This window comes from Dryas octopetala, chromosome 4 (genome assembly GCF_963921425.1).
Source record: "Dryas octopetala chromosome 4, drDryOcto1.1, whole genome shotgun sequence".
Lineage (NCBI taxonomy): Eukaryota > Viridiplantae > Streptophyta > Magnoliopsida > Rosales > Rosaceae > Dryas > Dryas octopetala.
Window position 1 is genome coordinate 7,138,976 of NC_141369.1, and position 56,244 is coordinate 7,195,219.

The window sequence follows — 56,244 nt, forward strand, 5'->3', positions numbered from 1 at the left end:
GGTAAGAGGTGCCTCTTTCTCTTGCATGAGAGGGGTTCGAATCCCTTCTATGCCAAGTTGTTTTTGTGTTGTTGAACGGCGTTGGCCGGACGGCGGTGGCTGGTGGTCGGCCGGACGGAGGTGGCCGGTGGTTGGCCGGACGGACGGCGGTGGCCGGTGGTCGGTCGGATGGTGGTGGGCCGAACAGCGGTGGCAGGTCGGAGGTGGGCGGTGGTTGGCCGGACGGACGGCGGTGGTCGGCCGAACGGAGGTGGGCGGTGGTTGGCCGGACGGACGGCGGTGGTCGGCCGGACGGACGGCGGTGGTCGGTGGTCGGCCGGACGGAGGTGGCCGGTGGTCGGCCTGACGGCGGTGGCCGGTGGTCGGCCGGACAGCGGTGGCAGGTGGTCGGCCGAACGGAGGTGGCCGGTGGTTAGTTGGGAATTTTTTAAATTTTTTTATTGTAGTGGCATATGATGTAATTTTTATGAATTCTAGTACTCTTCACTTTATTAGTTTGTTTGACTTTTCAACTAGTATCTAAAGTAAAATGCTATTAAATTTTAGTACGTAAACTAAAAAATTATTAAAGTTTGGTATTTAAAGTCAATGGACCTTAAATAAAATTAGTATAATGAATAAATGAAATTAGTATATTATCTATACTCTATAATATGTACACTAAACCTTATATATTTTATAATCTATATTTTACATTATTTAGGATATGGTATATGATATTAGGGTTTAGGCTCTTTAGGGTATTTTAAATTATTTTTTATATAGAAATATATTAGAGTTTACTAGTTTAGGGTTTAAAAACAACTGAACGAAACTCCAAAACGGCCAAACGAAACCCCAAACTATTTTTTTTCTTTACAATTACCCAAAGGCCCCAAACCCCAATCAACCCTAAACCTTTTAATTTTTTTTTCCTTCTTTTTTTTTTTTTCTTCTTTTTCTTTCCTTCCTTTTCTTTTTTTTTTTCTTTTTTTTTTTCTTCTTTTTCTTTCCTTCCTTTCCCTTTCCTTTCTTTTCCCCTGAGGCTCCAACAACTCCCCAGTTTTTTCTTCTTCATTTCTTCTTCATCCTCTCTCTCTCTCTCTCTCTCTCTCTCTCTCTGTGCATCTCCCCCCGCCGTCGCCCCCTGCCCTCGCCCCGTCGCCCCTTGCCGTCTCCTCTCTCTCCCTCGATCTCCCCATGTCGTCGCCTTTCTCTCCCTCGATCTCCCCCTGCCGCCACCCCCTCTTTATCCCTCGATCTCCCCCTACCACTGCTCCATTTTTCTCCAAAAACCCAGCCTTCCAAAACCCACCAGATCTTACGGCCGAAAATTTCGCCGAAATTTCGATAATTTTGACAATTTCAACGAAATTATCCTGAAAATTTAACAATATGGGTTTCGATTTCGATACCCCAAAAAATCGAAATTTAACACCTTGCATACGCACTATTCTTTCGGGCACTTGATCATCAAATTCTAATCTCCTATGCTTATATACTAGGAAAATTTTATTCATACGACCCTATTAAATATTCACTATATCCTAAATCTAATTTTTCTAGGACATCCATTTTTACCTGTAAATAAAGTTTTTTTTTTTTTTTTTTAAAACACACAACAGACAACCCAACCACCAAGCCTCACCCACCACTGCCAAGAGGCCCAAGACCATTCCTTTTTTTTTTTTTTTTTTTTTGTTGGTCACAGGGTAAAATTGGAATTTAGTGTTTACAAAAACATAGTACAGTACATATTATTGAGAGCATTTGGTAAAGTATGAATAGAATTCGAGCATCTACAATAGATTTTTTCAAACAAAATTAAGATTTCATTAAGATTTGAAGAGTCAAATTAATATTTTAAGATTTGAAGAGCTAAATTTATTTGTTAAAATTGACGAGTTAACTAATACTTATTTTGACGAGTCCATTTGTAGAGGTTATTGGAGAGGTTATTGGAGATGATTTATCTAACGTGGCACATTTAATTGAGCAACCAAAAACTTTTGTCGAGTTTGTTAGAGATACTCTTACTCTATACATCAACATTAAATTATTTTCTAAATCCTGATCAACATCAAGGAATAATTGACCCATTAATTAATTTGTATTCTCGCAGTTGGACAACTTGGACTAACAAGTAAGTTAAGTAACAACTATTGAATATTGTATTTTTCTCTGAAAAGAATGACGAGTCAACGATGGTATCATCAGTGACATCATCACCAAGGCAATAACAGAATAAGATCATTAGCTCATGTATAATGTGTTGCATTAATACATGAGCACTGCTTGGATACTCAATTTTGAATATCATTTTATATTTATTATCAATCACATGAATTCATCGTGAAATTCATTATGAGTATGAAAAAGAAGATAGTGGATTCTATTATGAGCTTATATAATTGATAATGAATACAATATTAGTACTCAAAGTTGAGTACCCAAATATTTTTTTTAATATATCTTTCAGCAGGAATACAATTTTTCAACATTATAATTAACATCAATTTACAGCATCGACAAATATGAAATATCTCTTTCTTGTTAATTAATTTATTTCAACATTATAATAGTAATTTATGGTCCAAGATAATTGTTACATTTGGGAATGGCCCATAAGAAGCTTAATTAATTAATTAAATCGGAGAGTTAATCAACAAACATTTCTTAATTCTATAGTAGTACTAATGCATATATGCAGGTCAAAATTAACTTATCAATATGGAACTTTGAATTCTTCATTCTTAATTTTAAAATAAGTTAACAATGTAAGTCATTGTCTCAACACCGGCTACAAGCCGTAGTTGAATTGGTTTTGCATTTTTCAAGCATATATTGTCGTATTCGGAATTTGTTAATCTATAAATCTATGCAGTAACGATTTGTCAAAGTGTTGGCATTAAATATTTGCTGACTTTGCAGCAAAGAAAGCCTCCATGTCACACAGAAACAAATGGACGGTTTTATTTAAAATATTTGGTTCGTTCATTAATTTGTTTGATCAAAGTTAAATGGGTAAATGATTTTCGATTTGGCTAATTTTTTGCAAGGATGATCTATCAATAGAGATCTAAAAAATGAACGATTTAGATTGATACAAAACGACTCGTGTGGGGTCCAACAAGATCATACCTTAACATAAATAAATTAAAATATACCTCAACATAAGCTACCTATATATATAAATTTATTTTGTATACATCCTAATATGATCTAACCAATTTATGCACATTAATATGGTGGACTGTTATACAACCCCGTATTATACAGGAAAGCTTGGCAGACCTTATAATCCACATATTCTCTTGCTAATTAATACGTACTTAAACACTTAGTTAATACGAATCAACCATGGAGGAGCAGAATATCATCTTCCTAGCTTCCAACTTTATCTATAATCCTTATTACCCTATTCACTACTCTTGCTCTGTTTGTCTTTTATGGTTTCAATCTGTACTTTAAATCCAATTCCAAAAACACTAATCTTCCTCCAGGAAGTTTTGGATGGCCAATCATCCAAATGGGAAGTAATAAACCCTAACGCCAAGATTGTAGGTGGTATGAATCCCGTACCGGAACAAGGCCTTCACATTTGCCTCCAGCCTTATTTGGAGGCGAATCTGAAGTAAGTCTTACGTGCACGCTACGAGGTGGCTGGCGTATGTTGATCACCAGCCATTTCGATCACTCCATGCAACGTTATAAGCTTGATATAAATAAATAAGCATTTGAAAGTGCCATGTCAACTGGATCGATCGACCTTTTCTTTGATCACTTCGCAATCACCTTCAAGCTTGCATGTATTACTAAATTTGTATACCAATAAAAAAAGAGATACCATAGTTAATGAAGCTTGCCAATTCTTTTACAAGGAAAAAAAGTGTTCTGTATGCTATAGACTAGCTAGCTAGGTGATTGTTCTTTTCTGTTCTGTTCTCTCAACGTTAGCAAATTTCACGCACCATAGATAACATTTTCAAAATAATTTTTAGCAGCGTTCCATTTCATATGTAATCTTTGTAGTTCATGTTCAAAGTTCAAACCAAATAACAAATTCTTACGTGAGATAAGACAAGCATGGCCGACCCTACAATTTAGAAGGCACGTACTGGACAAGATTAAAAGTTAACGTTGAGGTCGATCCACTTTTATTATGTAGAATTGATCGAGTTATACAATAATACAACTTAAATATAATTAAGAAGCATATTTTTATTTGGAAAAATTTTAGCACCAGGATATCAATTTATACGTCTGTTCCAAATGAGGATACTACCTTCAAAGTGATCCAAACAAGGACTTAAACTTGATATATTTTTTACGCAAATAAGGATAGACTGTTACTCGATCAAGATAATTAAATTGCCAGCATCCACGTACAACAACTAAAAATAAGAATTAATGTTATCGAAATATTGTTCCAACTAATTAATTAAACACTGTTTTAACTATGGAGGGATGGCAATGCTTTGATTATTTGATGCATGCACTGATATCACGCGCTGAGTTACGCCAAATTATAAGGGTTGGAGGCGAATGTGAAGGCCTTGTTCTGGTACGGGATTCATACCGCTTGCAATCTTGGCGTTTGGATTTACTACTTGCCATTTGTATCTTGTCACGATGTGATGGAGGGAGCACAGAAGTTGGAGTCGAGCATATTCTTTTCCAGGACAAATTCGAGGACCGCTCCCAAATGGGATGTTGGAGTAAGCTGGTGGAGCTTTTCCATTCTCAAACCTCTCAGGATCAAACTCTTCAGGTGCAGCAAAATTCTCGGGGTTTTTGTTTGTACTACTAGCCGACCAATATACCTACAAAAGTAGGCACAACAAAATAATTAAGACATGTATAGATAATATTGAATGAAAGTGTTTAATTTGGTACATAATATATACATATAATTAATTTACCTTCCAGCCTTTTGGAATTGTATAACCTTCATAGGTGAAGTCAGTGATAACCTCTCTGAATGTTCCTTGAAGAGGTGGTACCAATCTCATGACTTCAAGTGCCACCCCCCATGAATATTTCATCTTCTGTATATCATCCCAATTCAGTGCCTCCCCAGATTCTTTTGACCTTGCAATCTCTAATTGTTCTGCAAGATTCACATCAAACCAAAAACCGAAAGGACAATTAATCATTTGATTCCAAACACATGCATGATGATGAGTACAATTAGACATCAAGTTTAGTTACCTGTTCGGACTTTGTCACAGACTTGTGGTCTTTCTCCAAGATACTTGATAAGGAAAGTTGTAGCCATGGAAGGCGAGTGAAACCCACCAGCCATCAAACCCATAACTTTATCAGCAACTTCATTCTCCGGCAAGAACCGGCCATTGGGATCCGCGTTAAACAACATGAAGGACAAAATGTCGTGCATTTGTACTCCACTGCTGGCTGCTGCTTTCTTCTCCTTAATCAACAACAGAACCTCCTTCCTCATACCATCCGCGGCTTTCATGGCACGATTAAACGTGGTTCCGGGAACATTCACAGGAACCGTATGTAGCCCTGAGGTGATGATATTCATCAGTTGGGCAAACTTGGCAGTACGCTCTTGATTGCCTTGGAGTCCAGTGAAGAAGCGAGCAGAGAGAGTCATCACGAGTAGCTGAGCGAGGTGGTACACCTCAACTGTTGTTTTTCCATCCCAGTGAAGCTTCAAATGTTCCTGGACCAGAGAATCCATGGTCTCTATGTACCGAACCAGCGCTTCGGGTTTGAGAAAACCCGGAGCGCGGTAGATCTGGACTGCGTCTACTCGTGGTATGGTGGCGGCGGAAGCAGCTTTTTGGTAGGAAGAGCGGAAGAGCTTCTGCATGGAGTGTGGTCGCCATGCAAGGAACAACTTTTCCTCGTTGGTGGCGATGAATTTGTGGCCGGCAGTGCCACAAAACACGACAGTTGGCTCACCGAAGATGTTGGTTTTGAACAGTTTTGAGGAGTGCTTTTTCATTCTATCCCCTACGAATTTTTGCTGGGTCTCAATCATGAAGGCAAGAGTTTCACCGATGATTGGCCATCCAAAACTTCCTGGAGGAAGATTAGTGTTTTTGGAATTGGATTTAAAGTACAGATTGAAACCATAAAAGACAAACAGAGAAAGAGTAGTGAATAGGGTAATAAGGATTATAGATAAAGTTGGAAGGAAGATGATATTCTGCTCCTCCATGGTTGAGTCGTATTAACTAAGTGTCTAAGTACGTATTAATTAGCAAGAGAATATGTGGATTATAAGGTCTGCCAAGCTTTCCTTTATACAGGGGTTGTATAACAGTCCACCATATTAATGTGCGTTAATTGGTTAGATCATATTAGGATGTATACAAAATAAATTTATATATATAGGTAGCTTATTTTGAGGTATATTTTAACTTATTTATGTTAAGGTATGATCTTGTTGGGCCTCACACGAGTCGTTTTGTATCAATTTAAATCTTTCATTTCTTAGATCTCTATTGATAGATCATCCTTGCAAAAAATTAACTAAATCGAAAATCATTTATCTATTTAACTTTGATCAAAAAAATGGACGAACCAAATATTTTGAATAAAACCGTCCATTTGTTTCTGTGTGACATGGAGGCTTTCTTTGCTGCAAAGTCAGCAGATTTGGCAGAAAATGGGTTGTTGGCGATTCTCATGCCTTGCCGGCCGGATACAACCCTTGCTTCAGATTCAGTTCTCATGTTTGACTTTGAGCCTTTGAATGTTTGGGACATGCACTTGCAGATATGGCCAAAGAGGTAAATATAAAAAGAATTAATATTATTTGCTTTGTTTTTGTGTTTTACTATTGTGACAGATTCCCAAGATTTCACGTCAATTTTATTGTTCTTTTAATGTGGCGAAACACTATCAATTAAAATACACTCTTGCTAGTATACTATCTGTCTAATTGTCTCTGCTCATAATGACTAATCCTAGATTAGTAGGTTGTCTTTGATATATAGAGGTTGGTAAATTGCAGGGCTTGGTGAGTGAGGCTCTTTTGGACTTGTTCAATCTACCCATGTACATTCCAAGTGCCACTGAAGTTAAAGGAGTGATGTTGGGTATGAAAAACCTTTTTAGTATTGAGAGGTTAGAGGAAAAAATACTACCCAACCAAGCTTAATACTCCTGATGACATTCGAGTATCCAGCCTTCATGTAAGAGCTGTAATGGAAGGCATCCTCAGAAGTTAGAAGAATTCTCAAAGACACCTCAGTTTACTGGCATTTCGAAGATGGAAAATTTATTTATGCTTGTTAAGCGCAATGCGGTATGTCATATGTAGTCAAATGCTGCCAAAGGACTATACTATACTTGATTATGTCTTCAAAATTCTATACACTTCTGCCTTCTCAGAATGGCTTTATTATCTTCATGGATTTTCTTGTGAAAAAAAATTGTTAAAATTCTCACTTTTTTGTAGAGTCATTAAAGTAGCACATGGACCACATGGTCATGTTGCCCTGAACATGATTCGAGTGAAAAACTTATTATAAACAATCCTTATTGTTTTGATATCCGGTAAGAGTCATAAGAATTAAGGTCCAAGTTGGTTGTATTATATTGTTTACAATGCAGCCACAGGCGTGTTAGAGTTTTTTCAATATAAATATAAAGTTTTGGATGTTTTCAAAAGCATTCATTTGTGTGTTGTGCCCCAAAAGTACCAATTCCACTGTATCTGACCAACAATAAGTTTGTTAAGTTCATTTTATACTCTCTCTTGGATGTGACTTGTTTGTTATCTGACCAACGATAAGTTTAGTACTAAAAGTTTTACGGGCATGGGGGAGTCCTTTGTAATGAATGGTGGCCCGTCAAAACTGATCTTTTGTGATATATATATATATATATACATATATTTTTTTGGTTAACTATACCAGACCTACCAGTCCAAGCCATTGATTATATTTTGTTGGCTACCTGGTATGCTTCAATGCTGCACTCCTAGCAAGCTGATTATTCTGTTATGTTCTGTTCAGTGTTAGCAAATGAACCCAAATAGCAAAAATCACTTGTGAGACAAGACAAGGCGAACCCTTTTTATTGCTAATTAAAGAGGCCTAGCTCATAAGTTCATGACATTGATTCTTAGTCATTGGCATTAATTGCGCTTGAGAAGTACAGAAATTATAGGACATCTCTGGATATCTGGATTTTGAAGAAGTGACGACTCTGCAATTTTCATGGAGAAGTGCTCAAACATTTCATCTATGACATCGCTTCCAAAGTGTTTCCCCATGATTCCCTCAAACGCAGCCCTAATCACCCCAGAAATCTGCTTGGGGCCAGTCTCCTTGATGAGATGATGATCACTAGGGTTGCTTAGTGCCTCCATTTTCTCTATGCTAATTTGCTAAAAATCTCTGTTTCCCTCTATTATACCCCTCAACTCTTTTAATGATGGAAAATATAGCGGGAAGTTGAAAGACTCCACTTTCTCCTTGCTCACTAATCCCTGCAATATATGAGAATGACAATAGCTAGGATCATGATCAGGGTCGTCGGCTATGAGATTGTGGAGACTTGAGGTGAATCATAAAAATGGGTCCTCGACCCTTAATGTATGTGACATAATATATATGTAAGTATAGTAGGAGTAAAGAGTATATGTAAGTATAGTAGGAGTAAAGGGTATAAAATTTGGGGGTCCTAAACCCTACCCTCCGGGCCAGCTCTGATCATGATCTTGAAAAAAAGATGATGGATATCAGAGAATTGAACCAGTTAATTACTTACCATGTTGGCCTTGTCCATCAGGGTAGATTCCAAAAGTTGTAACTGCAATCCACTATTGGTTTCAGAGTACAAGACTCCATCAGGCAGACCTGGTAAGACTAGTGCCATCAGCCCTCCACTCAAAGCTCATGTGCTCTTGGTTGCAGAAACAACCCCATATCCTTAGCAAATTAAGAAGAATAAGCCTCCATAACTTCCTTAGAGCTGCTACTGTAGAGAATCCTCCCAGCATTCCATGCAGGGGAGGTTCTGTCAGTGACCTGTCCCTGTACATTCGAAAGCCAGTTGAGCGCACAAGTTGAATTCACAAAATGAAGGCATGCCTTGGGAAACAACACGCGGTGAAAAGAACCCGGTACCCCTGCTGCAAAGGCATTCCATCTTCGCTCTCCTTCTAATACTTCTCTCTCTTGGAGAAGTATTATACTTCACATAGACTAATGCATTAAGCCTCTCCAAATTATACTTCTCTCTCTTCCTGAAATTCCATAATTCTCCAAATGAAGAGAATCCAAATCTATACTCTCCCCCTCCCCTCCATGACCCTCTCCAATCTCACGAAGCAATTCAGTTTGCCTTGCTTTTGCATCCTTAAATTTTTTCAAAGCTCCAAAGCACTCTAACCTCACAACATTTGGGACTTTGCTGCAAGGTCTCATTCCATTGTGAGTGTGAGCTAAGTGCTCTTTCAGCCTAGAAATACCCCCACTGCATTGTTGATCACAATACTTGCACCTTATATATTTTTCTCCACCAACCTCTTTTGCATACTTCCAAGCAAAATACTTTCGACTCATGATTTTTTATCAAAAAATATTTGTCCAAAACACATCACATATTCACAATACTCACAAGTCACAACAATGCACAATACACACAATATTCACAGAATCACAAATATAATACCAGCAAAAATTCTCAATATTCATTATTCACAACAATTCACAATACTTAGTATTCACTATTCACAATACTCTGCCCAAAACACATCACATATTCATTATTCACTGCACTTCACAATTCCGTGAATTTCACAATATTCAGTTATTCACATAATCACAAATTCAATTCAGTTATACAGATGAGAAGAAATCAAGAAAGTTAGAAACAAACATACAGGATAGTTGTGCCACAGAGATGAATGGGCTCCTACCTCTATTGCCGAGAATGAGAGATCGAGACTCCTAGCTGCGCACATAGATGAATGGGCTCCTACCTCTGCTGTCGAGAATGAGAGATCGAGATTCGAGACTCCTAGCTGCGCACAGAGATGAATGGGCTCCTGCCTCTGCTGCCGAGAATGAGAGATGGATACCCCTTGCTGCACCCAAAGACTGACTCTGTCAGAGAGATTGAGACTTGAGAGAGGAAAGGGCTCCTAGCTGGCTAGCTACGCAGAACAGAGATTGAGACTTGATGAGAAATTGATTACAGAACAGAGATGACTCGATCGATTCAAGTCCGAGACCACCCAGCCGTCGTGTCGTCGTTAAGAGAGAACCCAGAACAGAGAACAGTCTTGAGAAGTTGAGAGAACGGCTGAAAGGGGAAGACTGAAGGAGTTTATTAAACTCTCAGCCCAAAACGAGGTCATTTAGCTAGGGACTGAGTTTTTTTAAAAAATCACGCAGAGCGTCGCCATTCACACCTTCAACGCCTTGTCGTCGCGAGGCGTATGCTATTTGTGCCTTGCCGTCGCCTTTCAGTCATTTTACACAGTCCGGCGACGTCGTGTGCAATCGGCCGCCGCCTCGCTATGACTCACGCCTTGAGGCGCGCCTCAAGCGCGCTTTTGAAAACACTGGTAAGAATAGAAGATGAAAGTATATACCCGTTAATTATGGTGACTACTAGCAAAGAACAAAATTATGGTGACCATCGAATTGCTGCGTTGACTATAGAAAAAGGGCACCTAGCTAGCAAGACAAATAATTCATGCACTTATCAGCAGATTTTGATGAACAGTACGTCATCGATCATCGATCTTCTGCTTAATTATTGTTGTCGATTGTGGAAAATTTGCTCCCATGGCATGACACAAGTTTGAAACACTGCAATGGTGCTCTAGCTTCAAATTAATAATTTAACTGCATTTGTCGGCCCTTGAATTGATCTAGATTAATGATCATGTGACTTTAATTTGTTTTGTCACTTTCTCTTTTTTCTTTTTCTCGAGACATTATAGGATAAGTATAGGAATACAATATTTGCTTCAGGGCTGGTCCTGGGGTAGACAAGACAAGTCATGCAAGTTATTCTCCAGAATTATATAATAAATTTCTACACAAATCATCCAACATTGCATGGCCCATATCAATAGAAGACTCTCCAATTTGCATGCAGCCCAGATTTATAGTAAGCCCAAGGAAGGCCCAACAATCAGCAACTGCATTTTCTCGGTATAGATCTGCTTTCAACTGCATTTTCTTTGCAGTAATGCTATACTTACCACATTTTTATACCACAATTTCATATCATCTTACATGACATTCATACATTGGACACTAAAAATTAAAAAATAAAACCTAAAAAAGAAAAAAGAAATACCCTTCCAGTAAAGTAATGACACATCAGGTGGGATACAAACGTAAGAAAAAAAAATGTGGGACAACTAACATTATTGTTTTCTCTGTATAGATATGTTTTGAAAACTCCACTCCTCATATACTATTACAAAGTATCTAGTTATTGGTTTGAGTTTCTTTTGGGTATTATATATGGGTTGAAACCCAAAACAGCAAAGTTCATAGGATACTATCCTTATTCATGATACGATTCCGATTTTATTTTCAACAACTTTGAATCCTCAAAATTTGATATGTTAATTGCAACTCTTATTCATGATATGTTTTCTACTAACATATTTACTTCTACAATTTTGTATTTCTAATTTACAATTTTATTGTGGCTAATATATTATAACTTTCCATGTTGTAGTGACACTATTCCACACATATATAATTATCAATAATTCGGTCAATTTCTCTTAGCACAAAAACAGTCATTGGTTCATTGTAACATTGATTGATTCATAGGAGACAAAAAGCCAATATCTGCAAAAATTTTTATTTCACAACAACAAATAAGATGACAGCATACAAGCATCGACTATAACATGGGGTTGTAGCTTTGTTTTTTTTTTGTTTTTTTCCTTTTTGATCTAGGGGGTTGTAGCTAGGGGTCGGCAATGGGCCGGGCCGGGCTCGGGCTTGAATTATAGAAGCCCAATAGGGCTTTCGGGCCGGGCCGGGCCGGGCTTGGGCTTTAATATACAAGCCCAAGGCCCGCCCATCGGGCTTTGGCTTGCGGGCTTGGAGGGCCGAGTCGGGCTAGGCCCGAACGGGCGGCCCAAAATAGGCCCAAAGCTTGTTTAGACACATATATATCTTCAAAAAAAATATAGAATTTTTGCTATGTTGTGATTTGAACATGAGACCTCACATAACAAGGTTCAACTCTCAACCAATTGAGCTGACTAGTTTATTTATCAAGTTTGTGAATCATAACATATTTAATAGCTCTTTCATTTGTTTACTTCAATAAATTATATATTAATATGCTTATTAAGTTATTATATAATACTATTATGTTAGTAATAGTGTAATACCATAAATAATAAACTTTTAAAATTATATACAACATTACAACTATAATAAAACATAAATGTATATATGTTTTATTATATATTTTATTACATATTTTTATAAACAAACAATGCAATTATGTTGTCAACGATCCGAACCGTTCAAATTTTAGTTTCTCACTCAAAGATAATTCATGCAAAAAATTAGCTCAATCGGAGATGTAAAAGTGACATAATGGTGGTCGAATTAATGAACGATCATGGTTTTTATAATGATGATCGAATGGGTAGATGAATTTCGATTTAGCCGATTTTTTGTACGGATGATCTTTGACTATAAACATAGAAAATGAACGGGTCAGATTATTGAAATCATGTTGTGGTCTTCATAATTATGGAAACAACAAGGTTTCAACGGGAAAGTTATTAGAATTATACTCTTCAAGTGTATTTATATGTAGAAGCTCACATATTGATCGTGTTTTCAACAATCCGAACCGTTCAAGTTTTAGTTCCCCACTCAAAGAGAATTCTTGTAAAAAATTAGCTTAATCGGAGATGTAAAAGTGACGTAACGGTGGTCGAATTAATGAACGATCATGGTTTTTTTAATGATAATTGAATGGGTAGATGAATTCCGATTTAGCCGATTTTTTGTAAGTATGATATTTGACTATGAAAATAGAAAATGAACGGTCCAGATCGTTGAATTAATGAATTGACGATCGTGGTTTAATAACTTTAATTATAGTTGTATTATAAAAGTTGTATATACACATATACATTTATGTTTTATTATAGTTGTAATGTTGTATATAATTTTAAAAGTTAATTACTTTTTTATTTATGGTATTACATAGTTTACACTATTACTATTTACTAACATTATAGTATTATATAATAACTTAATAAGCATATTAATAATTTATTAGAGTAAACAAATGAAAAGCCTATTAAATATGTTATGATTTCCAAATTGGGCTTTGGATTGGGCTTTGGGCGGGCCTAAACGGGCCGGGCTTCGGGCGGCCCATGGGCTTCAAGGAAATGGCCCAAGCCCAACCCAAGAGACTTTCGGGCCGAGCCGGGCTGGCCCAAATTTCGGGCCAAATTGGGCTTCGGGCCTAATGGGCCTGGCGGGCTTCGGGCCTTGGGCTTTTTGGTGAGGCCTAGTTGTAGCTTAACAAGCCAGCAGTCCATTGACCAGCACTAGCTACTAGCTACTAGCACTTCTTATTACATGGTTAATATATAATAGCTAGGAATATGAAACATTGGAAATTAATTCAGCCCGGCCCACGGATGCATTCAGTTAAGCCGAAATGGGTTGGGCCTGGAGGCGAACCTTAAACCCATCAACTGGAAATGGGTTCATGCTGCCTGAGATCTTGCAATTGGGATTGACTATTTCCCATTTAAACCTTATGACAAGATGGTGCATGAAACTGAGAATCTGGAGGCGAGCGTAGTCCTTTTCAGGACAAATTCGAGGACCGCTCCCAAATGGCATGTTTGTGTAAGGTGGCGGATTCACTTTCTGAAACCTTGTTGGATCAAACTCTTCGGGCGCTGGAAAATATTATGGGTTCATGTTTGTGGTGCTCACTGTCCAGTACACCTACGTAATATTAAATTTCCTTTTTTATTATAAATAAATAAGATATAAAGTAGAGACAGATACAAATAAATACAATATTGACACATTAATTATGAATTTATGATCTAAAAAATTGAGATAATATATAGTTTATATATTTAGTACCACATATGCCCTTACCTTCCAGCCTTTGGGAATTGTATAACCTTCGTAAGTGAATTCGGATGCAGCCTCCCTAAACGTTCCTTGAAGAGGTGGTATGAGTCTCATTGATTCAAGTGCTACGCTCCATGAGTATTTCATTTTTTGCATATCTTCCCAATTGAGTGCCTCACCAGCTTTTTTGGACTTTGCAATCTCCAGTTGTTCTGTACGTTAGTGATTGAAGACAGTAATTTACGCTTAGATTGGTAAATCAGTTAATCGTTTGGTAAATTATGTTTTAAAAAATGTTGTACATGTAAAAAAATAGTATAAAAGTGTTTCGTAAATTTTGAATAGTCTATTGGAACAGTTATGATGAGTAGTACATCGACAACAATTTTTATCCACAACAGTTTTGAAAAGCACGTGAGTGAAATGATGGTTTCAAAAACTATAATGAATAAACCATAATATATTGTAAAAAAAGACAGCTTTTTATTTTTATTTTTTTATCAAACACCAAACTTGCTGTGGCTCACCTAAAATTGTAATACAAAGCTGCTTTTGAATGGCTAACAACAACCCCAAACGGGCCTTACGTTTGGTTCCTACTAACATAGTTTGGTGGAAGCCTTTAACTCATTTCTTTTACCATTTCATTCCCTAAATGTACTTGGCTATTTTGTGGAGAAGTGAGTTTGTACTATTATTCTATTACCTCAATTTTAGGACTTAATTTCCAGAACTTTTAATAAAAAATCTAACATCTCCAAATAATTCCCAATAATCCAAATTAAATTCTAACAACCTCTAATATATTGGTTTGAACGAAGTTTATATTAATTTCAAAAAATCTCAGCAAACAAGGTTGAAATTTATAACAATTTCATAAATTTGCAGAAAACAAAATATATATTAATTTCATTTCAAATTGTGTTTGAATAACAAAAAACAATCAAGGACGTCAGGTGTTGTGAACATAAGTAAGGTTTTGAAATTTTGGGTTCGTGGGTTTTGATATGTCGCTGATCGATCTGTACAAAAGAAAGAGAGAGGATATGGTGGGATGAAGGAGAAGGAGAAGAGAGAGGAATGGATCGGGGAAGAGAATGGATGATTAAAGAAAAAGTGAAATGGGATTGTTTGTACAAGAAAGAGAGAGAGATGTGGCAGAGCAGAGGTGATCACGGGGGAGGGAGGGCAGGCCGGAGAGGGGAGGGTTCTGCATACTCATACCCATTTTTTTTCGTTCCTTTTAGTTTTTTTTTTCTAAGATAATTACCAATACCCCTACTTTTCAACTTCCACCTTCCTATAAAACCCACTTTCTAATTGGGCTTCCCATTAGGTCCAGCTAATTTCAATCCGGCCCACTTTTTTTTTCCCCCCGGTCCACTTGATTTTCTCCGTTTGTCTCTTCGTCTCTCTCATTTCTCACATTCTCTCATTTCTCTCTCTTCATTGTCACTCTCTCTCTCTCTCTCTCTCTCCTCGATGCATTGTCGTTCGACCATGGATGGTGGCGAGACCCACCTCCCCGTGCTCGCCTTTCTTTCTTCTTCCTTCTCATGGCCTTCAATCGTCCATCCACCTAGGGACATAGGCGGATCGACGCCGAGAAGGCAAACTTGACGGCAAATCAACTTGATTTTGGTATATTCCTACTCCTCTGATCATGAGCTTTCTTTCCCCCTTGGTCTTGCTTGTCAATTTTAAGGCTTTGTGATTTTTAAAAATTTTAGGGTTTAATGAAATACTTGTGTAACTTTGTTCATGAGATTTTTAAGAGGGGTTTGGATTCTGGAATTATTAAAAGAAGGTGAAGGTGTTTGGAAGGTGAAGATAGAAACAAGAAAGTTAGGAGACAGCCGCAAACAATGGAGAGGGAGGGTTTGATTAGTTCATGATCATGAATATTATGTAAATCTGTGGAGGTTTAAATGTTTCATGTAGAGGTGTACAACGGCCCGGCCTGACCCATTTAAAGTCGGCCCATTCGTGCTTCGTGCCGTGCTTGGGCCGGCCCAATTAATTATTTTAAGTTTCTATTATTGTTTAATAAATCAAATAGTCTTTGATGTCATTCCATTTTCTATCAAATTTTTTAATTTTCTATTGCTTTCAATCCATTTTCTATCCAATTTCACTACCAAAATAAAAATAAAAAATTAAAACAAGGCTATTAGTAATTTTTTAAAAAATTAAAATTAAAAAAATACTAGTATAAACGGGCCGGTCCAAACCCATAACGGGCTCGGGCTGGCCTAACACAAAACAGGCTCGGGCCGGGCCGGGCCAACGAGATAGAAAACATTGGCCCAGCCTAGCCCATACGTGCCCGGCCCACTTATTAACGGGTCGAGCCCACTTTAAATGGGCCGGGCCCATGTTGGATTCGGGCCGGCCTGGCCCATTGTACACCTGTAGTTTCATGTAGGAATTAAGATGAACATAGAAGCTTCTTTCTAGTTTCTTGTTCTACACCCATATCCATGTCGTGGCAATTTCATACATGTCTACTGGCTGGTGGCAAATGTGGAGTATTATATGTAGACTAGTCTGTAATGAGAGGCACTGATGTATATATACAAGAATGCTCTAAAACTAAATGGTTAGTAAGTTAATACAAAGCTAACCACTCTGTTGGGCCCATTGCATAATGTAATCTCAAAAGCATGGTTTGCATTGATGATCTATTGAGGTATACCCTATTAGGACCCACATGAGTCGTTTTGCGTTGATCCGAACCGTTCATTTTTTACATCTATATTGATAGATCATCCTTGCAAAAAATTAGCCAAATCGGAAATCATTTGCCTATCTAACTTTGGTCGAATAAATGGACGAATCAAATATTTTCGATGAAACCGTCCATTTGTTTTATCAAAGTTAGATAGTCAAATAATTTCCGATTTGACTAATTTTTTGCAAGGATGATCTATCAATGAAGATGATCCTTGCGAACTGTTCGGATCGACACAAAACGACTCATGTAGGTCCTAATAGGGTATACCTCAACATAAATAAGTTGAGGTATATCTCAATAGAAGGAGTCTGTATATATATATATATATATATGATAATTGATGTCGCGGGGGCTTCATTCACCCTTTATGTTGTAATTGGTTTTTTTGCAGAGGATGTATTCATGCTTTGTAGACTAGTGATATATGTAGAAGAGTAGTACTTCCAAATGAACTTCTATTAATTTGTTTTTATGTGTCCTGTTATTTTGAAGTCTCATATATATATATATATGTAAGTACCAAATTATTGTCATTTTCCCTTTCATTTGCAAGGGACCACATGATAGATGAACTATTTTAAGCACATTTTGTATAAGATTTACCTGTCTTGATTTTGTATAACTTTTTTTACATCTTTGATGTTGCACTAATCTGATTAAGAATTTGATCCACGGCTGATAAAAAATTTCATTTTCTTCTTGATTAACAATAACAATACATGATTGTCACTGCCAGATAGTAGCAATATGTGATTGTTACTATCAAATAATTACAATACCTGATTGTCACTGTCAGACAATAGCAATACATGATTGTTACTACCAAACAATTACAATACCTAATTGTCACTGTTCGGCAATAGCAATATGTGATTGTTATTGCCAGACAGTAACAATAAGTGATTGTTACCATCAAACAATAACAATTCATGATTGTCACTGCTAGATAGTAGTAATATGTGATTGTTACTGTGAGACAATAGCAATATATAAGTGATTGTTACTATCAAACAATAACAATACCTAATTGTCAGACAGTAGCAATAAGTGATTGTTCATCATCTTGATTTTTGTGTGTGTTTATGTTGGTTATTAGTATTTAACATGTTACTGCTACATTAACAACTACTTTATTGATTGATTTATAATTGTTAATATTAATGTTCTGAATTGTTACTATACAATAGTAACAATTATATTAACTATTAAAACGCAAAAGATTAAGTTATAGATGTGACTCCCTCATCTTGATTTTTTGTGTTTTATGTTGGTTATTATTTAACATGTTTATAAAATAAAAAATACTTAAATTATGATTTTTTTTTTGTAGTTTGTGTATCAATTGGCATTGAAATGAAGAAAAAGAAAATTGAAGAAGAAAGAAAAAATGGCATTTAAAAAAATTATGTTACGATGTTACTGTAGCTCCAGATTTTTAAAAAGTGGGCTAGCTGGAATATTAATTGTAGCGTGTGGATTGTTGGATCATGAATATTTCTCAAGTGAGCTTTATAAAAAAAAAGCTCTTTAAAAAAAAACTATATTTGAATTGTTAAATAATTTTGCCCCCTAAAGTTGGCCATGTGCGAGACATGTGACCAACTTAACAGATATTTTAACGGACTTAACGAAAAATCCTTGATTGAGATTAACAGTTAATTATATTCCTTAATTGGAACAAATTGAAATCGGAATCCTCAACTGCAAAATAGGGAATTGTTGAATGTCCTTTTGCTAAAATTTTCCCAATAATTTTTGGAGAATTATTAGAGGTTGTTAAAATTTAATTTGCATTATTGAGAATTATTTGCAGATGTTATAATTTTTATTAAAATTTTTGAAAATTAAATCGTAAAATTGAGGTCATAGAATAATAGTACTACTCGAGATGAGTCCGTAGGATTTTTCGAAACATTTTTTGGATTCCTGAGCTATTTTTAATGAAACTTTGAAGTTAGGGTATTTTAGAAGAATAGAAAATAGGAAAATGCTGACGTGGTAGGCCATTTTTGACGAAATATCTAACAGAAGGTAACAAATGGACCAAATTGATGTGTGTGGTAAATATGGAGGACCACATTGAGTGAAAATGCACTTTAAAGACCAAATTGATATTTTGGTCAAAGTTGAGGGACCATTTGTGATAAAAAACTTAAATTTAATTGGTCTTGGTATTCTGGTAATAGTTGTGACTTAATAAACAAGCAATGTTAGAATCAAGGATTTGCATGCTACAATAGCTACAATCTAAAATAATGTGACATTATAAATAAATAATACCAATAACAATCATTATTTGTTATGACACATTCACTTGTTCTAGACAAAATTGTACATATGCAGCTCATCTCGCTACTCCTCATCGCTTTTGCTTTTAAGCTCCATGTTGCCATTTTGATTCCTATTTCCTCTATGGTGTCCATTATTCTGGGCACAATTGCACCTGCCGTGACCAAATTGATGGCACGTATCACATTGCCTCCTCGTTTGCCTCCTGTGTTTTGCCTTGGTCCTCACAATGTTTGATCTCTAACAATGTTGTTGGGTCAAATTTCATTTCAACCCGAGCGAAGGTTGGTATCTTCTTCTTGCTTCACAAACCCTTCTAATAATGGTGCTAACCTAATTAATTCATTATTCAACAACCTGAAACCTTCCTCTATCCTAGAAGTGAGGAAAGACAGTTTGTTGCAATATGTACTCAAATAACTGTACCTCGCTAATTCTCGTCCTTCGTTGGGAATAATGATGTCGGCCAGTGCAAAACTATAAGCTGATTCTGTTGCTGACTTTGTCCATCTCTTAAGAATAAGTGATTCTAGAAACTCATTCAAATTCTCATGTTCCTTTACATTAAATACATGACAACATGGGAAGCCCTGTGATTTAAGGAGATTGCATGTGCAATTTATCAACGGGTTGCTTTTGATGTGGTGGTATAAAACTTTGTACTAAATAGCTTCTTCACCGTATTTATGTATAACATACATACGACTTTCCCCAAAAGGTTCAAGCTGCGCGGTCACAAGTGCAACAACTTTATTTATCTCCTACCTTACTAACTTGAACACATTGTCGGTGTACAAGTTTGCTGCATGCTGCTCCAATGCAATAAGATGAGTTGTCAGGACCTATTGCGAATTCTTCATGTTAAAATCTTCACACACATTTGTATTTCTCAGGTGTGCCAACCCTCTGTCAATAGTTGGGATAACTTCAAACAACTCCGGACCACTTTTGAGAAATTCCTTGACAAATTTGTTCATGCCCTCACACCGTTGCGTGCTATGCATTCTACCCCAAAAATGACGTCTACAATATCCTTTGGCCCATTTGTGACGAATCTCAAACATATTATCCAACCACTCTGATTCACCAAATTCTGCAACCATCCTCATCCACCGCATTTCAAACTCATAGGAGCTTGAGGTGGCCCACATACATTGTTTGAAAGATTTAATCAAGTTCACCTCTATCAAGTTTTGTGCTAAATTCTTCGTAATGTTCCATTTACATAGACTATGTAGAACTACGGGAAGAAATGCCTCTATGGCATTGCGCATAGCAGGGTCTCCATCGATCATTACCGATTAAGGCTGCTTGTCCCTCATGCAAGATATGAAGGTCTCTAACAACCATGTGTATGCCACCGTGGTCTCGTTCCCAAGTATCAGACATCCAAAAATTGTACTTGATAGATGGTTATTTGCACCGACAAACAACACAACACTAGAGGCTTCTCATAATACTTGGTCTTGTAAGTGCTATAAAAAAGCAAAACATCTCCAAAACAAGTGTAATCCACTAAAGCATGTGAATCTCTCCAAAACAAGTTTACCAGCTTGTTTTCCTCGTCCACACTATCTTATAAAATAGTTCGAGGTTAGTGGCGACTTTCCCACTCAAGTATGCAAGTGCAGCTTCAATGTCACCCTCAAAAAGGATTTCTCAACGTCTAGAATTCACCTTATTGTACAAATCCTTGATCGTGTAACTAACACTACGATACCCTCCTGCTCGGTCGACCATGTACTCGTATATTAATTTGGCATGTTCTAATTGATACACCTCGCATTGAAGTGGCCTGTGCAAGATCTGCGTCCGGGACAGAGTGGTATGATCATATTAGAGGAGCCTCGTGCGGCGTTGCAAGTGGGTGGTTGTGTTGCACACATAATTTTTTCACAATATAACAATCAGTTTTCATACATAATGCATAATGCTGCTAGACAATTAAACCTTGTGATGCCCTGAGATATTGCTTCTTATTCGGCGAGTTTACATACTTCTCAACTCTTTCGCCTTCCTTGTCACAAATCCATAATCTACTTCTAAATTTATCAGTCACCACAAATTGTCTCTCATCACGTACTCTAACACCAAATCTCATTGCTAGCGCATAATCTCTGTAAAACTTCTCTGCTTCCTCCAGTGTCTTAAATTTGGTGCAAGTCATTAGTGCTCGTCGAGCTCGTGCAGCCTGAATTGCACACCTATTCTCACGAGGAGCCAGTTGAGCTCCTCGAGGCTCACGAGCTCGTCCCCGTTCTTGTTGAGCTCTCGAATATCCGGTGCAAGTCATTAGTGCTTAGGGGAGACATTATGTGGATTGTTGTCATGCATAGAGACTAATACAACATGCACATCTATATGTATATTAAATGAATAGGCTTTACGTTATTATGGTTAGAAAGGTGGGGTGGGGTGGTATTTATAGGCGGATATGGATATGAGTTTGGTCAGTTTGGCCTATGCTTGTACGGGTATGGACCGTGTGGGTTGTATAGAAGATGATAAATTAAAATTTTGTAGTCATATTTAATGTGGCTCAGATTGGTCAAGAGTTGCATGAAGTTTCGTGGTTATGGGGATGAAAGAGATGTTGGGGGGTAGAAATATATTCCATTACTTGGTTTTAAACAATTCCAAGAAGTGGAATTCTCTCTCGCCCATAATTTCTTAATTGGCGGGGCTTCCAGAAGATTCCTCCCTCACAGGAATAATCTCTAGCTAGTGCAATTAGTAGTTTTGCAATGAGAAAGAGTACAAGCAAGGAACAATAGTTAAGATGTGATATCAGTGCCATGAAAGTGTCGAGTACTGGACTTCGAAACTAGAAGCTCGTCGAATAGGCTCAAAATCATCATGCAAAGTCAATATTAGAATTGCGGTAATTTTTTGGGGTGACCGTCACAACATTACGTGATTTTATTAATTAAGTTATTTTTTGGTGTGACCATCACAACATTACGTGATTTTACTAATTAAGTTATAAAATGAGCGGATGATTTTGACTCCAAAATCTTAAAATTGAATCAGTAGTTTAGTGGAGCATGTCGAACTGTTACTACACATGTTGTAGTATTTAATATGAAGTTTAGTCGCTGAAATTATTCAATGGTTAACTACATTTATGCATATTCTATAACGCGTCTCACTTCATGTATTAAAAATTTATAAATGTGATTTTATATACACTCAAAAAGTATTATGAATATATTCTTTTGTTTTTCTCACAAGCTAAAAAATTTATAATACACAATTAAAATGATAAATAAAAGAAAACAATTTGTTATGTGAAAAAAAAAAAAAAAAAAAACCACGCGGCATCAAAATTTGAAAAGGGAAAAAGGGAGAAAAAAGAGTGATGTTTGTGGGTGTACTCGTGTATCATTGCTTGATGGCATTATTATTCTTTGAGCAAATTATCTGTAAGTACCTTAATTATACACTGATTTTCAATTTAGTACCCCAAACTTTAAAAATTTTGACAAACAACACCTTAACTTTCATTTTGTGTCAAAATAGTACCTCTGTTAGTTTTTCTGTCAAATAATTGTTATATGCTGACGTGGTAGGGGTACTTTCATCTTTTTACCCACATTTAAAATATAATAATATTTTAAAAAACTTTTGAATAAAAAAAATTCTTAAAAACTTACAGATAAACTTAATTAAAAAAAATAAAAAAAAAATTTGGGGAGGGTCGGGTTAGTGGGGTGAGGGGGCTGGGTTGGGGTTTTGGGTAAAGGGGGAGGGGTGAAGGGGGTGGGTCGGGGAGGGGGGTTGGGTAAGGTGGCTGGGGGGAGGGGGTGAGTCGGCAGGGAGAGGGGGGATGGGGGTGCGACGGGGCTGGGGATGGGGGGAGGGGGTGCGCCGGGGCTCTAGGGTGTAGGGGACAGGGGGTCGGGTAGGGACATGGGGGAGGTGTTCTAGCAGGGAGAGGAGGAGGGGGGTGGGCGAAACGATGGGTGGGAGGGGGCGGGTCGGAACGATGGGGGTTGGAGGGGTGGGCTGGGTGGGGGCGGGAAGGGGAGGGCTGGGTGGGGGCTATGAGAGGAGGGGACGGGGCTGGGATTGGGTGGCTGAGGCTGGGTGGGGGGTGGGCATGGCTGGGGAAGGGGAGGGGGTGGGCGTGGGGGAAGAGGCCGGGGTGCGACGGGGACTGGGGTGGGGGGGAAGAGGGTGGTCGGGCAGGGAGAGGGGGGAGGATAAGGGGGGCAGGCTGGGGAGGGGAAGGGGTTGGGAGGGAGAAGGAGAGGGAGGGGAGGGGCTGGGTGGAGGGGGGGCGACGGGGCTGGGGGTGGGGGAGGGGTGCGACGTCGGGTTGCGAGAGAAGGGAGGATGGGGGCGGGCTGGGAAAGAGGAAGGTGGAAAAATAATTTTTTATTTTAATTTATTTTAAGAAATAATAATTAATAATTAAAAATTTAATGTTTTAATTGTTTTAATGTTTATTTTAAAGTTTTAATTTTTTAATTCAAAAGTTTTTTAAAATATTATTATTTTTTAAATGTAGGTAAAAAGACGAAAATGCCCCTGCCACGTCAGCATATAACGGTTTATTTGACAGAAAAACTAACGGAGGTATTATTTTGACACAAAATGAAAGTTAAGGTATTTTTGTCAAATTTTTAAAGTTGGGGTACTAAATTGAAAATCAGTGTATAATTGAGGTACTTACAAATAATTTAACTATTATTCTTTTGTTTTGGTGAAAAGTATCACGCAATTGTTTTGGACAACGCGGCTTATCTTTCAGTTGGACTAAGGAACACATGGCTACTGCTACACGTAGATATCCACAAAAATACAAGACTCCTAATCACCAAGGAATTAAATTTTGAATTTCAAAAAATTAAAAAAATATGAAAATTTTCAAAAAAATTTCAATTTCATTGAAAATTTAAACTAAAACAATTGTTTGATAATTTTGTTTCGGTAATATTTCGAAACCTCAAAAAAATAGAAATTCCCAAGAAATTTTTGAAATTTAATTCCATGCTGACCACCCAAATGAAAAAGAAAGAAAATAATTTTTTTCTGAGGAAATTAATAATTTTGCTCATGAGTTTCAGCTAAAGTAAAATGAGTTGGTTGCTTTTTATAAATAAAAAAAAAAAAACAATTTCTAGAACGGCACAATGAAGGAAGCATGAGATTCTTTAATGAAAGAAACCGCGTCCTAAATCACGAAGCTTCTATTTTATTTCTTTTTGCGTAAACCAAGAAAGTGTTATGGAATCGTTGGCAACCGTCTATACGATACAATGGGTGAGAGAGAGAGAGAGAGAGAGAGAGAGAGAGAGAGAGAGAGAGAGAGAGATTTATAAAATCTAGAAAAGCCATACAAAACATTCGATAGCTGTTATTTACACCTTTTTTTTTTTTTTTCTTTTGCACACCTTTTTCTCCTACATATCTCTTACTATCTTCTAAAATTTTAAATTTTCCTTTAACACACTCTTTTCATTACCAAAATACCTCAATCTCATTAATTTTACTAAATTTCTCCCTACACACCCACCCAACTCAAACACTATACAGCTCATAAACACACCCCAACTACCCACCCCACCCCAATCCCACCTCCCAACCCAAAATTGCCGACACAGCTGTTGGTGAAGAGCGTCGATAGTGGAACATAATCTGATCAAACATCATTTGCTTCACTGATTTTCTCCTAGCGGGAAACACACTTCCAAGTTTTGGCTTGAAGCATGAGTTGTGCTGTGTCTCTGTCAAGACCATCCCCTCCTCCTTTGTTGAATTGAGCAGCTTCAACTTCACCACCTTCTCAGCCTCCACCTTCTCAGCCTCTTTCTTGTCCTTGCAGATGACCTGTTCTTCCCCATTTGGGATCTTCTTTTTCGGACCTCTCTCTCTCTCTCTCTCTCTCTCTCTCTCTCTCTCTCTCTCTCTCTCTCTCTCTCTCCCGCAGTAGGTTCGGCAAACTAGTGCCGAAACCGGTTGTTTCCTTTGGCAGGTACTCACCGAACAATCCTGTTCTATTCGGCAGATGACTGCCAAACGAAACAACTAGTTTTGGCAGACCAGTGCCGAATGACATGCTCAGGTCGCCATCCTTGGTTCTTGCTTGAAGGGGGAAGGAGGGAGCTAGGTAGGGGCGAGAGAGAGATTTGAGGAAGGAGGACATGTGAGATTGCTTAAGAAGCGTTTCATATACTCCTATACGAAGTTTTGACATCCAATATCTTTGTTCTTTTTATTATTGTTTTTGGCGTAATTGGTTTAAAAAATAATGCACAATGTGAAGAGACTTGTGATCTTTCTAAGCATCATTCACATGTTTTTTTCTTGTTTTTAGATTAGTATCTTATCGATCACCATAACTTTCGTGGCACTACAACGACCCTTCTAAAGATGACGAGTCTTGATTTCAACCTATTTCTTGGTCACTATATTTTGCTCTTAGGAAATAAAGTCCAGGTTTTTTCTCACTTCTTTGTAACTCTGAGTCGAAAACAGAGCATAAGATGAAGATGAAAAGGAAAAAAAAAAAACCCACAAATCTGGTGGGTAAGAGCATTGGAAAGAAAATTAAATGTCTCTTTTACATTGTAGTCTTGCAGAGTCTATACTAATCAGGTGAAAGGTTTATGTCTTTATATTTGCTTATTTACTTATAACATTTCACAGTCAATCAACTGATTGCCAACCATTCAGTTTTATGTGCTTTTAAGTTGGTGAAGGGGGGAGGGAGGGAGCTGGGTTGTGTTTTCAGACAAAGACAGAGATAAGGAGGGAGGGAGAGAGATGGGGTGTATAAGGTGAGTTTTTTTTTAGTGCTGCTATTTGCACACCCCCACCAACTTATTTTGTGAAATTACTTAATTGACACAAAACGAAATTACCTTAAAGGACAACCCACATCATTTGAAAAAAAAAAAAAAAAAAAAAAAACACACCTCACCCTCAACCTCACCTCCAACCACAACCAAAACACACCCCACCTGTGACCCTACCTCCATCCCAAAATTACCGACACTCACCTCCCGCCGTCAACCCGCTTTCATCGCCACCATGCATCATCTCTCCACCATAGCCATTGAAAGTTGGAGGCATGCCTTAACCTAAAATTTTTGGATTTGAATGTAAATCTAATGTTTTCTTATCTAATTTCAATTGGTTAATCAATCCCAATACCTTTTTCAAATTAACAGTAGTGAGTTAACGGCGACTTCGACGGCTGAGTTGACGGCGGTGGTGACGTCTCAGATGATGATGTTGGTATATAGGGGTGTGTTCTTGGCTAGGATCGGGTGGGCGTGAGGTTGGGGGTAGGGGTGTGTATTGTTTGAAAGGGTTGAGTGAGTGTATTGTTTGAATGGATTGGATGGAATGTGTAAGAAAAATTTGGTAAGATTAATGAGATTGGGAGTATTTTAGTAATGAGGTGGGTGTGTTAAAGAGAAATTTTACATTTTTAAAAATGGTAAAAGGTGTGTAGGAGAAAAGTGTATGCAAAAAAAAAAAAATTAAGATGTGCAAATAGCAGCTCTTTTTTTTCTTTCAAATAATGTGGTTGTCCTTTAAAGTCTTTTTTCTTTGTGTTAATTATGTAAATTCACAAATTAAGTTTTTAGGATATACAAAAGAAAAAATGTGTGCAAATGACAGCACTCAAACATTCACTTGAAAGCTAAAACTTATTGTTTCTAGAAGAAGGTATTAAATCTCAATTTATCAATACCAAATTACAAAGTTGGAAATAAATGAGGTGATTTCCACACTCTACTTTTAATATTATTTTCATAAATTTTTTTAATTGTATTACAAATCTGCCCTTCCAAATCTTACCAAAGGCACTCGGACTTCTCTTCTTCTAATCTTCTTCTCCATTAATAGTGCAGGCAATGGGATATGGAAGGCTTTGATACATGAAGGCCTCTCTAATTCTTTTCCCTCCGTTCCTCTAACAATAGTCTGATATTACGGCTTAGAAAGTGAAAAACGAAGTAGGCACAGGTTCAATACAAGAACTCGAAACACAAGCATGCTTGCTTGTCAAAATCAAATGTTGAAGTTTAATCAAATTTAGAAGGCTTAGTCTATTAGTGTTTAATTCAAATTTCAAACTTTGGCTGCACATTGGAGGTGACCTTGTTACCCAAAACAATATTCAAACAGTCAAGACGTAAGTGCTTCCACTAAATTTCATTACTTTGTGAGAACAAAAGGAGAGCCTTCCATGTTCCTCTCATCTCAGAAATTGCATGGGGTACGTTTTTCTACAGCGAGTTGGGTTATGCTTTTTAATTTTTCTGTTTTCCAAATGAGAGAGAAATTAGGTATTTGTGATTGATTTTTTGCTTTCTGGGCAACAATAATCAAACTAATGTTACTAGGTAGTAGGTATACTAATGACTTCATGCATCTTTCAGTGTCAAAGTTCATATCCCACATTCACAAAAAAATAGTTCATAGCCCACATACTACGTGTACTATTAATGGAGAAGAGGAATAGAAAGGGACGATTGAGTGAAATCTAAATGTGAACGAGAGAGAAAACTGGGTGTGTTTGATTTTGGTTTTTTAGGGAGGAGGCCAAATTTGGAAATGCAAGTAATGAGAAAAATAGAAAATCAATAAAAAAAAATTAGGAGTGCCAAAGGAGAAAAGTGGGGTGTGGACATTGCCTCCAATAAATAAAGAATAATAATTTATTGGCTAGAGACATCAATTTAACAATAACTCTATGAGGAAGTGAAAGTTTCACCTTCCAGTCTCCAAGAAGAAGTTGCAAAGGCTCACAATACTTGTTCAGTTCTTCTCCAGCTGTTCAATCTTGTTGATTCTGAAACCCCTTATCCTCAGTTCCTCTGGCACTGAAGTATCTTTGTAATCAACGTTTTCAATGGTCCAGCCCTTGTTCTGAACTGAGCCTTCCACTTTTACCTGTTAAATGGTGGTGACAGTATTAAAGCATATACAGAAATCAGAATCACATGTTTAGAAAAGAGTATCCAATATATGTTTATTTGCCATATATCTTCACATACCTCTGCATCATCAGCAGCATCAACAACAAGAGCCCCATCCAAGGAGAGATCCTTGACAAAGACATTACGGCCCTTAATAACCATTGTAGACCTCTGAGAAATTGAACAACTTCCACTGACTTTGCTTTTTACACCTGTAAAAGTGGTGGCCCATTTCGGTTTCCATGTGATACGAGGCCACACTTCCACTTCTTGCCCATTGAACACCTGTTGTACCGGATTTGCTACTTGGACTCCGGCCTGCAAGGCAAGAAAGTAAAAACCCAAATTCAAACAACTGGATCAGCTGCTTGTAAAGAGCTATGCACCATCCTCCAACTATTCCAGTAAAGTGTGGCATAATGATAATCCTGCAACGTGTGGGTGTGGCATAATAATAACAGAAACCATAGCATCATGAAGTTCAGTTAAAATACTATTCTTAATACAATTACCTTTCTGAGAATGAGGCTGTTTGCATGATAAATGGCCATTTCTCCAGAAGTTGCACTATGATATGGATTTCCCTTTGGTACCTTCAGTTAGATTCAAGCATATAATTAGAAATACAATCAAACTGGAAACCCCAAATACCAACCCACTATTGGGAAAATAAGAAAGGAGGATTTAGCACCCGAGTTCTTTTTTTTTTTTTTTTTGGCCAAATAGCACCCGAGTTCTTAAATTGTCCTGTTCACGGGTTCCATAAAGTTGGCTGAGCTTGTCAAACAGCATAAAATGAACCACTGGAAACAACTTAAAGGGTACTTAATATCCATACCTTAGCAGCATCCTCAGGGTTGTTCTTCACAGGTGCATAAGCAAGCCAAGCTTCCATTACCTAACCGGTGACATAACAGCTTGTTAGTTGAAAAATATGAACATCAATAAGGACAATACCTCAAAACTGAAAATGCTGCTACAATACTATAGGGAGAGGCTATTCCTTTTTTCTTTTCTTTTCTTTTTTTAAGAGAGGGACAAGCTGTTCTTATAAATAAAAGACTGCATCCATCTTGCACCTGCAAAAAAAAAAAGGACCACATCCATAAAAACACCTACATACAATCTTAAGCCTGAAAGAAATTACCGTGAATCCCACCCTGGCAGATGGAGGCAAAGTTTTTGGATAGTCTTGCATCATACACTCTAACCGAGTCGAGGACTTGAATGAAGTCTTACTAGCATCTTTGTATCTGCAGTAAGATGGAAAATACTAGATAAGATGATGTATAGTGAAACTAGAGAATTTCCAAGATCACCATTCTCATGTACCAGCAGTCTAGCATGCACTTTCAGAATAAGAGAATTGAAGAATAGATATTCATATACATTGAGATTTAGAGGAAAGGTATTTAGTTCTGGGTTCTGGAGCAATAGTTCCATCATGATTAATCAATCGTGCTGAATCTAACTTCTTTGTACAGGCATATAATCCAAAATCGTGAAGAGCTCCTACTAAATGTGCCAATAAACTATATTACTTTATTACCTAGGAAATGGGTCCTCTCTGTTTGCATGGAAAATAAAGAGGGCTGGTTCCTTAATTCATGACGTCCAAGGTGTGGGTCTCCCCTGAATAGGGGGCAGGCCCCACGATGCACCATGCACAATTTACTGTCCATATTATCACTAACCTTCTCCATTTTATATGGAAATAGAGAGGAGCCAGATCCTATTACCTAGACATTCAGAAAGCCAAATAATAAACACCACACCAATCACATTTCTTTAGTGCACACATGCATAACCATAGAAAATTTACAAGCTATGAATCTCTTGAAAACTTGATTTCTGCACAGAATTACATAAACCATAATAGATCCCCCAACAGCAGAAATATTGGACGCTCTAATAAAGAGAACACTAACTTTGGGTTAACAAACTCCTTTATGGCACCTCCTGTTTTTGTAAGCTCCTCAATGTATGGACCAAGTTCCAAAATTAGCTGCACATGAATAAATAAGCAATAAATTAAGGCTTCAAGATATATTTGGTTCACTATCATTGATACTCCAATTGTGATGATATCTAATTATATGTCAACCCCAGAAAATTTTCATTAATAATATGAGCTGTCGAAAATGATGGTAATTTGTCATACACATAACAAAGTCCATATGATAAAATTTCATGGACATTTCTGTGTGTGGATAATAGAAACACTATTTATAGTATTGAGTAACGATGCCTCTCTCTAAGTAATGGCTAGAAGACTTCTTTTTTTGGGGGGTGTGTGTGGGTGTTTTGGGGGGGGGGGGAGGGGGGAAGGGGTGAAGGAATGTAAATATCCGCCAGAAGATTACTTGGTTGATATTCCCAGGGAACGGAGAATAGCCGGTCTCACAATTGACATCACCATCAGGATTTCCAGTTGCTCTAAGCAGAGGATCAAGCTGGTTGTACTCCACATTGATCACCATTGTCCTCCCTGAAGTAAGTTTTGAAGATGGAGACATATGTATTAACTTTATAATCATGGAAAACACATTTGAATATAATTGTTAAATTGTTATATAGCATGATTCATATAGAAATTCAGGGGACTGTGTGACTAAAGTTGTAGATTCAAAATATCTAGAATGCCCTACAGACGGATATCTACGCGTGCCAAACACCAAAAAGACATGTAACAGGAACCTTAAAACCTCTTTTAGAGATATAGTAATCATTTTATCCTAGTGAGTTTTAAACTCCAAATGTTCAAGGAGAGTGCCATAAGAAGCAAATAAGTTTTTCCTCATGATTAGTGAAATTAAGTTCCACTCAGTTTTCTCTTTAGGCAGAAAATAAACTAAAAAATTTGTGACACAAATAAAGATCCCACAGATGTAATTGATATTAATTTCACAGCCAGACTTCAGGCCGATCAACTTAAAAGAAAAAAAGGGAGCGGTCAGAAAGAGGTTGATTCATCTGAAATATGGAAGCAACTTGCATAAATCAGTTAACATTGTGCAACAATGGTGACACAGGCGTAAGCATAAATCACTAAGTAGAAAATAAAATAAAAGTGAATTGGAAAAGACTGAAAGATAATTTAGTCAAACACAGTTGAAAATAGCTTAAAGCAATGGCAGCCATCATACGGGTTAATAATTCCAAACCTAACAAGAGGAAGAATATCATAATATATTTTATAAGGAATTGTGCTATATACCATCAGCATGAGTAAGTCGAGTAATTCCTCCAATTGCTTCTTTTGCTTTGCGTGGAACAGCTAGGGAGTTAACATGGTATTGTCTGGTAGAGCTGACACCCAATGCTGCTGGGATTCCCTACAAAACAAGAGGCGTATGGGTTTCTCATCGTACATCCAACCAAAACTCCTCAAATAAGTAGAAAAATGTAGATGAAACCATTAAAGCAACTGACATTGAATAGAAGTCCATTTGTATCTTGGAAGAACAGAACCCATCTCAAACCAGCATCATGCCTGTAAAATGATACACAATCACATATCATTGTAGTAAATAATTCCATGCAATATATCATATATTAATGTCACACATGCAGAACTTATCTATTACTACAAATTTCTAAAGGGTAACTTAAGAGTTCAGCCTTTAGACTCTTAGAAGCAAATTTATAAATAAAGCTACAGTCAGTTCAATAATCTGGACCAAGATCTTATCAAATTATGTTTTAAGATTGAAGCACCATAGTAAAGTTAAAAAGAAAAGGAGTGTAGATGTAATTTAGTATTATCTTTGTCTCATTAGGCAGTCATCAGTGTCAGAATATTTAGCAGCTTCATATGTGCTAAAGAACAGAATGGGATCTTCTATCTCATGAATTTCAGAATCTAAGACATCAATATTCACAATTACAATTACAGTTTTTCAAGTAAATGCATATAAATGAACATGTACATGCATTAAAGGATTCCATAAATTAGGTAAGCATTCATGACATACCAAACTTTTAGAAGGCCACTAGAGTAGAGTAGTGAATGCACATCACCATGTCCATGAGGTTTGGTCTATCATAAAGAGAAGGGGAAGAGAAAACAGATAACTGAATATTTATGGAAAAAGAGATTGCAAAGTTCTTCAAATCTTTAGTCACCAAAAATATAATGATTAATTACATATATGAGTAATTTATACCTGAATCCTGTACTTGTTGCGTGGGTCCACTGCAAGCCTGGCATCATTATCATCTAAGCAAGCAACTTTTTCCTGTAACAAACAGAAAACTTTAACATTCTAAAGATTTCATATCACATCTGCAATTATCATCCTTCAAAAACACAGTTAATGACCATTATGTACCTGCTTTAGAAGCTTTACTTGAGTAGGTTCCATTCCAAAATAAGAATTTTTTTCTAAAAGCTCAACTGTACGAGAATGTGTGTCATCTGATGTCATTATAACCAGAGGAATTTGTGTTCGGCTTTCACCTACATAATTGAGAAGAAGCACTGATGCTTGAAAAGGCAAGAAAAATTAACGAAGCAATTTAGCACAACAATCACCTTCATGGAGAATTCTTAACATAGCGGCCTGAGTCGCCTGACAATAATTAACTGCCTTTTTAAATAAACCCCAATCACTTTAAAACTATTCTACATCAAATAATTGTTATCATCATGTATCTGACATATAGAGAAAATAGTATTAGTGAAAGTTGAATGGCTTCCTACTGTTGGCACCATAGTATTAGAAATGAGGAAATGACATCTTAGCTTTTAAGGCAGCATCCTACAAACTTTAACATGTATTATGTGATACTGTGCTGGTGGCAAACCTGGTGCGACTTTACAGCTAGCATCTTGAAGAGCCAGAGTTGATTCAATGTAATGCTGTAAAAAGCATGTTCCTGTGGTGGTCTCTCTCGGAAGAGCCACCTGCAAAATGTAAAGCAATAGGTTAAACATGCTGGGACTACTTTTAAGCAAAAGGCAATAGTTATCAGCCGCATTTAGTAGTTTGAGATTTTTTCAACAAAAACATATGCTTTCACATGAAGCCACTTGCATCTACCTAACCCAGCAAATGAGATAATTGCACATTAATTTATCAGATGAATACCTGATATAATCATGGGAAACTTGTACAAGTTTGGCCACAAGGCCAACAATGCTTGATGTTATGGGAATATTTGGTGAAGAATTATGTTCATAAGATTAATGTAGCAAATCTCAAGAATGTCAAAGATAGATGAGCAATAGTACATAAAAGGCACAACAAAATGCAAATGCATTAGTGAAACACTTAAAACAGATCCAACAGCAAATGATTCAGAAGCCAATCTGACCGTGTTCAATGACAATAGGGGATACTTGACTAAGAAGACATTTAGTTCAGAAGAAAGATGCTACAAGGAAAAGAAGCAAGTCAAGAAGTACTTCAGGTTAGAAAGAGGGAAAAAATAATTTAAGGAGAGAATGGGTAATGCTGACAAAAATAATTGGTATAAAAATTAAGTTAAGTTGTCTTGATCGATGAAATGCAATTAAAAATATTGAAATTCAAGGGAAAACTAAGTGCCCATAGTTGACAGTAGATCTAAACCTTAATTCCATTGTATCCCAGACGTTCCCCAAGTCCACCGGCAACGAGAACAAATGCAGCTTTCCGAACTTCTTTGACACCCGTCTCCTCAAATCTGATAAAGCTATCATCACCAAAAGTCAAGGTTTCACCTGTTGGAACCTGAATGGTTATCGCTCAAGTATCAGGCTTTAGATTTTCCTAAGAACTCTGAATTGGAATGACATGCTATGCTGTACTCAGACAAAAGGGATGCCAAGACACAATATGCATATTTTTCTCTCTTCAGAATCAACAAAATGTCATTTGGAAAACAAAAATCTCCATAATTATCCCTACATAAAATGGCAACCTTGATACCCAACTTTCTCTGAACAAAAATAAATAGAGCTTCTCTTAGATTTTGACAAAGGCAGGCAGCAGAGCAATCAGGGAATAGCAAAAAGAATTGTTTCTGTAATAAATACACTGTTATCCTACATAACTACTTTGATTGAAAAATGTACAAGCCAGCACATTGATATGTTATTCATCAAATGAAGTCATGGATGGATGGCTTTATGCCGATCATCCAGAATATCAACTTGATCCAACATGTACATATATTTAAACACACAGTCAGCTCATATTGGATAAGATGCTCAATGTTAAGCTAGCCTTAGGTAGGGTTACAACATTAAAATTTAAAATGCACATATAACTGGTATATTATGCATATGAGACCTATATTCACTTACAGAAGGTGTGAAGCCATCAAATGGATTCTTTCCGGCTTTTGAATCTGCTAAGAGTTCTCTAGCTGTTTTGATATATGATCCCAACCCCCCGGGATAGCTTGAGTTAAGCCGAATCACCTGTATTGAATTTTCAATCAGAAGAGTATTGCAAACAAAAACCTTGCCTAAGAAACCCAATAGCAAAAAACTATTTTCAAGAAATACTCCCATTTTAGGGCAATGGTGTTATCTAGCATCAATGTTATTAAATTCAGTATTTATAATTTCATTAAGAGATCTTTTACTGAAACTGAAATAAATGAAAAACCCACATACTATGTACTGTCAAAAATTTTAATCCCAATGCTTAAATCACGAACACATTATTGGCTTTTTATTTCCTTGCTTTCTAACACCCTTTCTTGCTTTATTTTCTTGGCAAATTTTTTTTTTTATGGAACCCACTTTATTTCAAAGCTTATTATGCATATGCTTTAATTTTTTGTTATTCCTTCTTTGCTCAATTGAGTTGAAAGGGGACACTGTACAAAAGATATGAAAGTTCCAAAAACAGTACCGAACTATGACTTAGATCCAAGGCCTCCAATTGTGCACAACAAAATTCAATCTCAGATCCCAAAAAGAACAAAAATTTCCACTTAAATAGAGACAAAAAAATTACCAAACCTGATCAAAAAAAGCTTTCTTTTCGTAATCTTCGACTCCTGGCTCCGCCCAATGCTCAAACAAATGGCTCTGTCCCGTTTCCAACAGGACCTTCGCCAGCTCAATCTACCAAACACCACCAATTCAAAGCAAAATCTCAAAAGCAGTTCAAAAATGCAACCAAATTGCTCACACAAAAATCCAATATTGTACGTACGCGTACCTGTTCGGCGGAGAGAAAGTGGAGGTTTTTCTGGAGATTAGGCGCGGACGAAGAGAAGCCGGCGTCGATGGCGAGCTTTGCGAGGTCGGAATCCAGCGCTGATGCCATTGTTGGTGTAGCAGTGGTGGAGGATATTATGTGTTCGATGAAAGTCCGGTGAGAGCGGGAGACTGAGGAAAGGTGGAGTTATTTACCTAACGACGGAGTAGAGGTTTATTGAGCAGTGAGCAAAATAATTGATGCATTAGAATCATCAGTCAATACATCAGCAAGTAGGGAGCGGTTTATTGAGCAAGTGATGATGTGGTCAGCAATAGGCATAAACTAAAAGCTATAGTATTCATCAGGCACGGATCCACGCTGTGGGCTAGGAGGGCTAAAGCACCCCCTATCTTTTTTTTTTTTGGCTTACATTAAGGCCACGTTTGGTACGCCGTATAGGATGGTATAATTTGGTATAGTATTAATCCTTTTCAATAATTACTCTAATAAACAATCTGCAAGCTCATTTCAATGAGTATATCATGTCTAGCACTTAGCTAGCTTAGCTTAGCTAGCCCCCACCTGCCTTCTCTGCACCTTTAAACTCTTTCAATAATGATAAATGGAAGACCAAGTGGAAAATTTGGGGCTTCTAGAGGTTTGAGACAGGGAGATCCTCTATCGCCATTCCTGTTCACGATTGTGGTAGACGGGCATAGTCGATTGATTGAAAAAGCAAGGGAGAGACAGTTGATCGATGGGTTGAAAGTGGGACGGGAAAGAGTGCAAGTGTCTCATCTCCAATTTGCTGATGATACCATTTTTTTTGTCACTGGAGATGAGCAAATGTGGCAAAATTTATTAGATGTTCTTGACTGTTTCTGTATAGTCTCATGATTAAAAATTAATCGTTCAAAGTGTGCTATAGCGGGTATTAATTCAGAAGAGAGTAAAGTGCAGAGGTTAGCGGCTGATTGGGGTTGGAGGTGGGTGCCTGGCCTATGAAGTATTTGGGCTTGCCTTTGGGGGGTAATCCGAGAGCAACAAATTTCTGGAATCTGGTAATGAAAAAAAGATAGAGAAAAGACTGCAAAATTGGAAGAAGGCGTTCTTATCAAGGGAAGGAAGGCTTACATTGATTCAGGCTGTTTTAGGGAGTATCCCAACTTACTACTTATCACTTTTTAAAATACCAAAGGGGGTAGCTAAAAGGGTGGAGAAACTAATGAGAAACTTCCTATGGAAAGAAGTTGGGGAATGGAGAAAGTTTAATCTGGTTAGATGAGATATTGTTTCTCAGTCAAAGCAATTAGGGGGATTGGGCATAGGGAAACTGGGGGCAAAAAATATGGCTTTATTGGGGAAATGGCTTTGCAGATATCCTTTGGAAAGAGAATTCTTATGGGATGAAGTGATTAGAAGTAAATATGGAAACCAAGAGAGTGGTTGGGATTCAAAAGAGGTAAGGAAAGGGTCAAGTCGAAGCCCTTGGAGAGATATATCAAAAGGCTATAATAACTTTATAGTGTGTTGTAAGATGGCTGTAGGGAACGGCGAAAGGGTTAGATTTTGGGAGGATGTTTAGGGAGGAGAGGAGGCTTTTAAAACTTGTTTCCTAAGGCTGTATAATTTGTCAGATCATCATGGTTTATCAGTGGCAGAAATGGCAGGGGGAGTTAATTTTCAACCAAATTGGAACCTGGGTTTTCGAAGGAATTTAAATGACTTAGAAGTGGAGGAGTTGTCATCCTTGCTCTTAGTGCTCGAGAAAGTTCATTTGTCGTCCACTAGAGATTCAAGAGTTTGGAAATTGGACTCCAAAGGGTTTTTCTCTTCAAAGTCTTTTTTTACCTTTCTATGTGGGCACGGCGATGGTAGTCTTTTTCGACCGGCAGGCTTGATTTGGAAAGCAAAAGTTCCTCCAAAAGTCAGAGTTTTGGCTTGGTTAGTAGCTCTTGGAAAGATAAATACTTGTGATATTCTACAAAAAAGGATGCCAAATTTTTGTTTATCTCCAAGCAGGTGTGTTATGTGTAAGATTCAAGGGGAGAGTGTTGATCATATTTTCCTTCAGTGTTCTGTAGCAGCAAAGCTGTGGTCAAATTTATTCAAAGATGCAGGGGTAGTGTGGGTAATGCCAGAAGGGTGCTATTCTTTGCTGAGTGAAAAGTTCTTTGGTTTTGGTGGGATTAAGAAGGCCAAGGTGTTTTGGAATTGCAGAATGCTGGCCATTTTTTGGGTTATTTGGATGGAGAGGAATCGAAGAATTTTTGAAGATTATAGAGGAGCAAATGTTGAAGAATTGTGGGATAGAGTAGTTTTTTGGTCATCCCTTTGGGCATATGTTACAAGTGACTTCAGGGGTGTATATTTATTCGATATAATTTTAGATTGGAGGGCAGCACTTAGATAAATGGATTCTGCTTTATGAGGCCTAATTCTATGTTTTTCGTTTTTGATCTTTTCTCTTAATAATGGACATCTTGTCCATTGCGTGTATTGCTTTGAGTTTTGATCAATAAAAAGTTTCTTTCTTCTCATAAAAAAATCCCAACAGTGAACAATTTGTCTTAATGCTCATGTCTTGGCCTTTTCCTTCATTCCCACCCTACTTACCTAGCTTCATTAATCAATCTAGTGCTAAATATTTTAATTACTACAATATATCCATGTTGCACGTATAGCAGAATGCATGTTTAGAGCTGATCCTGTTGTCATTTTAATTTCTCTAATTTTACTAAAACATATCCATATTGCTAAAATTTCTTAAACATGTTACAGATTCAAGTCCCAAATCAAAGGCAGGTCTATCTGCAAAAGTTTCAATGCAAGCAAAACCAATATATATTCGAGATTCTAAAATAAACAAACAAACTCACTAATTATTTAAAGCTAGCTGCTCTCTTTATTCTCTAGCTCTTGGCAAGCTAGCTATGGAAGCCAGGCCAACCCACACAATATATAAGCCCATGTCCTCCTCTTCCTACAATATATTAATTAAAGCTAGCTAGACATCCACAAAACAAAAATGACACAACCCAAAACAAAGCCACTCCTCTTTTTGTTTTGGATACACGAACTTTTAGTGCCTCCTCTTTTTGAAGTCTGTCAATTATAAGGAACAAAGAAAGCAGGAAGTAAGTTTGTCTTCTCCAAACCTGGTGTCTAAAAACAATATAGATTGTACTCAACTACATGCCATTACTGTTAGGCTTATTTGCACATTTGCCCCCTGATTTTTAGGTTTTTTCTCACTTTGCCCCCTCACATTTATTTGTCTCATATAACCTCATGAACTTTTATGTCGTTTCCCACATTGTCTGATTCCGTCAACTGCGTCAACACCACCGTTAGAAATGCTGAAGTGGAAGGGTAATTTTGTCATTTCACCAGTAAAATATATTTAAAACAATATTTAAATTAATAAAATAATAAAACTTTAAATTAAAATAAAATTTTTAAAATTAAATTAAAAAAAAAAAAAAAAAGACCAAACCCCTCCTTCCCCACTCTCTCCCCACCCAGTGCGCATGCCGGCCATCCCACACCCTTTCCACACTCTGCACATTCCGGCCACCCTCTCCACCCACTGCACATGCCGACCACCTCCTCCATTCTCTCTCCCCCTCTCTCTCTCTCTCTCTCTCTCTCTCTCTCTCTCTCTCTCTCTCTCTCTCTCTCTCTCTCTCTCTCTCTCTCTCTCTCTCTCTCTCCCACACCCAGCCCCAACTCCTACCTGCCCAGACCCGTACCACCCAGCCCCAGACCTGCCCCGCCCTGCCCCGATCTGCCCTATGCAACCAAGCCCCATCTCGGCCCAGCCCCACCCAAACCCTCCCCCACCCTGCACAGCCTTACCCTGCCCCGATCCGTCGCACGCAGCCAGCCCAGTCACGCCCTCGCTTTGCCCCGATCCGCCCCACGCAGCCCAGCCCCAGCTCGGCCCAGCTCCACCCAACCCCTCCCCCGCCCTGCACAGCCTTACCCTGCCCCGATCCGTCGCACGCAGCCAGCCCAGCCCCGCCCTAGCTCTGCCCCAATCCGCCCCACGCAGCCCAGCCCCAACTCGGCCCAGCTCCTCCTCGACCAGCCCCAGCTCGGCCCAACCCCTCCTCCTCGCCCGCCTTCACCCAACACCTCCCACTGTCCCACACCCCCTCCCCCGCCCCTTCCTCAGCCTCACCTCAAACCCACCATCGCACAATCTAAATTAAAAAAACTCAGAAGAATTTGTGGACTTATTTTTTTAATTAAAATTTCAGTTTTATGTTTTTAATTAAAAAAATGTGGTAAGGTTGCCAACATGGCATATTGGGTCCCACAAATGACCACATGGCACAAACATGGCACAAACATGGCAAAGATTGATCCTCTGTGGCTAAAAAGACGAAATTGCCCTGCCACGTAGACGCCACGTCAGCATTTCTAACGATGGTGTTGACGGAGTCGACGGAATCTGGCAATATGGGAAACGACATAAAAGTTCAGGGGTTATATGAGACAAATAAATGTGAGGGGGCAAAGTGAAAAAAGACCTAAAAATCAGGGGGCAAATGTGCAAATAAGCCTTACTGTTAATCAATCAACAGTTCATTACTCGAACTACAGTTACAAAGAGTGTTACTCTAAACTTAATTTTACTCTGCTTCTATTCATGAGCTAAATACAGTGATCTTCCTCTCATTCTCTAAACTTATTTTTCAGTATCCACAAATGATACAAAGAACTTTCTCCTACACCATCATGGACAATAAACAGATTTCATGACACAAAAGAAAACAAAGACATGAATATAATAAACAAATTTTTCTTCATACCAAAATGCCCACATCCAGAGGCCAGTGAGCAACAATCTAAACATGACAAGTTTCTAACACACTATTTAGTACCAGAAATTAAGAAGAAGAAGATGATGATCCGAATATATGTAAATGTAATATGTCAGCAGCTTTTCATACATCACCAAACATAACAATCCACATATCAAGCTCAAAAAAGCAATATCCATATCATGGGATTGAGCACAAACATTACACATAGATTAAACAACTACATATCAAGCCCAAAATTTTTCCCAAATCCACGGACCCAAACAACCCCAGGTCACGAGAGAAATCGAGAAAAAGAGAGAGAAAGTGAGCGAAAGAGAGATACCTATGGTCGATCGTCCGATTGGGGAGGGTCGCAGCAAGAGTTCGATTTGGGAGGTCGCAGACTCGTAGCAACTGTCGGGTTAAGCCCGATATAAAATAAAAGGTTTATTGATTTTAGAGCAAATTATGTAAGTACCTCAATTATACACTCATTTTCAATTTAGTAGTCCAACTTTAAAAATTTGACAAAAAATACCTCAACTTTCATTTTGTATCAAAATAGTACCTCCGTTAGTTTTTCTGTCAAATAAACCGTTATATGTTGACGTAGCAGGAGTATTTTCGTCTTTTTTTCCACATTTAAAAGATAATAATATTTTGTTAGCCGAAAAAAATAATAATATTTTTAAAATTTTTGAATAAAAAAAAAATTCTTAAAAATTGGGTGGGCTGGGGCAAGGCATGGTTAGGGCTGGGGCTAGAAGGGACGGGTCTGCGTGGGTGAAGGGGAGGGGATGGGTTGGGTTTGGGGGGAGCTGGGTGGGGTGGAGGGAGGTGGGTCAGGGTTGGCCCGGCTGGGCGAGAGGGAGGAGTGGGTCGAGTCTAGGTGGAGCTGGATGGGGAGGAGCTGGTCTAGGGGAGAGGCTGGGCGGGGCGGGTCTGCGTGGGGCGGGGTGGCGCTGGGTGGGGGAAGAAGAAATAAGGGCGAGGGGCTACTGCTGCTGGGTGGGCGGGGCTGGGTGAGGGGGTGCGACGGGGCTGGGGCTGAGGGGAGGGGTGCGACGGGGTTGGGGCTGGGGGAGGAGGTGCGACGGGGTTGGGGCTGGGAGAGGGGGATGATGGGTGGGTGAGGGCTGGGTGGTGGCGGGAAGGGGAAGGGATGACTAGGGAGGGGAGGGCTGGGTGGGGGTGGGGAAAGGAGGGGATGGGTGGGGGTGGGGGTGGGGGTGGGGAGGGGAGAGGAGGGGACAATGGGGGATTAAAAATTAAAAATTAAAAGTTTTAATTTTTTTAATGTTTATTTTAAAAGTTTTAATTTTTTTTATTCAAAAGTTTTTTAAAATATTATTATCTTTTAAATGTGGGGAAAAAGACGAAAATACCCTTGCCACGTCAGCATATAACGGTTTATTTGACAAAAATTAACGGAGGTACTATTTTGACACAAAATGAAAGTTGATGTATTTTTTGTCAAATTTTTTAAGTTAAGGTACTAAATTGAAAATCAGTGTATAATTGAGGTACTTACAGATAATTTACTCTTGATTTTAACTACTACATTTTAATAAATATTTAGTTTAAGTATCAAAATTAAATAGTATTTTAGATTATATACTAATTGAAAAATTAAAAAAAATAATAAAATAAAAAGTATTAAAATTTATAAATATTACATTACATGTCATTATAATAATAAATAATAAATATAATATTACATTAATTTATACTATATTATGAAAAAAAATTAAGCTAATTACAACTTAACTGTGACTGTCTTAGTAAATTGAAAGAAACAACTCATACTACTATACTATGTATTGCTTTGAGTAAAAGTATTGTTTAGACATTTATTTGTACTATATTATAGTATAATTTCTCTATAAAAAAATTCAATTAAGTCACAATTTAATTGTGTCTGTCTCACAATTTATATGTGACTGTCGTTCAGTCACAACTAAATTTGAAGTTGTGAGCAAGGAGTGAAATTTCGAAAATTTCGGCGAAATTTTCGTTTTCTTGGGATCCCGAAATTTTATCACATAACCACAAAATTTCGGACAAAATTTTGATCCCCTTCAAGTGCATTTATGTGAAATTTCGTCGAAATTTTAGCAAAATTTCGCTGTGAATGTTGAAATTTGGTTGTACAGCCCGTACCTCATCACTCGAATCTTTCTCTTTTTTTCATCCACACTCAGATCTCACTTTCTTCTCTCTGTCTTCCCTGCGCAAAAGATTTCTCTCCTCTTGCCTCCTTCTCCGGCGTGCCTCTCTCTCTCTTCACTCTGTCTTCTCCGCCTGCGACAGCAGCCTCTTGCCTCCTCCGGCGTGACTCTCTCTCTCTCTTCACTCTGCGATCTCCGCCTGCGACAGCGCCTTGCCTCCTTCGGCGTGACTCCCTGCTAGCGAGACCCCTGCAAGGTTTGTACTACAAATCTACAATTGCTCCACTGATGGCTCCATATACAGAGTCTGAAAGACTGGAACGGAACTTCTTCTTTTTTTTTTTATTGTTTTTATGGCATGCTTATGAATAATTTTTTGAAGTAAATCTGAATGTTGTGTAGTTTCAGACTTTCAATGCATCACTCATTGTGTATGTATGGTAGATTGGTAGTATACTGTATACTAGTATATGAATTGAAATTTGTTTTGTCAAAAAACTTGATTGAGTTGATTACTTGATTCTATAATTTCTATTATCGATTTTGTTCATATCAGTCTAAAACCAAATATGGCCCATTTGTTCGAGAAGAGAGTAGAAACCTAGAAAGGCTAGAATTCATAATATTCAGCAAATTAATGAATTATACTGATTTTATCACCTTTTTTATCACTTGTTTGGTAATATAATGATTATACAACCACTTCTTAATTCTTATAGAAACAAATTTATTTATTTTATTTTATTTTGCTATGGTCGGGATTGTTGCTTCTTGTTCTAAAACAAGGTTGAGGAGGCAATTAATCTTATCTAAGAAATGGATGATTTGTTTTATATAGAGTTGTATGGATGATTTGTTTTATCAAAGAGATGGATGAAGATTAATAAAATAATAGAGTTGTTTTGTATATTTTGTTTTTCCAAAAATTTCCTATCAACACGTACTGATCTGCCCATTTTCTTGTTTCACAGTTATTAATGTATATTTGATTTTGAATGTGATTGTGTATTTCTGTATATTTGATTGTGATTTTGCAAATTTGATTGTTATTTTGCATGACAGGACCGCCCCCGGATTCCACCCTGAAACCCGGAGAGGTCCTGCGAGAATCCAAATTCAAGGAAAATCCTACCGAAAATTCGGCAGAACCTTCCCTGAAAATGGACTAACCCAGAAATTCAAACCTGTTAAAAAGCACTTCTAACAGCAACCACCTCTACCACAACCAAAATAGGGTCTCAGACCCAACAATTTTAAAGAAAAACCATCTAAGAATTTTAAGTGTGATCATCAGAGCCACTATCCTAATACAAGGGATATTTTTACAAGAATATTGACTGGCGCCTACACGGTCCAACTTGAGAGATGGATGAAACTGCCTCGACGTGTTTGGCTCGACCTCCACCAAAGCTACTACCTGGGGGACAATTTAAGACAAAACAAGAAACGGTGAGATAGGCTCAGTGAGTGGACAGTTAAATGGAGATGAAATCAAGTCTAAATATTTTTAACTCTAAAACCTCACGTCGCTCTTTGAAATCCCCCAGTTTTAAAACAATTTCACAAGTCTTAAAAATGTTACAAAACTCATGAAAAACAATTAATACTCTCAAGCTGTAAAATTATTAAAATATCTGAAATAAAATGAAATGCCTTAATGAAACTGTCGTTTAAAACGTTTACTGGTGGAATATATTTTCTCAAAACACTTCACAACTGAAAACTCACGCCACACTAGTACCCGGGAAACTGCTGGTCATACACTGCCGAGTCATCTTTAGGCAAGTGCAGAGCAAATATACACCTGTGCTGGTCATACACCGCCGAGTCATCTCTAGGCGAGTGCAGAGCAATTATATACCTGTGCTGGTCATACACCGCCGAGTCATCTCTAGGCGAGTGCAGAGCAATTATATACCTGTGCTGGTCATATACCGCCGAGTCATCTCTAGGCGAGTGCAGAGCAATTATGTACCTGTGCTGGTCATACACCGCCGAGTCATTTCTAGGCGAGTGCAGAGCAATTATATACCTGTGCTGGTCATACACCGCCGAGTCATCTCTAGGCGAGTGCAGAGCAATTATGTACCTGTGCTGGTCATACACCGCCGAGTCATCTCTAGGCGAGTGCAGAGCAATTATGTACCTGCTGTAAGGGGTACTAATATGACGGTTTAAAACTGCTCATTTAACTTTATAAAACTCGTAACTCAAATCAATATTTCTAATTCAAGACTCATGATAACCAAATAATAAAATCATGATTTAAGAAAAGACTTCCAAATCAAAGATCCAATTCATCTTCTTTTATCTCTCAAACAAATTCAATAACCAAATGATTAAATCATGAATTTAGAAAAGTATTTACAAAAGTAAAGTCCACTCACAGCAAGAATTCTAGCTTCGATCCCTAGTCAGGTCATCTTGAGCTACGATCGTCTCGTCTATAAAATAAAACAATAAGCATCCTATTAGTCTTTACTCAAAAATATATATAGTATGTGTGTGTACGAAGACTAACATCCTACTTGCCCAAAATATTTATTCCACCGGCAAATTCCTAAATTTTCTTATCGCTCCCAAACTTAACTAAGTCCAAATCCTTCTCGGCTCCAAATCTACGACATTCGCATTCTCAATTTCAACCATAAATTTAATTGGACCCATGCCGGTGGCATACCTTGATTGAGATTTTACCCGAGAGTTAAATCGATACACAAACAATGTCTAATCGCGGCTAAACATGAAATTTCCGTCAACCAACGTAGCATCCATCTAAAACCAATCATTAACGAACTAGGTATGGTACTCAAATACTGCTAAATAATTAAAATGGCAGTAGGGTGGTCAGAACCACCGCCGTCGCCACTCAAAGAAGCGGTTCATATACTCAAAAGTCGTAATTTCTCCAAAACCCATTAAATTGTCGAATCTAATCACCCATTAGAGGTCCATCGGGGTGGAAGTTGTCCAAAAAATTTATCAAAACCACCCCCATGGCCGAAATCAAGGAGAACCCGAAATGGGTGTTTAAATCCCACTTTTCATCTTCACAAAATCTCAGTATAAAAACAACGAATTCAATAGGGAAAAAGAGGACCCATAACAAGAGGAAGGAAACTCACCAGAAATCGAGGTGAAAGGAGGTTGGAAATGGCTGGAATCTGGCGAGAACAGTCGGCGTTGGTTGGCTTCTAGGCGCGATTTCGCGTCGCTGCACTGACTGGCCGGCGAAGGGGGGGGGTCTGCAGGGGTCGGTGCTGACGAGAGGAGCTCGCCGGCGATCTGGGTTGGTCTGGGTTGGCCGGCGGCGTGAGTTCTTGAGGGTGGCTGGTGTGTGCGCAGGGGTGGGTTGCGACTGTGTGTTGTGGCCCTTGTCGAAGTGGTGGCTAGCTGGCGAAGGGGGCTGGTCTGGGGGGGTTGGCGCCGACTCGCCGGTGGTCTTGGGGCGTCGGGAAGGTGGCCGGAGCTGCTGCGCCGGTGAGAGAAAGGGAGGGGAGTGGTGAGTGAGCTCGGGGAGAGAGAGGGAGAAGTGAGGGAGTGCGGGAGAGAGAGAGAGAGAGAGAGAGAGAGATAAAGAAGAGAGAGAAGCCACTAGAAATTTCTAGAGAGAGAGAAAAATCAGAAATTTTTTTTTTCTGATTTTGGGTATTTAAACCCACTTTTATAAATTTACAAAATTGCTCCTCACTTCACATGTCCGTATCTTCCAAACCGTAACTCGGATTGGCGCGTGCCGCGTGTCTATGAAATCGTGAGTTCGACACCTATCTAACGGACCCAAAGTCAAAATCAAAAGCCCTTTTATTTTAAAAGTCAAATTTTGGTCAAGCTTAAATTAAAACAAAAAAAATAAATAAATCAAAACTTTAAATCAAAACCCTTTTTGTTTTCCGAATAATCCCAAAATCTTTAAAATACATTTCAACATCCTTTAAAACTTCTTAAAACCATAATTGAACAAAATTTAAATTTTCTAGTGAAAATTTGGGTCAGGTCGTTACATTGCATATTTGATTGTTATTATGATGATTGTGAATTTGTGATTGTGTATGTCTTTTGTTATTAGGTACTAATATGGACAGTGGAGGAAGAGCACGTGATTCAGCTTGGGAGCATGCACTTCCAAATCCGGCTAGTAAAAAAGGTTCAATATGCAAATATTGTGGTCTTGTAATGAAGGGTGGTGGAGTGACAAGACTGAAATACCACCTTGCAAGTATGGATCCTGGAAGCAATGTAAAACGTTGCACTAGTGTCCCACCAGAGGTGAAAGAACACATTGCAAACACCTTGGGATATAAACAACAACAAAGGAATAAGAAAGCACAACAAATAGAAGAGATTCAAGCAGAACTTCGTGGAGAAGGTCATATAAACTTGAGTGACAGTGACGACGACGATGATGATGATTATAATGATGATATGGGGCCTGAAGAGCGAATAAATTTTCGAGCTGCAATTCGACAATCCAAAGCAGCACAATGGGATAGGGAACACCTACATAAAGTCCCGAATAGGGGACAAGATTCTGGGTCTAGTAGTGGTTCACAGTTGAGAAGAGGATCAAGCATGAGGGAATCACAACCAACACCCCTAGTAGCACCAAGCCTCTACAAGTCATCTAAAGCACGCCAAAAGAGTGCTAAAAATCTCTTTTCTGGAGGGTCAATCAAAGAGAAGATGCAGGGCTTGATAGCCAAGTTCTTCATCTACAAAAATGTTCCTCCTTTAAAAGCAGCATTTCATCATTTCAAAAACTTGGTGATAGGATGTCAGCAGGCAGGAGAAGGAGTGGAACCTCCATCACCCTATCAGATACGGAATGTATATTTGGAAAATGAACTTAATGAAATGCAAGAGCATGTCAACAACTTGAAGAAGGATTGGGCAACTTATGGTTGCACAATCATGTCCGATGGTTGGACAGGTCCAACCAAGTTGTCTATTATAAACTTCATGGCATACTCAAGAGGTAAAACTATATTCCTTAAGTCCGTTGATTCTTTAAATTGCATAAAGGATGCAAGATATATATATGGGCTACTGAAGGATGTAATGGAGGAGGTTGGACCGGACAATGTTGTTCAAGTTGTCACTGACAATGGTTCCGCATATGTCGCCGCAGGGAAGAAGTTAATGAAAAAATATAATGTGTACTGGACATCGTGTGCGGCACATTGCATTGATCTCATGTTCGAAGAGATTGGGAAGAACCAGTCGGTTGCTAAGGTGATAAAAAAGGCTCAAAAGATCACAAATTTTATTTACAACCATATTTGGTTGTTGGCAAAGATGCGTGAGATTTGTGGTGGAGATATTATTCGTCCTGGTCCCACCCGATTTGCTACCCACTATCTTGCATTGAATAGTTTGTATCGAAAGATGATTGAGTTGAAGCAATTGTTCACTTGTACTGATTGGGGCAATAACAACTTTGGGCGAGGAGAAGCAGGACAACAAGTGGAATCCATAGTACTTGATCACTCATTTTGGCAACATGTCCTTAAGATTTGCGGTTTGTTAGAACCTCTATACCTAGTTTTACGTGTTGTCGATACAGAGGTGTATCCTACTATGGGATCTGTTTATGAGTTGATGCGTCGTGTAAAGGAAGAATTATTACTTAAACATGGTGCACGGTGGGTGGTAAAAATCATCGATGATCGATGGTTTAAAACATTACAACACGATTTGTATGCATCAAGTAACCTAAATATGTTTAATTTAAATTTGGTTCCACATGTTTTTTCATTAATCTAAGTTATCTAACTTTAAATTATTGTTACTAAATATGTATTTCAATATTTACTTGATGCAGCCCACTATTTAAATCCTCGCTACCAATATAAAGAAGGCGTGGCAAATGATGGTGAACTTATTCGGGCTGTGCACAATGTATATAAAACATTGGATCCTTATTCAACAGAAGTTGCCCAATTTAGAAATGAGGTGAAAATAACTTGCCATAACACTTTAGTTTACTTTGTGAAAATAACTTGCCATAACACTTTAAAAAATTTAATTGTCTTAAGTTTTATATTTTGATGGATATTGTATGATTTGTATCTAGCTAACTTATTTCAAAGATGCGAAGAGAATGTTCGGAGAGCGAGCTGCAATTGCCGCTAGATCAAAAATGTCTCCTAGTGAGTATACACCGTACTTTTATTAGTTGGATCAATTGAATGGTTGAACTTACACTCATAATTTTGTACAATTTAGGTGAATGGTGGATCATGTATGGGACTGATGCGCCTACTGTAAGAAAATTAGCCATCAAAGTTCTTTCACAAACGGCGTCATCATCCGCTTGTAAAAGAAACTGAAGCACTTTCGCTCTCATACACACTAAGCAAAGAAACAAGCTTTCATATAGTAAGTTAGAGAAGATGGTCTATTGCTACTATAATATGAAGCTTGCAATTCGAGACAAACAAGCTGAGGAAGATCGCATCGACAATTATGATCCGCTGGATATGTTTGAAAATTGTATAGGGGATGATGATTTAGAGGAAAACCAGCTTTATCAGTGGATCAGGCCCATCCATCCTGATGATGACGCAGGCAATCCAGATCCTGATGTTGCAGCCCAAGCACGCCAAGAAGGTATCAATGTGGAAATAGTTCTTAATGAGGAGGTGAGCCCTACTAAGAGTCTTGAGGAACTTACGCGAGGTCCAATAAATCGCAATGAAAATGTTCCCACTAATCCTTCTCGATCAGGCAACTCTGACACAGGATCAGACACACCTACCAACAGTGGAAGTAGAGGTGGTGGTGGTAGAAATGAAGATAACACTGGAGATGATCAATACGATATCATTTGATTTACTAGCGAAGAAAACTACACCCATGCAACACAAGATGAGGATCATGGGAGTAGGCGTGTAGGACGGGGAATTGGTGCCATTGGAAATGACTACAATCGTAGGAAAAGAGGTAATGTGGGTATGATACTAAAAGAAGAGGATTCATTATCCACCACTTTTGGTTCTATAGGGGTAACAGATGATAATTACAATTATGGGCAAAACCCTCCAATAGTCTACCCACCATATCCCTTCAAATGAGTATGGCTATGGGCAAATTCCACCACAAATACCACATCCTGATCCATACGGTTGGCATGTTGGGAATTATATGCAAAGTTATGCTGGAGATGTATCTTGGGGTGATTATTCTTCGCAATTCACCTACTCTAGACATGATGATACTGAAGACAGCGAAAATTTTGAACCTGCTAAGAACTCTATGTGGTATTGAATACTTATTTAATTCATGATTAAAATTGTAATATAAATAAATTTGAGGTGTTATTTATATAATTATTAATTAGTGACCCATTTTTTTAATAGTATTTACCACCAGCGCACATTATATTCATCTTATATCACATAAAACCTACTTTATAATTTGGTTTCTTCAATGTTTTTTTTTTTTTTTTTTTTTTTATCAATATAGTAGATAATATGTTAAATAAGCATATGGTCAAGTTTCATTCAAAATTTCCGTATTTTGATAGCAATTTCCGTCGTTTTTATCTAATTTTTTCGAAATCAAAATTTTAATCGAAATTTCCATCGAAAATTTCCTCGAAACCGAAATTTTACTCCTTGGTTGTGAGTGTTGTACAGTCACAACTAAATGTGAAGTTGAGACTACATTAGCAAATTTTCAAGATAATATAAAAGATTCAATGACAATTTTGTCGAAACCTTATAAATTTTAAATAACACCCATCATATGTAGGCCAAAGGAAAAAAATTGTCAAATGGAAAAGGCTTAAATCAAATGGATCAACATGTTTGTGACCTAATTTAAAAAACTACATTTAAATTTGGTAGTTCAATTGAAATGTTATATGATCTTCATGTTATACCAAAAAATTATTAGAATTTAGTATTTAATCCTAATTTTCTATAAAATAAAACAATGGGCTGAATGTCTATTAATTAAACATGTATATACATTATCCTATCATCATGCCCCTTATACTTTCTACCAAATATGCCCTAAATATCTTATTAGCCCCCCAATGCTGTATTGAATTTCTTTATTGACTACCCATTTGCTCATTCCGATTATTTGTGGATCTCTACGTCACTCAATTATATTTTAGAATTTAAAAAAGGATTTAACTTTCAAAATTAGAACCATTTGCTTAACATTGAACGCCAAATCAAAATTTTTTTCTAGAACAATATTTTTTCAAATAACATAACCCAAATAAACCAATTCAAAATTCTGATTATTGTGATTGGATCTCCTATACGGTTAAAAGAAAGATTTTAAATTGAGAAAACAATTTTCATTAGATGACTTTAAAAAAGGAATATATTGTGCAATACGTTAGAAAAAAAAATTCAATTAATTAATATATATTTTCTCGCATATGAAGAAATCAGATAACACTTTGAAATGTAACCTAAAAAAATCTGACTCTAAAGGTTCTAACTTCAAAGGTTTGAACATGTATTGTTGCCGATTTAAAAAAATGTCAGTTTGTTCTCCTTGCAAACTCTTTCATTATTTTTTCTCCCCAACTATCCAATTTTTAATACCATCATAACCAATTTCTTTAAACTTATTATAGAATACCATTGTTATCTGTAGAGCAACTATCAACCATTTTGACACCCGTGCTGGATGATGGTACAACGCTTGCCCCACATGCTACAAGTAAATGAGAGCCACTGCACAAAATGACAAGTTGATGTGCCCAAAGCACAATACACATGACTCAATTCCTCTACCATGGTAAAACAACTCTTTATCATTATTTTCATACAATTTTAAAACAAATATCAATTATTGATAAAACATGTAATCGATCTAAACTGCAGGTTTAAATTACGGTTAGTCATTGAGGACACAACCGATGTAACCAACGTCATAATCATTGGAAGACCGGCAGAGCAATTGTTCAGAGTTTCCTGCCACAGTTTAGTTGTTGAGAAAGGTTTTGTGGATCAACAGGAATTGCCGGAGACAATTCTCATGTCCAAAATCAAACAAAAATATTTCAGCTTCGATTTAGAGCTTTCAAAATGGATTCAAATAGAAATGATCTTCTGATCTATGCTGTCTTTGATAATGAGCCTCTTCTCATCGAATCAGGCTCTAAACTATTTGCTGAACGACAAGTTGTAGAGAAAAAAAAAATGTTGTTTGAAAAAATGTTGTTTTCCACCCCAAAACCCTCCTCCAAGAAGCCTCCAATTACAGATGATCCCACCTCCACCAGTAATCCAAAAGAAAGAGCCGCATTACTTTCAAAGGCGAATCTTGCAGTAAAGAGAACCCTTTTCAACTCTCTAAAACAACAAAGGAAAAAATTCAAAAGGTCAAATTTATTTTAACAACTTACATTTATTTTCATTCTTATTCAGTTTGCCTACCATTTATGTTAAATTTCTAATAATAATTAATCCCTTTTTTTATTTCCTACTTTAAGTACTGCTGCAACTAAAGAGAAGGTTCAAAAAACTCTGCTCTAAAAGCTTCAAAACAAAGTAATTTAGATTAAAACAATGTTCCAACCAAGGCTTTCAAAATTAGAACCGCGACAAAAAAATCTGCAATCAGGTTTGCTCTACCCAAAAATATAATACAAACTATTTCATCTGAACTCAGATCACTATTTTTGTGCCACTCTTGGTGAGTTTCTGATCTGGTTGTCTATGTCTTCTCCACCTATCTTATTTCTCAATCATTACACTTCAAATGCTGCTCTGATGTGTTACTCGTGTAAAACTGAATCTTTGTCAACAAGTCCAACTAACTTCAAATCAGGGTTTCATATTATGGAGGGTGCAACTGTATATGATGTTTTATACTGTGTACATATGGTTCTCTTTCTACTAAGGGCCATAAGATGTCTTACACAAATATGGTTTACTTTTAGTTTTCTATCATTAATATTACTTTCGAATAAATAATGTGACGCCCCAAAACCCGAGTCCATCACAACGGCACCTACATTGAGAATACTGGAAAATATAATACTCAAACCCCAAGTATTATACTTTCAAATATTTTCAAGATAGGTAAGTCTTATTACTAATAAAGAAAACTGTTTGGATCAGATCGAGATAAATTGTCAGCGAAAATACAAAATGTAAATAAAGTGTTTACATTTAAACCAACCCGACAAGGTTACAGATAAGTTCAAAAGTAACCTCGAAGAACATACAAACAAATATGTTCAAAATTTACAAAAGTAACCAACCCAAAAATAGATATTTGATAATTTACAAAACAAACCCAAAAGACAATAGTGTGCTAATTTACATAGCAAAAGTGACCCACAAAGATCATAACCGACCTGCCCAGAAAGAAATGATCAAAATCTGACAAATTGGAGACTTGACAAGTAGCAAGGCCGCACCTTCAGTCCAAGTCGTCAACCGCTACGTTCTCTGCAGTCAAAGAGTATAGTAGAGGATAAGCATCACATACGATCATAGCTTTCCCTCAGGGGACCCTGGCTAAGTTTTAAGATTGTACGAACATATTTATACTAAATAGCCAGTGAAACACATCAAAATAGCACAATGCACAACCAGAGAATCAATATCAGTTTGAAACCATTTGCATGTTCAAACAATCATTAAAAACATTTCGGAACGTTCCTAATACAATACCTGATGACCGAACTCAAAATTGGTCAACTACCATCCTACCTGGATTATCAGTAAAAACTGATTTGGTAGCAAGAGTATACATTCCTGGTTACTACAACTTTAGACTGGACGCCAAGATAAATTGACTGCTACCAGCCTAACTATATAACCGCCTCCGGAGGTTTAGGGATCGAAACCCAAGGTCAACTCTATGGTGATCACTTACTCTCAAGTCATCCTAACAATTCGATTATCACAATATAGGATAAAAACCACGCCATAGATGCCAATCACAAATTATGCAAATTTCTCGTGCATTCAGTTTATACTAACATAATACATGCAATAAAATAGGGCCACTAGTAGGTGTGAGATTTCCCCCTACCTGGAATCCTTTGCTCAACTTGATATCTACAATACAAATCAAATTTACAGCTCTCTACTTCATCGGGTCCAAATATTGAGAAACTGATGTAATCCTTAATTAACTTCTAACCAAGAACAATTATTCTAATAAAAAATCTAAATCTAAATTCAAATCATAATAAAACCTTAATCAGAAATTAAATAACCAAATCCTCAGTTTGGAAATTTTACCAAAGGATTGAGTAATCAATCCAAATCCACTATTGAATTCACTGTCGAATTCAATATGCAAAATGTTTGATTAATCTAAAGGATATGAACAGATTTTGGTTTGCAGGTGAGAGAAAATTTGTGAGTGAGAGGAAGTATGCGTGAAGAGGCTGAAGTTCATAGCTTGGAGGGGTACATATAGATTGGCTGTCGAGCCCTTGCCGGACCGCCGAGCGCTCGGCAGGCCTTGCCGATCGCTCGGTGGTGCATTCTACACTGTTCCACTGAGTTCTCAAGTCTTCTCTTGACTTCTGTATCATTCCTACACAACAATTGTATGTTTGTCTGTCTCTCTCTCTCTCTCTCTCTCTCTCTCTTTCTCTCTCTCTCCAATTTGGCTGTCAACTTCTCAGCCATTTGATCAACTTGATCAATGGTTGAAATCTTGCCATCTCATCCACTTATATCTTCTCACACATTTCCAACTTTAAACACTTGCCAAAAATACAATCGGTCATCCAAAAATCTCCCAAAAAATGATACGTACTCGTAGCAGAAAATATTAATTTCTTATGGACTTAAAACCAAATTTGGAAATCTAGTGTTTACACAAAAATCCTAACACTTCCAATAAGAAATTTAAAGTAACTACAAAAATAAATAACTCAGCAAATAAAACACAAAAAATTTCTGGGGTCTCACAAATAATCTGTTGACTGAAACTCATATAGCAGCTGTAATTTTTTCTAGGTCAGAGAATATCTAACTATGATAAACCACCTTATGTTGACCAAATCTCATGATGTATGTCATCTTTTCTATAAGAAAGTGATGGGTGATTATTCAATGTTGATTATATAGAAAAATCAATTATTATTTCATGTGATAACCATATCATGTGTGAGTGCTCATCTATGCTATGTGAAAAATAAAATTTACTCTTCATTTTCCAACTTGTCATCCACTTAATATGTTTGTTTTATGGTAATCTACATTTGGTAATGATTTTTTATCAGGGAAACATGTTCTCAATTTGAAAATTGTTGCCTATTTAAATTTCACATGTTCCTCTCACAATTCACATGTTCACCCTGCTTCATTGATTTATTCTCTACTTAGTAAACCTGCCAATTTATTCCCTTTTTTTAATACTTGGTGCTGATTCTTAACCTCATACTAACTCAATTAAACTATTGTTTTAATTTCCATTGCACAAAATTTAAATATTTACTTATAGTAACAAATATTGTTTTCCAAATTTCCAGCCAGGGAGATGCCAAAGAAGATGAACTCACCACTAGTGAAGATGAAATCATCCATTAACCAACCAATCAACAACCATCCTTATATTTTTTGAACAATCTACAGCTAAATGCTACAAATGTTTTGTTTATGGACACATATAATTGTCTCAACAACTGATCTAACCTTCTTTTGAGTGTTGTTTGCTTTATTAAGATATGAACAATATCTTAACAGAACAATTACCACATAAAATTTCTCATCCACTCACATTTTATGAGTTAAGCATGATAGCAAATGTTGATGTAAATATTAAGTTTAACAATTTTGTTGATGTACGTATATTGCCATATCTCTCTCCAATTTCACTACATCTTCCATACAAGTTTAACAAATTTTTTATGCATTTTATAAATTTCAAACACTGGCAGCAATGTGTAGGCAATTTTGCTAGTATTATCTAAGTGTTGCACAATTCAGCAAGATATTTTGGAGAAGTCTCATCTCATTAATGGGGTTGGGGCAAATTGGACAATGAACAACCCATATGTCAGCAATTGTGTATATGCCCCATCTAATCACTCTATTATCCTTTACTTGTATTTAACATATTGAAATATAATTTTAAATACATTTTACAGCTAAAATGACAAAATTACCCTTTTATAGAATATACTTTTAAGGGGTAACTCGAGACACATAATGTACATTACTACATTTAAAAGGTAAAATGAGACATTAAACTTTAAAGGGGTAAAGTGAGAAAAACCAATAGTTTTAGAGGATAAATGTGCAAATAAGATTTAAGTTGACCAAAAGAAAAAAGATCAATGATCATGCTTGGATGTGCAGTCTTTGTTCAGCATACAAACTGTCATGTATGCATGGAACATCTATGCGTGCATTTGTATGCATGTGCATGTACGTATATACAAACATAATAATTTTTTACCAAAGGTCAGACTATTAGTTGGGATAATCACCATTATGATTTGAATAAACAATGTCACATATCACAATGGAACCATAAAATTGCCATGAAATGTCTAAACTTGCCTTAATAACCTAGCAAAGTGCCTTTTAACAAATCTTCTAAATTGTGTGATCTACAAGCAGAGGCTATACAAATCGGAAACAAATTTTATACTTTGCATCAACTTATGCAAACTCAATAAGAAAAACAAAAGGTGTAGATTCGATTTAAAGTGACTAGCAATTTTCAACTAAATGTAAAGTTTTCTGAGAACTAAGATCTTTCCCATTCAAAAATTAAAATAATTCAATCCAAATCCTTCAATCATTCAGTTCTCCAAAGGTTATTTCTCTTAGAGAAATCACCTAGCTTTTTAGGTGATTTCTCTTACTTAAAAGGTTATTCAACCATTAATTCTTCTTCTATTTTCCTTTGTTTTCTAGTAAACCAAATACCGAATTACAATCAACCTGAAAAAGATAAAATGGTTAACTGCACATTGCAAAGATACAAGCAGCAACGCTATACCCAGAAAATGTAGGCTGAAGCTTAAAACTAAACCAAACAAAAGTAGGCAAAAGTAGAACAGAATGTTTGAATTCTCTACTCTTTGAAAGCCAATTCAACACATAAAAATTCAAAATTATATTTTCAATATTTCCCTCCTTTTTCCTCAGGAACCAAA

The 56,244-nt window shown here is 37.3% G+C and overlaps 4 protein-coding genes and 2 pseudogenes across 4 annotated transcripts; 1 reads left to right on the forward strand and 5 right to left on the reverse strand.

Annotated features, from left to right (window-relative positions):
• Positions 1 to 4,326: 4,326 nt before the first annotated feature.
• LOC147286404 (beta-amyrin 28-monooxygenase-like) lies at positions 4,327 to 6,198 on the reverse strand. Its single transcript, XM_086242012.1, has 3 exons — positions 5,191 to 6,198; positions 4,902 to 5,089; positions 4,327 to 4,802 (listed from the first exon to the last, which is right to left on the reverse strand). The coding sequence occupies exons 1-3, from the start codon at positions 6,167 to 6,169 to the stop codon at positions 4,506 to 4,508; spliced, it is 1,464 nt and encodes a 487-aa protein (XP_086098138.1). The 5' UTR covers positions 6,170 to 6,198; the 3' UTR covers positions 4,327 to 4,505.
• Positions 6,199 to 8,095: 1,897 nt separating this feature from the next.
• On the reverse strand, positions 8,096 to 9,527 carry LOC147286405 (loganic acid O-methyltransferase-like; annotated as a pseudogene).
• Positions 9,528 to 19,931: 10,404 nt separating this feature from the next.
• On the reverse strand, positions 19,932 to 20,384 carry LOC147286406 (protein FAR-RED IMPAIRED RESPONSE 1-like). Its single transcript, XM_086240755.1, has one exon. It carries the CDS (start codon positions 20,382 to 20,384, stop codon positions 19,932 to 19,934), a length of 453 nt encoding a protein of 150 aa, XP_086096881.1.
• A 6-nt stretch (positions 20,385 to 20,390) lies between these two features.
• On the reverse strand, positions 20,391 to 21,382 carry LOC147286407 (protein FAR1-RELATED SEQUENCE 5-like; annotated as a pseudogene).
• A 6,097-nt stretch (positions 21,383 to 27,479) lies between these two features.
• LOC147286408 (UDP-sugar pyrophosphorylase-like) lies at positions 27,480 to 35,533 on the reverse strand. Its single transcript, XM_086241952.1, has 17 exons — positions 35,183 to 35,533; positions 34,981 to 35,085; positions 34,315 to 34,431; positions 33,599 to 33,739; positions 32,832 to 32,931; positions 32,357 to 32,484; positions 32,192 to 32,263; positions 32,000 to 32,064; positions 31,458 to 31,518; positions 31,243 to 31,360; positions 30,389 to 30,513; positions 29,954 to 30,030; positions 29,173 to 29,278; positions 28,864 to 28,923; positions 28,538 to 28,618; positions 28,104 to 28,343; positions 27,480 to 27,999 (listed from the first exon to the last, which is right to left on the reverse strand). The coding sequence occupies exons 1-17, from the start codon at positions 35,288 to 35,290 to the stop codon at positions 27,865 to 27,867; spliced, it is 1,839 nt and encodes a 612-aa protein (XP_086098078.1). The 5' UTR covers positions 35,291 to 35,533; the 3' UTR covers positions 27,480 to 27,864.
• Positions 35,534 to 46,220: 10,687 nt separating this feature from the next.
• LOC147286409 (uncharacterized) lies at positions 46,221 to 48,472 on the forward strand. Its single transcript, XM_086240756.1, has 4 exons — positions 46,221 to 47,850; positions 47,965 to 48,095; positions 48,217 to 48,292; positions 48,369 to 48,472. The coding sequence occupies exons 1-4, from the start codon at positions 46,221 to 46,223 to the stop codon at positions 48,470 to 48,472; spliced, it is 1,941 nt and encodes a 646-aa protein (XP_086096882.1).
• The last annotated feature ends 7,772 nt before the right edge of the window (positions 48,473 to 56,244 follow it).

Bases quoted from the DNA above. Each gene is read 5' to 3' on its own strand.
- LOC147286406 (XM_086240755.1), bottom strand. From the start codon at position 20,384: ATGATCGATGGAGACCCTGCTATGCGCAATGCCATAGAGGCATTTCTT.
- LOC147286408 (XM_086241952.1), bottom strand. From the start codon at position 35,290: ATGGCATCAGCGCTGGATTCCGACCTCGCAAAGCTCGCCATCGACGCC. The intron at 29,279-29,953 runs GTTAGTGTTCTC...ATCTTACTGCAG, and splicing joins AAGGAGTTTGTTAACCCAAA to ATACAAAGATGCTAGTAAGA. The intron at 28,619-28,863 runs GTATGGATATTA...ATCTAACTGAAG, and splicing joins ACCCTGAGGATGCTGCTAAG to GTACCAAAGGGAAATCCATA.
- LOC147286404 (XM_086242012.1), bottom strand. From the start codon at position 6,169: ATGGAGGAGCAGAATATCATCTTCCTTCCAACTTTATCTATAATCCTT. The intron at 5,090-5,190 runs GTAACTAAACTT...TGAATCTTGCAG, and splicing joins CTGTGACAAAGTCCGAACAG to AACAATTAGAGATTGCAAGG. The intron at 4,803-4,901 runs GTAAATTAATTA...CTACTTTTGTAG, and splicing joins CAATTCCAAAAGGCTGGAAG to GTATATTGGTCGGCTAGTAG.
- LOC147286409 (XM_086240756.1), top strand. From the start codon at position 46,221: ATGGACAGTGGAGGAAGAGCACGTGATTCAGCTTGGGAGCATGCACTT. The intron at 48,096-48,216 runs GTGAAAATAACT...ATTTGTATCTAG, and splicing joins TTGCCCAATTTAGAAATGAG to CTAACTTATTTCAAAGATGC. The intron at 48,293-48,368 runs GTGAGTATACAC...TGTACAATTTAG, and splicing joins TAGATCAAAAATGTCTCCTA to GTGAATGGTGGATCATGTAT.